Source organism: Oncorhynchus mykiss, chromosome 9 (assembly GCF_013265735.2).
Source record: "Oncorhynchus mykiss isolate Arlee chromosome 9, USDA_OmykA_1.1, whole genome shotgun sequence".
Classification (NCBI taxonomy): domain Eukaryota; kingdom Metazoa; phylum Chordata; class Actinopteri; order Salmoniformes; family Salmonidae; genus Oncorhynchus; species Oncorhynchus mykiss.
In genome coordinates this window covers 1,014,725-1,086,813 of record NC_048573.1, presented here as the reverse complement: position 1 = coordinate 1,086,813, position 72,089 = coordinate 1,014,725, and the positions used below count along the sequence as shown (strand labels likewise).

Sequence of the window (72,089 nt, the reverse complement as noted above, 5' to 3'; positions counted from 1 at the left end):
TATTATATCTCTCTCTGTCTGGTCAGTTTATTATATCTCTCTGTCTGGTCAGTTTATTATATCTCTCTGTCTGGTCAGTTTATTATATCTCTCTGTCTGGTCAGTTTATTACATCTCTCTGTCTGGTCAGTTTATTATATCTCTCTCTGTCTGGTCAGTTTATTATATCTCTCTGTCTGGTCAGTTTATTATATCTCTCTGTCTGGTCAGTTTATTACATCTCTCTCTCTCTGTCTGGTCAGTTTATTACATATATATATCTCTCTCTCTGTCTGGTCAGTTAATTATATCTCTCTGTCTGGTCAGTTTATTATATCTCTCTGTCTGGTCAGTTTATTATATCTCTCTGTCTGGTCAGTTTATTATATCTCTCTGTCTGGTCAGTTTATTATATCTCTCTGTCTGGTCAGTTTATTACATATATCTCTGTCTGGTCAGTTTATTACATATCTCTCTCTCTCTCTGTCTGGTCAGTTTATTATATCTCTCTGTCTGGTCAGTTTATTATATCTCTCTGTCTGGTCAGTTTATTATATCTTTCTCTCTGTCTGGTCAGTTTATTATATCTCTCTGTCTGGTGAGTTTATTATATATATCTATCTCTGTCTGGTCAGTTTATTATATCTATCTTTCTCTCTGTCTGGTCAGTTTATTATATCTCTCTATCTGTCTCTCTGTCTGGTCAGTTTATTATATCTCTCTATCTGTCTCTCTGTCTGGTCAGTTTATTATATATATCTCTCTCTCTATCTGGTCAGTTTGTTATATCTCTCTGTCTGGTCAGTTTATTACATATATCTCTCTCTCTATCTGGTCAGTTTGTTATATCTCTCTGTCTGGTCAGTGTATTATATCTCTCTGTCTGGTCAGTTTATTATATATATCTATCTGTCTCTCTATCTGGTCAGTTTATTATATCTATCTCTCACTCTGTCTGGTCAGTTTATTATATCTCTCTGTCTGGTCAGTTTATTATATATATCTCTCTGTCTGGTCAGTTTATTATATCTCTCTGTCTGGTCAGTTTATTATATCTCTCTGTCTGGTCAGTTTATTATATCTCTCTGTCTGGTCAGTTTATTATATCTCTCTGTCTGGTCAGTTTATTATATCTCTCTGTCTGTTCAGTTTATTATATCTCTCTGTCTGGTCAGTTTATTATCTCTCTCTCTATGTCTGGTCAGTTTATTATATCTCTCTGTCTGGTCAGTTTTTTTATATCACTCTGTCTGGTCAGTTTATTATATCTCTCTGTCTGGTCAGTTTATTATATCTCTCTGTCTGGTCAGTTTATTATATCTCTCTGTCTGGTGAGTTTATTATATATATCTATCTGTCTCTCTGTCTGGTCAGTGTATTATATCTCTCTGTCTGGTCAGTTTATTATATATATCTATCTCTCTCTCTGTCTGGTCAGTTTATTACATATATCTCTCTCTCTCTGTCTGGTCAGTTTATTATATCTATCTGTCTGGTCAGTTTATTATATCTCTCTATCTGTCTCTCTGTCTGGTCAGTTTATTATATCTCTCTGTCTGGTCAGTTTATTATATCTCTCTGTCTGGTGAGTTTATTATATATATCTATCTGTCTCTCTGTCTGGTCAGTTTATTATATATATCTATCTCTCTCTCTGTCTGGTCAGTTTATTACATATATCTCTCTCTCTCTGTCTGGTCAGTTTATTATATCTCTCTGTCTGGTCAGTTTATTATATCTCTCTGTCTGGTCAGTTTATTATATCTCTCTGTCTGGTCAGTTTATTATATCTCTCTGTCTGGTCAGTTTATTATATCTCTCTGTCTGGTCAGTTTATTACATCTCTCTGTCTGGTCAGTTTATTATATCTCTCTGTCTGGTCAGTTTATTATATCTCTCTGTCTGGTCAGTTTATTATATCTCTCTCTCTCTCTGTCTGGTCAGTTTATTATATCTCTCTGTCTGGTCAGTTTATTATATCTCTCTGTCTGGTCAGTTTATTACATCTCTCTGTCTGGTCAGTTTATTATATCTCTCTGTCTGGTCAGTTTATTACATATATCTCTCTCTGTCTGGTCAGTTTATTATATCTCTCTGTCTGGTCAGTTTATTATATCTCTCTGTCTGGTCAGTTTATTATATCTCTCTGTCTGGTCAGTTTATTATATCTCTCTGTCTGGTCAGTTTATTATATCTCTCTGTCTGGTCAGTTTATTATATCTCTCTCTGTCTGGTCAGTTTATTACATCTCTCTGTCTGGTCAGTTTATTATATCTCTCTGTCTGGTCAGTTTATTATATCTCTCTGTCTGGTCAGTTTATTATATCTCTCTGTCTGGTCAGTTTATTATATCTCTCTCTGTCTGGTCAGTTTATTACATCTCTCTGTCTGGTCAGTTTATTATATCTCTCTGTCTGGTCAGTTTATTATATCTCTCTGTCTGGTCAGTTTATTATATCTCTCTGTCTGGTCAGTTTATTATATCTCTCTGTCTGGTCAGTTTATTATATCTCTCTGTCTGGTCAGTTTATTATATCTCTCTGTCTGGTCAGTTTATTATATCTCTCTGTCTGGTCAGTTTATTATATCTCTCTGTCTGGTCAGTTTATTATATCTCTCTCTGTCTGGTCAGTTTATTATATCTCTCTGTCTGGTCAGTTTATTATATCTCTCTGTCTGGTCAGTTTATTATATCTCTCTGTCTGGTCAGTTTATTATATCTATCTGTCTGGTCAGTTTATTATATCTCTCTGTCTGGTCAGTTTATTATGTCTCTCTGTCTGGTCAGTTTATTATATCTCTCTGTCTGGTCAGTTTATTATATCTCTCTGTCTGGTCAGTTTATTATATCTCTCTGTCTGGTCAGTTTATTATATCTCTCTGTCTGGTCAGTTTATTATATCTCTCTGTCTGGTCAGTTTATTATATCTCTCTGTCTGGTCAGTTTATTATCTCTCTGTCTGGTCAGTTTATTATATCTCTCTGTCTGGTCAGTTTATTACATCTCTCTGTCTGGTCAGTTTATTATATCTCTCTGTCTGGTCAGTTTATTATATCTCTCTGTCTGGTCAGTTTATTATATATATCTCTCTCTATCTGGTCAGTTTATTATATCTATCTTTCTCTCTGTCTGGTCAGTTTATTATATCTCTCTATCTGTCTCTCTGTCTGGTCAGTTTATTATATCTTTCTCTCTGTCTGGTCAGTTTATTACATATATCTCTCTCTCTATCTGGTCAGTTTGTTATATCTCTCTGTCTGGTCAGTGTATTATATCTCTCTGTCTGGTCAGTTTATTACATCTCTCTGTCTGGTCAGTTTATTATATCTCTCTGTCTGGTCAGTTTATTACATCTCTCTGTCTGGTCAGTTTATTATATCTCTCTGTCTGGTCAGTTTATTATATATCTCTCTCTCTCTGTCTGGTCAGTTTATTACATCTCTCTGTCTGGTCAGTTTATTATATCTCTCTGTCTGGTCAGTTTATTATATCTCTCTGTCTGGTCAGTTTATTATATCTCTCTGTCTGGTCAGTTTATTATATCTCTCTGTCTGGTCAGTTTATTATATCTCTCTGTCTGGTCAGTTTATTATATCTCTCTGTCTGGTCAGTTTATTATATCTCTCTGTCTGGTCAGTTTATTATATCTCTCTGTCTGGTCAGTTTATTATATCTCTCTGTCTGGTCAGTTTATTATATCTCTCTGTCTGGTCAGTTTATTATATCTCTCTGTCTGGTCAGTTTATTATATCTCTCTGTCTGGTCAGTTTATTATATATATCTCTCTCTATCTGGTCAGTTTATTATATCTATCTTTCTCTCTGTCTGGTCAGTTTATTATATCTCTCTATCTGTCTCTCTGTCTGGTCAGTTTATTATATCTTTCTCTCTGTCTGGTCAGTTTATTACATATATCTCTCTCTCTATCTGGTCAGTTTGTTATATCTCTCTGTCTGGTCAGTGTATTATATCTCTCTGTCTGGTCAGTTTATTATATATATCTATCTGTCTCTCTATCTGGTCAGTTTATTATATCTATCTCTCACTCTGTCTGGTCAGTTTATTATATCTCTCTGTCTGGTCAGTTTATTATATCTCTCTGTCTGGTCAGTTTATTATATCTCTCTGTCTGTTCAGTTTATTATATCTCTCTGTCTGGTCAGTTTATTATCTCTCTCTCTATGTCTGGTCAGTTTATTATATCTCTCTGTCTGGTCAGTTTATTATATCTCTCTGTCTGGTCAGTTTATTATATATATCTCTGTCTGGTCAGTTTATTATATCTCTCTGTCTGGTCAGTTTATTATATCTCTCTGTCTGTTCAGTTTATTATATCTCTCTGTCTGGTCAGTTTATTATCTCTCTCTCTATGTCTGGTCAGTTTATTATATCTCTCTGTCTGGTCAGTTTATTATATCTCTCTGTCTGGTCAGTTTATTATATCTCTCTGTCTGGTCAGTTTATTATATCTCTCTGTCTGGTCAGTTTATTATATCTCTCTGTCTGGTGAGTTTATTATATATATCTATCTGTCTCTCTGTCTGGTCAGTTTATTATATATATCTATCTCTCTCTGTCTGGTCAGTTTATTATATCTATCTGTCTGGTCAGTTTATTATATCTCTCTATCTGTCTCTCTGTCTGGTCAGTTTATTACATATATCTCTGTCTGGTCAGTTTATTACATATATCTCTCTCTCTCTGTCTGGTCAGTTTATTATATCTATCTGTCTGGTCAGTTTATTATATCTCTCTATCTGTCTCTCTGTCTGGTCAGTTTATTACATATATCTCTCTCTCTCTGTCTGGTCAGTTTATTATATCTATATGTCTGGTCAGTTTATTCTATTTCTCTATCTGTCTCTCTGTCTGGTCAGTTTATTATATCTCTCTGTCTGGTCAGTTTATTATATCTATCTATCTGGTCAGTTTATTATATCTATCTGTCTCTCTGTCTGGTCAGTTTATTATATCTCTCTATCTGTCTCTCTGTCTGGTCAGTTTATTATATATATCCATCTGTCTCTCTGTCTGGTCAGATTATTATATCTTTCTCTCTGTCTGGTCAGTTTATTACATATATCTCTCTCTCTATCTGGTCAGTTTATTATATCTCTCTGTCTGGTCAGTTTATTATATATATCTATCTGTCTCTCTATCTGGTCAGTTTATCATATATCTCTCTCTCTCTGTCTGGTCAGTTTATTATATATATCTCTCTGTCTGGTCAGTTTATTATATCTCTCTGTCTGGTCAGTTTATTATATCTCTCTGTCTGGTCAGTTTATTATATGTCTCTGTCTGGTCAGTTTATTATATCTCTCTGTCTCTCTGTCTGGTCAGTTTATTATATCTCTCTGTCTGGTCAGTTTATTATATCTCTCTGTCTGGTCAGTTTATTATATCTCTCTGTCTGGTCAGTTTATTATATCTCTCTGTCTGGTCAGTTTATTATCTCTCTCTCTATGTCTGGTCAGTTTATTATATCTCTCTGTCTGGTCAGTTTATTATATCTCTCTGTCTCTCTGTCTGGTCAGTTTATTATATCTCTCTGTCTGGTCAGTTTATTATATCTCTCTGTCTGGTCAGTTTATTATATCTCTCTGTCTGGTCAGTTTATTATATCTCTCTGTCTGTTCAGTTTATTATATCTCTCTGTCTGGTCAGTTTATTATCTCTCTCTCTATGTCTGGTCAGTTTATTATATCTCTCTGTCTGGTCAGTTTTTTTATATCACTCTGTCTGGTCAGTTTATTATATCTCTCTGTCTGGTGAGTTTATTATATCTCTCTGTCTGGTCAGTTTATTATATCTCTCTGTCTGGTCAGTTTATTATATCTCTCTGTCTGGTCAGTTTATTATATCTCTCTGTCTGGTCAGTTTATTATATCTCTCTGTCTGGTCAGTTTATTATATCTCTCTGTCTGGTCAGTTTATTATATCTCTCTGTCTGGTGAGTTTATTATATATATCTATCTGTCTCTCTGTCTGGTCAGTTTATTATATATATCTATCTCTCTCTCTGTCTGGTCAGTTTATTACATATCTCTCTCTCTCTCTGTCTGGTCAGTTTATTATATCTATCTGTCTGGTCAGTTTATTATATCTCTCTATCTGTCTCTCTGTCTGGTCAGTTTATTACATATATCTCTCTCTCTCTGTCTGGTCAGTTTATTATATCTATATGTCTGGTCAGTTTATTCTATTTCTCTATCTGTCTCTCTGTCTGGTCAGTTTATTATATCTCTCTGTCTGGTCAGTTTATTATATCTATCTATCTGGTCAGTTTATTATATCTATCTGTCTCTCTGTCTGGTCAGTTTATTATATCTCTCTATCTGTCTCTCTGTCTGGTCAGTTTATTATATATATCCATCTGTCTCTCTGTCTGGTCAGATTATTATATCTTTCTCTCTGTCTGGTCAGTTTATTACATATATCTCTCTCTCTATCTGGTCAGTTTATTATATCTCTCTGTCTGGTCAGTTTATTATATATATCTATCTGTCTCTCTATCTGGTCAGTTTATTATATCTCTCTGTCTGGTCAGTTTATTATATATATCTCTCTGTCCGGTCAGTTTATTATATCTCTCTGTCTGGTCAGTTTATTATATCTCTCTGTCTGGTCAGTTTATTACATATATCTCTCTCTCTATCTGGTCAGTTTATTATATCTCTCTGTCTGGTCAGTTTATTATATATATCTATCTGTCTCTCTATCTGGTCAGTTTATTATATCTCTCTGTCTGGTCAGTTTATTATATATATCTCTCTGTCCGGTCAGTTTATTATATATATCTATCTGTCTCTCTATCTGGTCAGTTTATTATATCTCTCTGTCTGGTCAGTTTATTATATCTCTCTGTCTGGTCAGTTTATTATATCTCTCTGTCTGGTCAGTTTATTATATCTCTCTGTCTGGTCAGTTTATTATATGTCTCTGTCTGGTCAGTTTATTATATCTCTCTGTCTCTCTGTCTGGTCAGTTTATTATATCTCTCTCTGTCTGGTCAGTTTATTATATCTCTCTCTCTGTCTGGTCAGTTTATTATATCTCTCTGTCTGTCTGGTCAGTTTATTATATCTCTCTGTCTGGTCAGTTTATTATATGTCTCTGTCTGGTCAGTTTATTATATCTCTCTCTCTGTCTGGTCAGTTTATTATATCTCTCTGTCTGGTCAGTTTATTATATCTCTCTGTCTGGTCAGTTTATTATATCTCTCTGTCTGGTCAGTTTATTATATCTCTCTGTCTGGTCAGTTTATTATATGTCTCTGTCTGGTCAGTTTATTATATCTCTCTGTCTGGTCAGTTTATTATATCTCTCTGTCTCTCTGTCTGGTCAGTTTATTATATCTCTCTCTGTCTGGTCAGTTTATTATATCTCTCTGTCTGGTCAGTTTATTATATCTCTCTGTCTGGTCAGTTTATTATATGTCTCTGTCTGGTCAGTTTATTATATATATCTATCTCTCTCTCTGTCTGGTCAGTTTATTACATATATCTCTCTCTCTCTGTCTGGTCAGTTTATTATATCTATATGTCTGGTCAGTTTATTATATTTCTCTATCTGTCTCTCTGTCTGGTCAGTTTATTATATCTCTCTGTCTGGTCAGTTTATTATATCTCTCTGTCTGGTCAGTTTATTATATCTCTCTGTCTGGTCAGTTTATTATATCTTTCTCTCTGTCTGGTCAGTTTATTATATCTCTCTGTCTGGTGAGTTTATTATATATATCTATCTGTCTCTCTGTCTGGTCAGTTTATTATATATATCTATCTCTCTCTCTCTGTCTGGTCAGTTTATTACATATATCTCTCTCTATCTGGTCAGTTTATTATATATATCTCTCTGTCTGGTCAGTTTATTATATCTCTCTGTCTGGTCAGTTTATTATATCTTTCTCTCTGTCTGGTCAGTTTATTATATCTCTCTGTCTGGTCAGTTTATTATATCTCTCTGTCTGGTCAGTTTATTATATCTCTCTGTCTGGTCAGTTTATTATATCTCTCTGTCTGGTCAGTTTATTATATCTCTCTGTCTGGTCAGTTTATTATATCTCTCTGTCTGGTCAGTTTGTTATATCTCTCTGTCTGGTCAGTTTATTATATCTCTGTCTGGTCAGTTTATTATATCTCTCTCTCTCTGTCTGGTCAGGTTATTATATCTCTCTGTCTGGTCAGTTTATTATATCTCTGTGTCTGGTCAGTTTATTATATCTCTCTCTCTGTCTGGTCAGTTTATTATATCTCTCTGTCTGGTCAGTTTATTATATCTCTGTCTGGTCAGTTTATTACATCTCTCTGTCTGGTCAGGTTATTATCTCTCTCTGTCTGGTCAGTTTATTATATCTCTCTGTCTGGTCAGTTTATTATATCTCTCTGTCTGGTCAGTTTATTATATCTCTCTGTCTGGTCAGTTTATTATATCTCTCTGTCTGGTCAGTTTATTATATCTCTCTGTCTCTCTGTCTGGTCAGTTTATTATATCTCTCTGTCTGGTCAGTTTATTATCTCTCTCTCTCTGTCTGTTCAGTTTATTATATCTCTCTGTCTGGTCAGTTTATGATATCTCTCTGTCTCTCTGTCTGGTCAGTTTATTATATCTCTCTGTCTGGTCAGTTTATTATCTCTCTCTCTATGTCTGGTCAGTTTATTATATCTCTCTGTCTGGTCAGTTTATTATATCTCTCTGTCTGGTCAGTTTATTATATCTCTCTCTCTGTCTGGTCAGTTTATTATATCTCTCTCTCTCTGTCTGGTCAGTTTATTATATCTCTCTGTCTGGTCAGTTTATTATATCTCTCTGTCTGGTCAGTTTATTATATCTCTCTGTCTGGTCAGTTTATTATATCTCTCTGTCTGGTCAGTTTATTATATCTCTCTGTCTGGTCAGTTTATTATATCTCTCTGTCTGGTCAGTTTATTATATCTCTCTGTCTGGTCAGTTTATTATATCTCTCTGTCTGGTGAGTTTATTATATATATCTATCTGTCTCTCTGTCTGGTCAGTTTATTATATCTCTCTATCTGTCTCTCTGTCTGGTCAGTTTATTACATATATCTCTGTCTGGTCAGTTTATTACATATATCTCTCTCTCTCTGTCTGGTCAGTTTATTATATCTATCTGTCTGGTCAGTTTATTATATCTCTCTATCTGTCTCTCTGTCTGGTCAGTTTATTACATATCTCTCTCTCTCTCTGTCTGGTCAGTTTATTATATCTATATGTCTGGTCAGTTTATTCTATTTCTCTATCTGTCTCTCTGTCTGGTCAGTTTATTATATCTCTCTGTCTGGTCAGTTTATTATATCTATCTATCTGGTCAGTTTATTATATCTATCTGTCTCTCTGTCTGGTCAGTTTATTATATCTCTCTATCTGTCTCTCTGTCTGGTCAGTTTATTATATATATCCATCTGTCTCTCTGTCTGGTCAGATTATTATATCTTTCTCTCTGTCTGGTCAGTTTATTACATATATCTCTCTCTCTATCTGGTCAGTTTATTATATCTCTCTGTCTGGTCAGTTTATTATATATATCTATCTGTCTCTCTATCTGGTCAGTTTATCATATATCTCTCTCTCTCTGTCTGGTCAGTTTATTATATCTCTCTGTCTGGTCAGTTTATTATATCTCTCTGTCTGGTCAGTTTATTATATCTCTCTGTCTGGTCAGTTTATTATATCTCTCTGTCTGGTCAGTTTATTATATCTCTCTGTCTGGTCAGTTTATTATCTCTCTCTCTATGTCTGGTCAGTTTATTATATCTCTCTGTCTGGTCAGTTTATTATATCTCTCTGTCTGGTCAGTTTATTATATCTCTCTGTCTGGTCAGTTTATTATATCTCTCTGTCTGGTCAGTTTATTATATCTCTCTGTCTGGTCAGTTTATTATATCTCTCTGTCTGGTCAGTTTATTATATCTCTCTGTCTGGTCAGTTTATTATATCTCTCTGTCTGGTCAGTTTATTATATCTCTCTGTCTGGTCAGTTTATTATATCTCTCTGTCTGTTCAGTTTATTATATCTCTCTGTCTGGTCAGTTTATTATCTCTCTCTCTATGTCTGGTCAGTTTATTATATCTCTCTGTCTGGTCAGTTTTTTTATATCACTCTGTCTGGTCAGTTTATTATATCTCTCTGTCTGGTCAGTTTATTATATCTCTCTGTCTGGTCAGTTTATTATATCTCTCTGTCTGGTCAGTTTATTATATCTCTCTGTCTGGTGAGTTTATTATATATATCTATCTGTCTCTCTGTCTGGTCAGTTTATTATATATATCTATCTCTCTCTCTGTCTGGTCAGTTTATTATATCTCTCTGTCTGGTCAGTTTATTATATCTCTCTGTCTGGTCAGTTTATTATATCACTCTGTCTGGTCAGTTTATTATATCTCTCTGTCTGGTGAGTTTATTATATATATCTATCTGTCTCTCTGTCTGGTCAGTTTATTATATATATCTATCTCTCTCTCTGTCTGGTCAGTTTATTACATATCTCTCTCTCTCTCTGTCTGGTCAGTTTATTATATCTATCTGTCTGGTCAGTTTATTATATCTCTCTATCTGTCTCTCTGTCTGGTCAGTTTATTACATATATCTCTCTCTCTCTGTCTGGTCAGTTTATTATATCTATATGTCTGGTCAGTTTATTCTATTTCTCTATCTGTCTCTCTGTCTGGTCAGTTTATTATATCTCTCTGTCTGGTCAGTTTATTATATCTATCTATCTGGTCAGTTTATTATATCTATCTGTCTCTCTGTCTGGTCAGTTTATTATATCTCTCTATCTGTCTCTCTGTCTGGTCAGTTTATTATATATATCCATCTGTCTCTCTGTCTGGTCAGATTATTATATCTTTCTCTCTGTCTGGTCAGTTTATTATATATATCCATCTGTCTCTCTGTCTGGTCAGATTATTATATCTTTCTCTCTGTCTGGTCAGATTATTATATCTTTCTCTCTGTCTGGTCAGTTTATTATATCTCTCTATCTGGTCAGTTTATTATATCTCTCTGTCTGGTCAGTTTATTATATATATCTATCTGTCTCTCTATCTGGTCAGTTTATTATATCTCTCTGTCTGGTCAGTTTATTATATATATCTCTCTGTCCGGTCAGTTTATTATATCTCTCTGTCTGGTCAGTTTATTATATCTCTCTGTCTGGTCAGTTTATTATATCTCTCTGTCTGGTCAGTTTATTATATGTCTCTGTCTGGTCAGTTTATTATATCTCTCTGTCTCTCTGTCTGGTCAGTTTATTATATCTCTCTGTCTGGTCAGTTTATTATCTCTCTCTCTATGCCTGGTCAGTTTATTATATCTCTCTGTCTGGTCAGTTTTTTTTATATCTCTCTGTCTGGTCAGTTTATTATATCTCTCTGTCTGGTCAGTTTATTATATGTCTCTGTCTGGTCAGTTTATTATATATATCTATCTCTCTCTCTGTCTGGTCAGTTTATTACATATATCTCTCTCTCTCTGTCTGGTCAGTTTATTATATCTATATGTCTGGTCAGTTTATTATATTTCTCTATCTGTCTCTCTGTCTGGTCAGTTTATTATATCTCTCTGTCTGGTCAGTTTATTATGTCTCTCTGTCTGGTCAGTTTATTATATCTCTCTGTCTGGTCAGTTTATTATGTCTCTCTGTCTGGTCAGTTTATTATATCTCTCTGTCTGGTCAGTTTATTATGTCTCTCTGTCTGGTCAGTTTATTATATCTCTCTGTCTGGTCAGTTTATTATATCTTTCTCTCTGTCTGGTCAGTTTATTATATCTCTCTGTCTGGTGAGTTTATTATATATATCTATCTGTCTCTCTGTCTGGTCAGTTTATTATATATATCTATCTCTCTCTCTCTGTCTGGTCAGTTTATTACATATATCTCTCTCTATCTGGTCAGTTTATTATATATATCTCTCTGTCTGGTCAGTTTATTATATCTCTCTGTCTGGTCAGTTTATTATATCTTTCTCTCTGTCTGGTCAGTTTATTATATCTCTCTGTCTGGTCAGTTTATTATATCTCTCTGTCTGTTCAGTTTATTATATCTCTCTGTCTGGTCAGTTTATTATATCTCTCTGTCTGGTCAGTTTATTATATCTCTCTCTCTCTCTGTCTGGTCAGTTTATTATATCTCTGTCTGGTCAGTTTATTATATCTCTCTCTCTCTGTCTGGTCAGGTTATTATATCTCTCTGTCTGGTCAGTTTATTATATCTCTCTGTCTGGTCAGTTTATTATATCTCTCTCTCTGTCTGGTCAGTTTATTATATCTCTCTGTCTGGTCAGTTTATTATATCTCTGTCTGGTCAGTTTATTACATCTCTCTGTCTGGTCAGGTTATTATATCTCTCTGTCTGGTCAGTTTATTATATCTCTCTGTCTGGTCAGTTTATTATATCTCTCTCTCTCTGTCTGGTCAGTTTATTATATCTCTCTGTCTGGTCAGTTTATTATATCTCTCTGTCTGGTCAGGTTATTATATCTCTCTGTCTGGTCAGTTTATTATATCTCTCTGTCTGGTCAGTTTATTATATCTCTCTGTCTGGTCAGTTTATTATATCTCTCTCTCTGGTCAGTTTATTATATCTCTCTGTCTGGTCAGTTTATGATATCTCTCTGTCTCTCTGTCTGGTCAGTTTATTATATCTCTCTGTCTGGTCAGTTTATTATCTCTCTCTCTATGTCTGGTCAGTTTATTATATCTCTCTGTCTGGTCAGTTTATTATATCTCTCTGTCTGGTCAGGTTATTATCTCTCTCTCTGTCTGGTCAGTTTATTATATCTCTCTGTCTGATCAGTTTATTATATCTCTCTGTCTGGTCAGTTTATTATATCTCTCTGTCTGGTCAGTTTATTATATCTCTCTGTCTGGTCAGTTTATTATATCTCTCTGTCTGGTCAGTTTATTATATCTCTCTGTCTGGTCAGTTTATTATATCTCTCTGTCTGGTCAGTTTATTATATCTCTCTGTCTGGTCAGTTTATTATATCTCTCTGTCTGGTCAGTTTATTATATCTCTCTGTCTGGTCAGTTTATTATATCTCTCTGTCTGGTGAGTTTATTATATATATCTATCTGTCTCTCTGTCTGGTCAGTTTATTATATATATCTATCTCTCTCTCTGTCTGGTCAGTTTATTACATATATCTCTCTCTCTCTGTCTGGTCAGTTTATTATATCTATATGTCTGGTCAGTTTGTTATATTTCTCTATCTGTCTCTCTGTCTGGTCAGTTTATTATATCTCTCTGTCTGGTCAGTTTATTATATCTATCTATCTGGTCAGTTTATTATATCTATCTGTCTCTCTGTCTGGTCAGTTTATTATATCTATCTGTCTCTCTGTCTGGTCAGTTTATTATATCTCTCTATCTGTCTCTCTGTCTGGTCAGTTTATTATATATATCTATCTGTCTCTCTATCTGGTCAGTTTATTATATATCTCTCTCTCTCTCTGTCTGGTCAGTTTATTATATATCTCTCTCTCTCTCTGTCTGGTCAGTTTATTATATATCTCTCTCTCTGTCTGGTCAGTTTATTATATATATCTCTCTGTCTGGTCAGTTTATTATATATATCTCTCTGTCTGGTCAGTTTATTATATATCTCTGTCTGGTCAGTTTATTATATATATCTCTCTGTCTGGTCAGTTTATTATATCTCTCTGTCTGGTCAGTGTATTATATCTCTCTGTCTGGTCAGTTTATTATATCTCTCTGTCTGGTCAGTTTATTATATATCTCTCTCTCTCTCTGTCTGGTCAGTTTATTATATATCTCTCTCTCTGTCTGGTCAGTTTATTATATATCTCTCTCTCTGTCTGGTCAGTTTATTATATCTCTCTGTCTGGTCAGTTTATTATATCTCTCTGTCTGGTCAGTTTATTATATCTCTCTGTCTGGTCAGTTTATTATATCTCTCTGTCTGGTCAGTTTATTATATCTCTCTGTCTGGTCAGTTTATTATATCTCTCTGTCTGGTCAGTTTATTATATCTCTCTGTCTGGTCAGTTTATTATATCTCTCTGTCTGGTCAGTTTATTATATCTCTCTGTCTCTCTGTCTGGTCAGTTTATTATATCTCTCTGTCTGGTCAGTTTATCTCTCTCTGTCTGGTCAGTTTATTATATATATCTATCTGTCTCTCTGTCTGGTCAGTTTATTATATCTCTCTGTCTGGTCAGTTTATTATATATATCTATCTGTCTCTCTGTCTGGTCAGTTTATTATATATATCTATCTCTCTCTCTATCTGGTCAGTTTATTATATCTATCTCTCTCTCTATCTGGTCAGTTTATTATATCTATCTCTCTCTCTATCTGGTCAGTTTATTATATCTCTCTGTCTGGTCAGTTTATTATATCTCTCTGTCTGGTCAGTTTATTATATATATCTGTCTGGTCAGTTTATTATATCTCTCTCTCTGTCTGGTCAGTTTATTATATCTCTCTGTCTGGTCAGTTTATTATATCTCTCTGTCTGGTCAGTTTATTATATATATCTATCTGTCTCTCTGTCTGGTCAGTTTATTATATATATCTATCTCTCTCTCTCTGTCTGGTCAGTTTATTACATATATCTCTCTCTATCTGGTCAGTTTATTATATCTATCTTTCTCTCTGTCTGGTCAGTTTATTATATCTATCTATCTGGTCAGTTTATTATATCTATCTTTCTCTCTATCTGGTCAGTTTATTTTATCTATCTTTCTCTCTGTCTGGTCAGTTTATTATATATCTCTATCTGTCTCTCTGTCTGGTCAGTTTATTATATATATCTATCTGTCTCTCTGTCTGGTCAGTTTATTATATATATCTTTCTGTCTCTCTGTCTGGTCAGTTTATTATATATATCTATCTCTCTCTCTCTGTCTGGTCAGTTTATTACATATATCTCTCTCTCTCTCTGTCTGGTCAGTTTATTATATCTCTCTGTCTGGTCAGTTTATTATATATATCTATCTGTCTCTCTATCTGGTCAGTTTATTATATCTATCTCTCTCTCTGTCTGGTCAGTTTATTATATATATCTCTATCTGTCTGGTCAGTTTATTATATATATCTTTCTGTCTGGTCAGTTTATTATTTCTCTCTGTCTGGTCAGTTTATTATATCTCTCTGTCTGGTCAGTTTATTATATCTCTCTGTCTCTCTGTCTGGTCAGTTTATTATATCTCTCTGTCTGGTCAGTTTATTATCTCTCTGTCTGGTCAGTTTATTATATCTCTCTGTCTGGTGAGTTTATTATATATATCTATCTCTCTCTCTCTGTCTGGTCAGTTTATTATATCTATCTGTCTGGTCAGTTTATTATATCTCTCTATCTGTCTCTCTGTCTGGTCAGTTTATTACATATATCTCTCTCTCTCTGTCTGGTCAGTTTATTATATCTATATGTCTGGTCAGTTTATTATATTTCTCTATCTGTCTCTCTGTCTGGTCAGTTTATTTTATCTATCTATCTGGTCAGTTTATTATATCTATCTGTCTCTCTGCCTGGTCAGTTTATTATATCTCTCTATCTGTCTCTCTGTCTGGTCAGTTTATTATATATATCTATCTGTCTCTCTGTCTGGTCAGATTATTATATCTTTCTCTCTGTCTGGTCAGTTTATTACATATATCTCTCTCTCTATCTGGTCAGTTTATTATATCTCTCTGTCTGGTCAGTGTATTATATCTCTCTGTCTGGTCAGTTTATTATATATATCTATCTGTCTCTCTATCTGGTCAGTTTATTACATATATATCTCTCTCTATCTGGTCAGTTTATTATATCTCTCTGTCTGGTCAGTTTATTATATCTCTCTGTCTGATCAGTTTATTATATATATCTCTCTGTCTGGTCAGTTTATTATATCTCTCTGTCTGGTCAGTTTATTATATCTCTATGTCTGGTCAGTTTATTATATCTCTGTCTGGTCAGTTTATTATATATATCTCTCTGTCTGGTCAGTTTATTATATCTCTCTGTCTGGTCAGTTTATTATATATATCTCTCTGTCTGGTCAGTTTATTATATCTCTCTGTCTGGTCAGTTTATTGTATCTCTCTGTCTGGTCAGTTTATTATATCTCTCTGTCTGGTCAGTTTATTATATCTCTCTCTGTCTGGTCAGTTTATTATCTCTCTCTCTCTCTGTCAGGTCAGTTTATTATATCTCTGTCTGGTCAGTTTATTATATATATCTCTCTGTCTGGTCAGTTTATTATATCTCTCTGTCTGGTCAGTTTATTGTATCTCTCTGTCTGGTCAGTTTATTATATCTCTCTGTCTGGTCAGTTTATTATATCTCTCTCTGTCTGGTCAGTTTATTATCTCTCTCTCTCTCTGTCAGGTCAGTTTATTATATCTCTCTGTCTGGTCAGTTTATTATATCTCTCTGTCTGGTCAGTTTATTATATCTCTCTGTCTGGTCAGTTTATTATATCTCTCTCTCTCTCTGTCTGGTCAGTTTATTATATCTCTCTGTCTGGTCAGTTTATTATATCTCTCTGTCTGGTCAGTTTATTATATCTCTCTGTCTGGTCAGTTTATTATATCTCTCTGTCTGTCTGGTCAGTTTATTATATCTCTCTGTCTGGTCAGTTTATTATATCTCTCTGTCTGGTCAGTTTATTATATCTCTCTGTCTGTCTGGTCAGTTTATTATATCTCTCTATCAGGTCAGTTTATTATATCTCTCTATCTGTCTCTCTGTCTGGTCAGATTATTATATCTTTCTCTCTGTCTGGTCAGTTTATTATATCTCTCTATCAGGTCAGTTTATTATATCTCTCTGTCTGGTCAGTGTATTATATCTCTCTGTCTGGTCAGTTTATTATATATCTCTCTCTCTCTGTCTGGTCTGTTTATTATATCTCTGTCTGGTCAGTTTATTATATATCTCTCTCTCTGTCTGGTCAGTTTATTATATATATCTTTCTGTCTGGTCAGTTTATTATTTCTCTCTGTCTGGTCAGTTTATTATATCTCTCTGTCTGGTCAGTTTATTATATCTCTATGTCTGGTCAGTTTATTATATCTCTCTGTCTCTCTGTCTGGTCAGTTTATTATATCTCTCTGTCTGGTCAGTTTATTATCTCTCTGTCTGGTCAGTTTATTATATCTCTCTGTCTGGTGAGTTTATTATATATATCTATCTCTCTCTCTCTGTCTGGTCAGTTTATTATATATATCTATCTGTCTCTGTCTGGTCAGTTTATTGTATCTATCTGTCTGGTCAGTTTATTATATCTCTCTATCTGTCTCTCTGTCTGGTCAGTTTATTACATATATCTCTCTCTCTCTGTCTGGTCAGTTTATTATATCTATATGTCTGGTCAGTTTATTAAATTTCTCTATCTGTCTCTCTGTCTGGTCAGTTTATTTTATCTATCTATCTGGTCAGTTTATTATATCTATCTGTCTCTCTGCCTGGTCAGTTTATTATATCTCTCTATCTGTCTCTCTGTCTGGTCAGTTTATTATATATATCTATCTGTCTCTCTGTCTGGTCAGATTATTATATCTTTCTCTCTGTCTGGTCAGTTTATTACATATATCTCTCTCTCTATCTGGTCAGTTTATTATATCTCTCTGTCTGGTCAGTGTATTATATCTCTCTGTCTGGTCAGTTTATTATATCTTTCTCTCTGTCTGGTCAGTTTATTATATCTCTGTCTGGTCAGTTTATTATATCTCTCTGTCTGGTCAGTTTATTATATCTCTCTGTCTGGTCAGTTTATTATATATATCTATCTGTCTCTCTATCTGGTCAGTTTATTACATATATCTCTCTCTCTATCTGGTCAGTTTATTATATCTCTCTGTCTGGTCAGTTTATTATATCTCTCTGTCTGGTCAGTTTATTATATCTCTCTGTCTGGTCAGTTTATTATATCTCTCTGTCTGGTCAGTTTATTATATCTCTCTGTCTGGTCAGTTTATTATATCTCTCTGTCTGGTCAGTTTATTATATCTCTCTGTCTGGTCAGTTTATTATATCTCTCTGTCTGGTCAGTTTATTGTATCTCTCTGTCTGGTCAGTTTATTATATCTCTCTGTCTGGTCAGTTTATTATATCTCTCTCTGTCTGGTCAGTTTATTATATCTCTCTCTCTCTGTCAGGTCAGTTTATTATATCTCTCTGTCTGGTCAGTTTATTATATCTCTCTGTCTGGTCAGTTTATTATATCTCTCTGTCTGGTCAGTTTATTATATCTCTCTGTCTGGTCAGTTTATTATATCTCTCTGTCTGGTCAGTTTATTATATCTCTCTGTCTGGTCAGTTTATTATATCTCTCTGTCTGGTCAGTTTATTATATCTCTCTGTCTGTCTGGTCAGTTTATTATATCTATCTATCTGGTCAGTTTATTATATCTATCTGTCTCTCTGTCTGGTCAGTTTATTATATCTCTCTATCTGTCTCTCTGTCTGGTCAGTTTATTATATCTCTCTATCTGTCTCTCTGTCTGGTCAGTTTATTATACATATCTATCTGTCTCTCTGTCTGGTCAGATTATTATATCTTTCTCTCTGTCTGGTCAGTTTATTACATATATCTCTCTCTCTATCTGGTCAGTTTATTATATCTCTCTGTCTGGTCAGTGTATTATATCTCTCTGTCTGGTCAGTTTATTATATCTCTCTGTCTGGTCAGTTTATTATATCTCTCTCTCTCTGTCTGGTCAGTTTATTATATCTCTGTCTGGTCAGTTTATTATATCTCTCTGTCTGGTCAGTTTATTATATCTCTCTGTCTGGTCAGTTTATTATATCTCTCTGTCTGGTCAGTTTATTATATCTCTCTGTCTGGTCAGTTTATTATATCTCTCTGTCTGGTCAGTGTATTATATCTTTCTCTCTCTGTCTGGTCAGTTTATTATATCTCTGTCTGGTCAGTTTATTATCTCTCTCTGTCTGGTCAGTTTATTATATCTCTCTGTCTGGTCAGTTTATTATATCTCTCTGTCTGGTCAGTGTATTATATCTCTCTCTCTCTGTCTGGTCAGTTTATTATATCTCTGTCTGGTCAGTTTATTATCTCTCTCTGTCTGGTCAGTTTATTATATCTCTCTGTCTGGTCAGTTTATTATATCTCTCTGTCTGGTCAGTGTATTATATCTCTCTGTCTGGTCAGTTTATTATATCTCTGTCTGGTCAGTTTATTATATCTCTCTGTCTGGTCAGTTTATTATATCTCTCTCTGTCTGGTCAGTTTATTATATCTCTCTCTCTCTGTCAGGTCAGTTTATTATATCTCTCTGTCTGGTCAGTTTATTATATCTCTCTGTCTGGTCAGTTTATTATATCTCTCTGTCTGGTCAGTTTATTATATCTCTCTGTCTGGTCAGTTTATTATATCTCTCTGTCTGGTCAGTTTATTATATCTCTCTGTCTGGTCAGTTTATTATATCTCTCTGTCTGGTCAGTTTATTATATCTCTCTGTCTGTCTGGTCAGTTTATTATATCTATCTATCTGGTCAGTTTATTATATCTATCTGTCTCTCTGTCTGGTCAGTTTATTATATCTCTCTATCTGTCTCTCTGTCTGGTCAGTTTATTATATCTCTATCTGTCTCTCTGTCTGGTCAGTTTATTATACATATCTATCTGTCTCTCTGTCTGGTCAGATTATTATATCTTTCTCTCTGTCTGGTCAGTTTATTACATATATCTCTCTCTCTATCTGGTCAGTTTATTATATCTCTCTGTCTGGTCAGTGTATTATATCTCTCTGTCTGGTCAGTTTATTATATCTCTCTGTCTGGTCAGTTTATTATATCTCTCTCTCTCTGTCTGGTCAGTTTATTATATCTCTGTCTGGTCAGTTTATTATATCTCTCTGTCTGGTCAGTTTATTATATCTCTCTGTCTGGTCAGTTTATTATATCTCTCTGTCTGGTCAGTTTATTATATCTCTCTGTCTGGTCAGTTTATTATATCTCTCTGTCTGGTCAGTGTATTATATCTTTCTCTCTCTGTCTGGTCAGTTTATTATATCTCTGTCTGGTCAGTTTATTATCTCTCTCTGTCTGGTCAGTTTATTATATCTCTCTGTCTGGTCAGTTTATTATATCTCTCTGTCTGGTCAGTGTATTATATCTCTCTCTCTCTGTCTGGTCAGTTTATTATATCTCTGTCTGGTCAGTTTATTATCTCTCTCTGTCTGGTCAGTTTATTATATCTCTCTGTCTGGTCAGTTTATTATATCTCTCTGTCTGGTCAGTGTATTATATCTCTCTGTCTGGTCAGTTTATTATATCTCTGTCTGGTCAGTTTATTATATCTCTCTCTCTCTGTCTGGTCAGTTTATTATATATATCTCTCTCTCTGTCTGGTCAGTTTATTATATATCTCTCTCTCTTTCTGGTCAGTTTATTATATCTCTGTCTGGTCAGTTTATTATATATATCTCTCTGTCTGGTCAGTTTATTATATCTCTCTGTCTGGTCAGTTTATTATATCTCTCTGTCTGGTCAGTTTATTATATCTCTCTGTCTGGTCAGTTTATTATATCTCTCTGTCTGTCTGGTCAGTTTATTATATCTATCTATCTGGTCAGTTTATTATATCTATCTGTCTCTCTGTCTGGTCAGTTTATTATATCTCTCTATCTGTCTCTCTGTCTGGTCAGTTTATTATATCTCTCTATCTGTCTCTCTGTCTGGTCAGTTTATTATACATATCTATCTGTCTCTCTGTCTGGTCAGATTATTATATCTTTCTCTCTGTCTGGTCAGTTTATTACATATATCTCTCTCTCTATCTGGTCAGTTTATTATATCTCTCTGTCTGGTCAGTGTATTATATCTCTCTGTCTGGTCAGTTTATTATATATCTCTCTCTCTTTCTGGTCAGTTTATTATATCTCTCTGTCTGTCTGGTCAGTTTATTATATCTATCTATCTGGTCAGTTTATTATATCTATCTGTCTCTCTGTCTGGTCAGTTTATTATATCTCTCTATCTGTCTCTCTGTCTGGTCAGTTTATTATATCTCTCTATCTTTCTCTCTGTCTGGTCAGTTTATTACATATATCTCTCTCTCTATCTGGTCAGTTTATTATATCTCTCTGTCTGGTCAGTTTATTATCTCTCTCTGTCTGGTCAGTTTATTATATCTCTCTGTCTGGTCAGTTTATTATATCTCTCTGTCTGGTCAGTTTATTATATCTCTCTCTCTCTGTCTGGTCAGTTTATTATATATATCTCTCTCTTTCTGGTCAGTTTATTATATCTCTGTCTGGTCAGTTTATTATATATATCTCTCTGTCTGGTCAGTTTATTATATCTCTCTGTCTGGTCAGTTTATTATATCTCTCTGTCTGGTCAGTTCATTATATCTCTCTGTCTGGTCAGTTTATTATATATCTCTCTCTCTTTCTGGTCAGTTTATTATATCTCTGTCTGGTCAGTTTATTATATATATCTCTCTGTCTGGTCAGTTTATTATATCTCTCTGTCTGGTCAGTTTATTATATCTCTCTGTCTGGTCAGTTCATTATATCTCTCTGTCTGGTCAGTTTATTATATCTCTCTGTCTGGTCAGTTTATTATATCTCTCTGTCTGGTCAGTTTATTATATCTTTCTCTCTGTCTGGTCAGTTTATTATATCTCTCTCTCTCTGTCTGGTCAGTTTATTATATATATCTCTCTCTCTGTCTGGTCAGTTTATTATATATCTCTCTCTCTTTCTGGTCAGTTTATTATATCTCTGTCTGGTCAGTTTATTATATATATCTCTCTGTCTGGTCAGTTTATTATATCTCTCTGTCTGGTCAGTTTATTATATCTCTCTGTCTGGTCAGTTTATTATATCTCTCTGTCTGGTCAGTTTATTATATCTCTCTGTCTGGTCAGTTTTTTATATCTCTCTCTCTCTGTCTGGTCTGTTTATTATATCTCTGTCTGGTCAGTTTATTATATCTCTCTCTCTCTGTCTGGTCAGTTTATTATATCTCTCTGTCTGGTCAGTTTATTATATCTCTCTCTCTGTCTGGTCAGTTTATTATATCTCTCTGTCTGGTCAGTTTATTATATCTCTCTGTCTCTCTGTCTGGTCAGTTTATTATATCTCTGTCTGGTCAGTTTATTATATCTCTCTGTCTCTCTGTCTGGTCAGTTTATTATATCTCTATGTCTGGTCAGTTTATTATATCTCTCTCTCTGTCTGGTCAGTTTATTATATCTCTCTGTCTGGTCAGGTTATTATATATCTCTCTCTGGTCAGTTTATTATGTCTCTCTGTCTGGTCAGTTTATTATGTCTCTCTGTCTGGTCAGTTTATTATATCTCTCTGTCTGGTCAGTTTATTATATATCTCTGTCTGGTCAGTTTATTATATATCTCTGTCTGGTCAGTTTATTACATCTCTCTGTCTGGTCAGTTTATTATATCTCTCTGTCTGGTCAGTTTATTATATCTCTCTCTCTCTGTCTGGTCTGTTTATTATATCTCTGTCTGGTCAGTTTATTATATCTCTCTCTCTCTGTCTGGTCAGGTTATTATATATCTCTCTCTGGTCAGTTTATTATGTCTCTCTGTCTGGTCAGTTTATTATATCTCTCTGTCTGGTCAGTTTATTATATCTCTCTCTCTGTCTGGTCAGTTTATTATATCTCTCTGTCTGGTCAGTTTATTATATCTCTCTCTCTGTCTGGTCAGTTTATTATATCTCTCTCTCTGTCTGGTCAGTTTATTACATCTCTCTGTCTGGTCAGTTTATTATATCTCTCTGTCTGGTCAGTTTATTATATCTCTCTCTCTGTCTGGTCTGTTTATTATATCTCTGTCTGGTCAGTTTATTATATCTCTCTCTCTCTGTCTGGTCAGGTTATTATATATCTCTCTCTGGTCAGTTTATTATGTCTCTCTGTCTGGTCAGTTTATTATATCTCTCTGTCTCTCTGTCTGGTCAGTTTATTATATCTATCTTTCTCTCTGTCCGGTCAGTTTATTATATCTCTCTATCTGTCTCTCTGTCTGGTCAGTTTATTATATCTATCTTTCTCTCTGTCCGGTCAGTTTATTATATCTCTCTATCTGTCTCTCTGTCTGGTCAGTTTATTATACATATCTATCTGTCTCTCTGTCTGGTCAGATTATTATATCTTTCTCTCTGTCTGGTCAGTTTATTACATATATCTCTCTCTCTATCTGGTCAGTTTATTATATCTCTCTGTCTGGTCAGTGTATTATATCTCTCTGTCTGGTCAGTTTATTATATATCTGTCTGGTCAGTTTATTATATCTCTCTCTCTCTGTCTGGTCAGTTTATTATATATATCTCTCTCTCTGTCTGGTCAGTTTATTATATATCTCTCTCTCTGTCTGGTCAGTTTATTATATCTCTGTCTGGTCAGTTTATTATATCTCTCTGTCTGGTCAGTTTATTATATCTCTCTGTCTGGTCAGGTTATTATATCTCTCTGTCTGGTCAGTTTATTATATCTCTCTGTCTGGTCAGTTTATTATATCTCTCTCTCTCTCTGTCTGGTCTGTTTATTATATCTCTGTCTGGTCAGTTTATTATATCTCTCTGTCTGGTCAGTTTATTATATATCTCTCTCTCTCTGTCTGGTCTGTTTATTATATCTCTGTCTGGTCAGTTTATTATATCTCTCTCTCTCTGTCTGGTCAGGTTATTATATCTCTCTGTCTGGTCAGTTTATTATATCTCTCTGTCTGGTCAGTTTATTATATCTCTCTGTCTCTCTGTCTGGTCAGTTTATTATATCTCTCTGTCTGGTCAGTTTATTATATATATCTCTCTGTCTGATCAGTTTATTATATCTCTCTGTCTGGTCAGTTTATTATATCTCTCTGTCTGGTCAGTTTATTATATCTCTCTGTCTGGTCAGTTTATTATATCTCTCTGTCTGGTCAGTTTATTATATCTCTCTGTCTGGTCAGTTTATTATATCTCTCTGTCTGGTCAGTTTATTATATATATCTCTCTCTGCCTGGTCAGTTTATTATATCTCTCTGTCTGGTCAGTTTATTATATATCTCTCTCTCTGCCTGGTCAGTTTATTATATCTCTCTGTCTGGTCAGTTTATTATATCTCTCTCTCTCTGTCTGGTCTGTTTATTATATCTCTCTGTCTGGTCAGCTTATTATATCTCTCTGTCTGGTCAGTTTATTATATCTCTCTGTCTGGTCAGTTTATTATATATCTCTCTCTCTCTGTCTGGTCTGTTTATTATATCTCTGTCTGGTCAGTTTATTATATCTCTCTCTCTCTGTCTGGTCAGGTTATTATATCTCTCTGTCTGGTCAGTTTATTATATCTCTCTGTCTGGTCAGTTTATTATATCTCTCTGTCTGGTCAGTTTATTATATATATCTCTCTGTCTGGTCAGTTTATTATATCTCTCTGTCTGTTCAGTTTATTATATCTCTCTGTCTGGTCAGTTTATTATATCTCTCTGTCTGGTCAGTTTATTATATCTCTGTCTGGTCAGTTTATTGTATCTCTCTGTCTGGTCAGTTTATTATATCTCTCTGTCTGGTCAGTTTATTATATCTCTCTGTCTGGTCAGTTTATTGTATCTCTCTGTCTGGTCAGTTTATTATATCTCTCTGTCTGGTCAGTTTATTATATCTCTCTGTCTGGTCAGTTTATTATATCTCTGTCTGGTCAGTTTATTATATCTCTCTCTCTCTGTCTGGTCAGGTTATTATATCTCTCTGTCTGGTCAGTTTATTATATCTCTCTGTCTGGTCAGTTTATTATATCTCTCTGTCTGGTCAGTTTATTATATCTCTCTGTCTGGTCAGTTTATTATATCTCTCTGTCTGGTCAGTTTATTATATCTCTCTGTCTGGTCAGTTTATTATATCTCTCTGTCTGGTCAGTTTATTATATCTCTCTGTCTGGTCAGTTTATTATATCTCTCTGTCTGGTCAGTTTATTATATCTCTCTGTCTGGTCAGTTTATTATATCTCTCTGTCTGGTCAGTTCATTATATCTTTCTGTCTTGTCAGTTTATTATATCTCTCTGTCTGGTCAGTTTATTATATCACTCTGTCTGGTCAGTTTATTATATCTTTCTCTCTGTCTGGTCAGTTTATTATATCTCTCTCTCTCTGTCTGGTCAGTTTATTATATCTCTCTGTCTGGTCAGTTTATTATATCTCTCTGTCTGGTCAGTTTATTATATCTCTCTGTCTGGTCAGGTTATTATATCTCTCTGTCTGGTCAGTTTATTATATCTCTCTGTCTGGTCAGTTTATTATATCTCTCTCTCTCTGCCTGGTCAGTTTATTATATCTCTCTGTCTGGTCAGTTTATTATATCTCTCTCTCTCTGTCTGGTCTGTTTATTATATCTCTCTGTCTGGTCAGCTTATTATATCTCTCTGTCTGGTCAGTTTATTATATCTCTCTGTCTGGTCAGTTTATTATATATCTCTCTCTCTCTGTCTGGTCTGTTTATTATATCTCTGTCTGGTCAGTTTATTATATCTCTCTCTCTCTGTCTGGTCAGGTTATTATATCTCTCTGTCTGGTCAGTTTATTATATCTCTCTGTCTGGTCAGTTTATTATATCTCTCTGTCTGGTCAGTTTATTATATATATCTCTCTGTCTGGTCAGTTTATTATATCTCTCTGTCTGTTCAGTTTATTATATCTCTCTGTCTGGTCAGTTTATTATATCTCTCTGTCTGGTCAGTTTATTATATCTCTGTCTGGTCAGTTTATTGTATCTCTCTGTCTGGTCAGTTTATTATATCTCTCTGTCTGGTCAGTTTATTATATCTCTCTGTCTGGTCAGTTTATTGTATCTCTCTGTCTGGTCAGTTTATTATATCTCTCTGTCTGGTCAGTTTATTATATCTCTCTGTCTGGTCAGTTTATTATATCTCTGTCTGGTCAGTTTATTATATCTCTCTCTCTCTGTCTGGTCAGGTTATTATATCTCTCTGTCTGGTCAGTTTATTATATCTCTCTGTCTGGTCAGTTTATTATATCTCTCTGTCTGGTCAGTTTATTATATCTCTCTGTCTGGTCAGTTTATTATATCTCTCTGTCTGGTCAGTTTATTATATCTCTCTGTCTGGTCAGTTTATTATATCTCTCTGTCTGGTCAGTTTATTATATCTCTCTGTCTGGTCAGTTTATTATATCTCTCTGTCTGGTCAGTTTATTATATCTCTCTGTCTGGTCAGTTTATTATATCTCTCTGTCTGGTCAGTTCATTATATCTTTCTGTCTTGTCAGTTTATTATATCTCTCTGTCTGGTCAGTTTATTATATCACTCTGTCTGGTCAGTTTATTATATCTTTCTCTCTGTCTGGTCAGTTTATTATATCTCTCTCTCTCTGTCTGGTCAGTTTATTATATCTCTCTGTCTGGTCAGTTTATTATATCTCTCTGTCTGGTCAGTTTATTATATCTCTCTGTCTGGTCAGGTTATTATATCTCTCTGTCTGGTCAGTTTATTATATCTCTCTGTCTGGTCAGTTTATTATATCTCTCTGTCTCTCTGTCTGGTCAGTTTATTATATCTCTCTGTCTGTTCAGTTTATTATATCTCTCTGTCTGGTCAGTTTATTATATCTCTCTGTCTGGTCAGTTTATTATATCTCTCTGTCTGGTCAGTTTATTATATCTCTCTGTCTGGTCAGTTTATTATATCTCTCTGTCTGGTCAGTTTATTATATCTCTCTGTCTGGTCAGGTTATTATATCTCTCTGTCTGGTCAGTTTATTATATCTCTCTGTCTGGTCAGTTTATTATATCTCTCTGTCTCTCTGTCTGGTCAGTTTATTATATCTCTCTGTCTGGTCAGTTTATTATATCTCTCTGTCTGGTCAGTTTATTATATCTCTCTGTCTTGTCAGTTTATTATATCTCTCTGTCTGGTCAGTTTATTATATCTCTCTGTCTGGTCAGTTTATTATATCTCTCTGTCTCTCTGTCTGGTCAGTTTATTATATCTCTCTGTCTGGTCAGTTTATTATATCTCTCTGTCTGGTCAGTTTATTATATCTCTCTGTCTGGTCAGCTTATTATATCTCTCTGTCTGGTCAGTTTATTATATCTCTCTGTCTGGTCAGTTTATTATATCTCTCTCTCTCTGTCTGGTCAGTTTATTATATCTCTCTGTCTGGTCAGTTTATTATATCTCTCTGTCTTGTCAGTTTATTATATCTCTCTGTCTGGTCAGTTTATTATATCTCTCTGTCTGGTCAGGTTATTATATCTCTCTGTCTGGTCAGTTTATTATATCTCTCTGTCTGGTCAGTTTATTATATCTCTCTGTCTGGTCAGTTTATTATATCTCTCTGTCTGGTCAGTTTATTATATCTCTCTGTCTGGTCAGTTTATTATATCTCTCTCTCTCTGTCTGGTCAGGTTATTATATCTCTCTGTCTGGTCAGTTTATTATATCTCTCTGTCTGGTCAGTTTATTATATATCTCTGTCTGGTCAGTTTATTATATCTCTCTGTCTGGTCAGTTTATTATATCTTTCTCTCTGTCTGGTCAGTTTATTATATCTCTCTGTCTGGTCAGTTTATTATATCTCTCTGTCTGGTCAGGTTATTATATCTCTCTGTCTGGTCAGTTTATTATATCTCTCTGTCTGGTCAGTTTATTATATCTCTCTGTCTGGTCAGTTTATTATATCTCTCTGTCTGGTCAGGTTATTATCTCTCTCTGTCTGGTCAGTTTATTATATCTCTCTGTCTGGTCAGGTTATTATCTCTCTCTGTCTGTTCAGTTTATTATATCTCTCTGTCTGGTCAGTTTATTATATCTCTCTGTCTGGTCAGTTTATTATATTTCTCTGTCTGGTCAGTTTATTATATCTCTCTGTCTGGTCAGTTTATTATATCTCTCTGTCTGGTCAGTTTATTATATCTCTCTGTCTGGTCAGTTTATTATATCTCTCTGTCTGGTCAGTTTATTATATCTCTCTGTCTGGTCAGTTTATTATATCTCTCTGTCTGGTCAGTTTATTATATCTCTCTCTCTCTGTCTGGTCAGTTTATTATATCTCTCTGTCTGGTCAGTTTATTATATCTCTCTGTCTGGTCAGTTTATTATATATCTCTCTCTCTGTCTGGTCAGTTTATTATCTCTCTCTCTCTCTCTCTGTCTGGTCAGTTCATTATATCTATCTCTCTCTCTGTCTGGTCAGTTTATTCTGATGTTGTTCCTTTCTATCTTTAATAGAGTCTGAGAGGATTGAAGGGATGGAGATGAAGTCTTTTCCAGGGAGGAAGTCTGCTCCTGAGATGAAGCATTTACTGGCTGCTGATGAAGTCTTTACTGGGTCCTGGACCACAGAATGATGATCTGGATGAGATGGAGAGGGGAGGAAGAGTTACTATGGGCTACTATGGACAATAACTCTATGCTATAGGGTTACTATAGAGAGACTATAACTATATGCTATAGGGTTACTATAGAGAGACAATAACTATATGCTATAGGGTTACTATAGAGAGACTATAACTCTATGCTATAGGGTTACTATAGAGAGACTATAACTATATGCTATAGGGTTACTATAGAGAGACTATAACTATATGCTATAGGGTTACTATAGAGAGACTATAACTATATGCTATAGGGTTACTATAGAGAGACTATAACTATAGAGCTGGGTTACTATAGAGAGACTATAACTATATAGAGACTATAACTATAGAGAGACTATAACTATAGAGCTGAGTTACTATGGAGAGACTATAACTATAGAGCTGAGTTACTATAGAGAGACAATAACTCTATGCTATAGGGTTACTATAGAGAGACTATAACTTTTTATAGAGACCTAACCCACCTAACAAAGCTGAGTTTCTGAGTATATAACTGAGTGATATGAATCTCTTATGTCCAGTACCTGATCATCAGGTATATCAACCAGACCACAGGACTAATGTCTCCTGTTACAGACTCTCTTATGTCCAGTACCTGATCATCAGGTATATCAACCAGACCACAGGACTAATGTCTCCTGTTACAGACTCTCTTATGTCCAGTACCTGATAATCAGGTATATCAACCAGACCACAGGACTAATGTCTCCTGTTACAGACTCTCTTATGTCCAGTACCTGATCATCAGGTATATCAACCAGACCACAGGACTAATGTATCCTGGTAGTATCTGTTATAGACTCTCTTATGTCCAGTACCTGATCATCAGGTATATCAACCAGACCACAGGACTAATGTCTCCTGTTACAGACTCTCTTATGTCCAGTACCTGATCACCAGGTATATCAACCAGACCACAGGACTAATGTCTCCTGTTACAGACTCTCTTATGTCCAGTACCTGATCATCAGGTAAATCAACCAGACCACAGGACTAATGTCTCCTGTTACAGACTCTCTTATGTCCAGTACCTGATCACCAGGTATATCAACCAGACCACAGGACTAATGTCTCCTGTTACAGACTCTCTTATGTCCAGTACCTGATCATCAGGTATATCAACCAGACCACAGGACTAATGTCTCCTGTTATAGACTCTCTTATGTCCAGTACCTGATCACCAGGTATATCAACCAGACCACAGGACTAATGTCTCCTGTTACAGACTCTCTTATGTCCAGTACCTGATCACCAGGTATATCAACCAGACCACAGGACTAATGTCTCCTGTTACAGACTCTCTTATGTCCAGTACCTGATCACCAGGTATATCAACCAGACCACAGGACTAATGTCTCCTGTTACAGACTCTCTTATGTCCAGTACCTGAACATCAGGTATATCAACCAGACCACAGGACTAATGTCTCCTGGTAGAATCTGTTACAGACTCTCTTATGTCCAGTACCTGATCATCAGGTATATCAACCAGACCACAGGACTAATGTCTCCTGTTAGACTCTCTTATGTCCAGTACCTGAACATCAGGTATATCAACCAGACCACAGGACTAATGTATCCTGGTAGAATCTGTTACAGACTCTCTTATGTCCAGTACCTGATCATCAGGTATATCAACCAGACCACAGGACTCTCTTACACACGGTTTCCATGGTATCAAACACATCAAACATGTGGTTTCCATGGTTTCCATGTTTGATGCCGTTCCATTGGCTCCGTTCCAGCTGTTATAATGAGCTGTCCTCCCCTCAACAGCCTCCTGTGAACAAGACTGATAAAACCATTTGTTGAAATGTTTATATTTCTGTTTTAGCTTCAACCTGTCAGCTTCTATTGTAGCTTCAACCTGTCAGCTTCTATCGTAGCTTCACCCTGTCAGCTTCTACTGTAGCTTCAACCTGTCAGCTTCAACCTGTCAGCTTCTATTGTAGCTTCAACCTGTCAGCTTCTACTGTAGCTTCAACCTGTCAGCTTCAACCTGTCAGCTTCAACCTGTCAGCTTCTATCGTAGCTTCACCCTGTCAGCTTCTACTGTAGCTTCAACCTGTCAGCTTCAACCTGTCAGCTTCTATTGTAGCTTCAACCTGTCAGCTTCTATTGTAGCTTCAACCTGTCAGCTTCTACTGTAGCTTCAACCTGTCAGCTTCAACCTGTCAGCTTCAACCTTTCAGCTTCTATTGTAGCTTAAACCTGTCAGCTTCTATTGTAGCTTCATGTCAGCTTCTATTGTAGCTTCAACCTGTCAGCTTCTATTGTAGCTTCAACCTGTCAGCTTCTATTGTAGCTTCAACCTGTCAGCTTCTATTGTAGCTTCAACCTGTCAGCTTCTATTGTAGCTTCAACCTGTCAGCTTCTGTTGTAGCTTCAACCTGTCAGCTTCTATTGTAGCTTCAACCTGTCAGCTTCTATTGTAGCTTCATGTCAATGTGCCAGTTTTTTATTTGACTTTGTGAAGTGTTTATTTTGACTCTACTTGTTTAGTTTTCACCTTGATTATATACAGAGGGGTCCGAAGTTATTGACATCCTTGCTGAAGATTAGCAATAATGACTATATTAAATTAATAAATTGTAAATGATAATATTTTAAACTAATGCAATTGCTCAGAGATATGTTTTTGTAATGCATTTTTGTTGTAAAAGGTTAGGGGTCAAAATGATTGACAGCCCAAATCTACAGTGTGATGATGTCATTACTATGAATATAGAACCAGATACTGACCTTCTGACTAGTTTATTAATCTTTAGGGGGTCAATCATTTAGAAAATAAATACTACTTGTTAAACTAAATATTTGAATCAGATCAATCGTATTAGTATAAAATAATATAATTTACACATGTTGAGCAGATAGAGCTCAGTATTTAAATTATTTATTTATACAGTCATTATTATCTTTATCAGGGGTGTCTATAATTCCAGACCCACTGTATATTATATATTGATGTATTTATACAGTCATTATTATCTTTATCAGGGTGTCTATAATTCCAGACCCACTATGTTATATATTGATCATGTATATACAGTCATTATTATCTTTATCAAGGGTGTCTATAATTCCAGACCCCACTGTATATTATATATTGATGTATTTATACAGTCATTATTATCTTTATCAAGGGTGTCTATAATTCCAGACCTCACTGTATATTATATATTGATGTATTTAATACAGTCATTATTATCTTTATCAGGGGTGTCTATAATTCCAGACCCCACTGCATATTATATATTGATCATGTATATACAGTTGAATGGTATTTTCCATGTATTGATTATTTCTTGTTTTACTAAACTAGGACATCATTGTGTCAGAACGTGACTCCAGTGTGATATTTAACATTATTGAATGTTACTAGGTAGTGTCACTGTTTCCTTGGTAATCTGTGGTAGAGACATTATAGGTAGTGTTACTGTTTCCTTGGTAACCTGTGGTAGAGACATTATAGGTAGTGTTGCTGTTTCCTTGGTAACCTGTGGTAGAGACATTATAGGTAGTGTTACTGTTTCCTTGGTAACCTGTGGTAGAGACATTATAGGTAGTGTTACTGTTTCCTTGGTAACCTGTGGTAGAGACATTATAGGTAGTGTTACTGTTTCCTTGGTAACCTGTGGTAGACATTATAGGTAGTGTTACTGTTTCCTTGGTGACCTGTGGTAGAGACATTATAGGTAGTGTTACTGTTTCCTTGATAACCTGTGGTAGAGACATTATAGGTAGTGTTACTGTTTCCTTGGTAACCTGTGGTAGAGACATTATAGGTAGTGTCACTGTTTCCTTGGTAATCTGTGGTAGAGACATTATATGTAGTGTTACTGTTTCCTTGGTAACCTGTGGTAGAGACATTATAGGTAGTGTTGCTGTTTCCTTGGTAACCTGTGGTAGAGACATTATAGGTAGTGTTACTGTTTCCTTGGTAACCTGTGGTAGAGACATTATAGGTAGTGTTACTGTTTCCTTGGTAACCTGTGGTAGAGACATTATAGGTAGTGTTACTGTTTCCTTGGTAACCTGTGGTAGAGACATTATAGGTAGTGTTAATGTTTCCTTGGTGACCTGTGGTAGAGACATTATAGGTAGTGTTACTGTTTCCTTGGTAACCTGTGGTAGAGACATTATAGGTAGTGTTACTGTTTCCTTGGTAACCTGTGGTAGAGACATTATAGGTAGTGTTACTGTTTCCTTGGTAACCTGTGGTAGAGACATAGGTAGTGTTACTGTTTCCTTGGTAACCTGTGGTAGAGACATTATAGGTAGTGTTACTGTTTCCTTGGTGACCTGTGGTAGAGACATTATAGGTAGTGTTACTGTTTCCTTGGTAACCTGTGGTAAAGACATTATAGGTAGTGTTACTGTTTCCTTGGTGACCTGTGGTAGAGACATTTTAGGTAGTGTTACTGTTACCTTGGTAACCTGTGGTAGAGACATTATAGGTAGTGTTACTGTTTCCTTGGTAACCTGTGGTAGAGACATTATAGGTAGTGTTACCTTACTGTTTCCTTGGTAACCTGTGATAGAGACATTGTCCTCCAGGTAACAGGTCTTGTTATGATGTCATCATTATTGAACATGTGACTAGTGGGAACAAAGTGTCTCTGTCATTCTGACTGAACACTTCAAGCTGTTCAGGGACAATGGAGACGTCTCTTCCTCATCAGGACAGTTATTAGGAGTGTCATTGGGGAGGATATTCCTTCTGTTTCTATCAGCTATGGAGACAATCATCAGGAGACAGGTCATCAGTCTGTTATATAGAGTTATGGAGACAGGTCATCAGTCTGTTATATAGAGCTATGGAGACAGGTCATCAGTCTGTTATATAGAGCTATGGAGACAGGTCATCAGTCTGTTATATAGAGCTATGGAGACAGGTCATCTGGAGACAGGTCATCAGTCTGATATATAGAGCTATGGAGACAGGTCATCAGTCTGTTATATAGAGCTATGGAGACAGGTCATCAGTCTGTTATAGAGAGCTATGGAGACAGGTCATCAGTCTGTTATATAGAGCTATGGAGACAGGTCATCAGTCTGTTATATAGAGCTATGGAGACAGGTCATCTGGAGACAGGTCATCAGTCTGATATATAGAGCTATGGAGACAGGTCATCAGTCTGTTATATAGAGCTATGGAGACAGGTCATCAGTCTGTTATATAGAGCTATGGAGACAGGTCATTAGTCTGTTATATAGATCTATGGAGACAGGTCATCAGTCTGTTATATAGAGCTGTGGAGACCGGTCATCAGTCTGTTATATAGAGCTATGGAGACAGGTCATCAGTCTGTTATATAGAGCTATGGAGACAGGTCATCAGTCTGTTATATAGAGCTATGGAGACAGGTCATCAGGAGACAGGTCATCAGTCTGATATATAGAGCTATGGAGACAGGTCATCAGTCTGTTATATAGAGCTATGGAGACAGGTCATCAGTCTGTTATATAGATCTATGGAGACAGGTCATCGGTCTGTTATATAGAGCTATGGAGACAGGTCATCAGTCTGTTATATAGAGCTATGGAGACAGGTCATCAGTCTGTTATATAGAGCTATGGAGACAGGTCATCAGTCTGTTATATAGAGCTATGGAGACAGGTCATCAGTCTGTTATATAGATCTATTGAGACAGGTCATTAGTCTGATATATAGAGCTATGGAGACAGGTCATCAGTCTGTTATATAGCGCTATGGAGACAGGTCATCAGGAGACAGGTCATCAGTCTGTTATATAGATCTATGGAGACAGGTCATTAGTCTGTTATATAGAGCTATGGAGACAGGTCATCAGTCTGTTATATAGAGCTATGGAGACAGGTCATCAGTCTGTTATATAGAGCTATGGAGACAGGTCATCAGTCTGTTATATAGAGCTATGGAGACAGGTCATCAGTCTGTTATATAGAGCTATGGAGACAGGTCATCAGTCTGTTATATAGAGCTATGGAGACAGGTCATCAGTCTGTTATATAGAGCTATGGAGACAGGTCATCAGTCTGTTATATAGAGCTATGGAGACAGGTCATTAGTCTGTTATATAGAGCTATGGAGACAGGTCATCAGGAGACAGGTCATCAGTCTGTTATATAGAGCTATGGAGACAGGTCATCAGTCTGTTATATAGATCTATGGAGACAGGTCATCAGGAGACAGGTCATCAGTCTGTTATATAGAGCTATGGAGACAGGTCATTAGTCTGTTATATAGAGCTATGGAGACAGGTCATCAGGAGACAGGTCATCAGTCTGTTATATAGAGCTATAGAGACAGGTCATCAGGAGACAGGTCATCAGTCTGTTATATAGAGCTATGGAGACAGGTCATCAGTCTGTAATATAGAGCTATGGAGACAGGTCATCAGTCTGTTATATAGAGCTATGGAGACAGGTCATCAGTCTGTTATATAGATCTATGGAGACAGGTCATCAGTCTGTTATATAGAGCTATGGAGACAGGTCATCAGGAGACAGGTCATCAGTCTGATATATAGAGCTATGGAGACAGGTCATCAGTCTGTTATATAGAGTTATGGAGACAGGTCATCAGTCTGTTATATAGAGCTATGGAGACAGGTCATCAGTCTGTTATATAGAGCTATGGAGACAGGTCATCAGTCTGTTATATAGAGCTATGGAGACAGGTCATCAGTCTGTTATATAGAGCTATGGAGACAGGTCATCAGTCTGTTATATAGAGCTATGGAGACAGGTCATCAGTCTGTTATATAGATCTATGGAGACAGGTCATCAGTCTGTTATATAGAGCTATGGAGACAGGTCATCAGTCTGTTATATAGAGCTATGGAGACAGGTCATCATACCCGAAGGAACAGATAGAGAACTGTACCTGAAGGAAAAGACAGAGAACCGTACCTGAAGGGACAGAGAACCATAGCTGAAGGAACAAACAGAAAACCATACCTGAAGGAACAGACAGAGATCCTTACCTGAAGGAACAGACAGAGATCCTTACCTGAAGGAACAGACTAAGAACCATACCTGAAGGAATGGAGAAAGAACCATACCTGAAAGAAGAGACAGAGAACCGTACCTGAAGGAACAGACAGAGAATCGTACCTGAAGGAACAGACAGAGAACCATACCTGATGGAACAGACAGAGAACCATACCTGATGGAACAGACAGAGAACCATACCTGAAGGAACAGAGAGAGAACCATACCTGAAGGAACAGAGAGAGAACCATACCTGAAGGAACAGACAGAGAAATTGCTGGATGGTGAGCTGGATGTAAACTTTATCGCTAATCAACTTCCTGTTTCAGAAGAGAAACTGCAGCAACAGAAGAAGATTAAGAGTTAAGACAGTTCAACGGGATGGCCAGACACGAGAGGGGAAGTCAAAGACAGTTCAACAGGATGGCCAGACACGAGAGGGGAAGTCAGAGACAGTTCAACAGGATGGCCAGACACGAGAGGGGAAGTCAAAGACAGTTCAACAGGATGGCCAGACATGAGAGGGGAAGTCACAGAGACAGTTCAACAGGATGACCAGACACGAGAGGGGAAGTCACAGAGTAGTTCAACAGGATGACCAGACACGAGAGGGGAAGTCAGAGACAGTTCAACAGGATGACCAGACACAAGAGGGGAAGTCAGAGACAGTTCAACAGGATGACCAGACACGAGAGGGGAAGTAGGAGACAGTTCAACAGGATGGCCAGACACAAGAGGGGAAGGCAAAGACAGTTCAACAGGATGGCCAGACACCATAGAGAAGGTTCAATAGGATGGCCAGACACGAGAGGGGAAGTCACAGAGACAGTTCAATAGGATGGCCAGACACGAGAGGGGAAGTCACAGAGACAGTTCAATAGGATGGCCAGACACGAGAGGGGAAGTCACAGAGACAGTTCAACAGGATGGCCAGACACGAGAGGGGAAGTCACAGAGACAGTTCAACAGGATGGCCAGACACGAGAGGGGAAGTCACAGAGACAGTTCAATAGGATGGCCAGACACGAGAGGGGAAGTCACAGAGACAGTTCAACAGGATGGCCAGACACAAGAGGGGAAGTCAAAGACAGTTCAACGGGATGGCCAGACACGAGAGGGGACGTCACAGAGTAGTTCAACGGGATGGCCAGACACGAGAGGGGAAGTCACAGAGACAGTTCAACAGGATGACCAGACACGAGAGGGGAAGTCACAGAGACAGTTCAACAGGATGACCAGACACGAGAGGGGAAGTCACAGAGACAGTTCAACAGGATGGCCAGACACGAGAGGGGAAGTCACAGAGACAGTTCAACAGGATGACCAGACACGAGAGGGGAAGTCACAGAGACAGTTCAACAGGATGGCCAGACACGAGAGGGGAAGTCACAGAGACAGTTCAACAGGATGACCAGACACGAGAGGGGAAGTCACAGAGACAGTTCAACAGGATGACCAGACACGAGAGGGGAAGTCACAGAGACAGTTCAACAGGATGACCAGATACGAGAGGGGACGTCACAGAGACAGTTCAACAGGATGGCCAGACACGAGAGGGGAAGTCACAGAGACAGTTCAACAGGATGACCAGACACGAGAGGGGACGTCACAGAGACAGTTCAACAGGATGACCAGACACGAGAGGGGACGTCACAGAGACAGTTCAACAGGATGACCAGACACGAGAGGGGAAGTCACAGAGACAGTTCAACAGGATGACCAGACACGAGAGGGGAAGTCACAGAGACAGTTCAACAGGATGACCAGACACGAGAGGGGACGTCACAGAGACAGTTCAACAGGAAGTCAGAGACAGTTCAACAGGAAGTCAGAGACACTACGGCACTACTAGACCTGCTGTTTAAAGGGTCAGAACTTGTCGTTCCTCAGAAAATGCGAGAAGACATTATGGAAACAATGCATGAAGCACACATGGGACTGGTAAAATGTAAGGAATGAGCCAGGGTTCTTCTGTTCAGTCCAGACGTGGCTAAACAGGTAGAAGATGTTGTAGCAAAATGTGCAGTCTGCAACACACACAACAACAACCAAAGAGAGACCCTCGTGTCTAATCCAATCAGAGAGGAGCTTGGACCTCCGCCATTACAACGACACAGAATAACTACGATGTGTTGATTACTACTCAAAATACCCAGAAACCTCCAAACTCAGTGGAACAACAAGCAAGCACATTATTACAGCACTACAGTCGAGCTCAGCAACAACGTTTGGTGATCCGACAATGGAAGACAGCTGGTGAATGTCAGAGTCGCCTACCAGCAAGGAGTTCACACCTGTCAGGTGGAGCTTTCCGGCCCAGATGAGAGAGCAGTTCAGACTGGGAAGAACCTGTTGAGAAAACAGCCAAGCTGAGAGAGCAGTTCAGACTGGAAAGAACCTGTTGAGAAAACAGCTAGGCTGAGAGAGCAGTTCAGACTGGAAAGAACCTGTTGAGAAAACAGCCAAGCTGAGAGAGCAGCACCACCCTCAGGCCCTCCAGGTAGTCATTAGTAACAGCACCACCCTCAGGCCCTCCAGGTAGTCATTAGTAACAGCACCACCCTCAGGCCCTCCAGGTAGTCATTAGTAACAGCGCCACCCTCAGGCCCTCCAGGTAAATACATGTAGTCATTAGTAACAGCACCACCCTCAGGCCCTCCAGGTAGTCATTAGTAACAGCACCACCCTCAGGCCCTCCAGGTAGTCATTAGTAACAGCACCACCCTCAGGCCCTCCAGATAGTCATTAGTAACAGCACCACCCTCAGGCCCTCCAGGTAAATATTGGTAGTCATTAGTAACAGCACCACCCACAGGCCCTCCAGGTAAATACAGGTAGTCATTGGTAACAGCACCACCCACAGGCCCTCCAGGTAGTCATTAGTAACAGCACCACCCTCAGGCCCTCCAGGTAGTCATTAGTAACAGCACCACCCTCAGGCCCTCCAGGAAAATACAGGTAGTCATTAGTAACAGCGCCACCCTCAGGCCCTCCAGGTAGTCATTAGTAACAGCACCACCCTCAGGCCCTCCAGGTAGTCATTAGTAACAGCACCACCCTCAGGCCCTCCAGATAGTCATTAGTAACAGCACCACCCTCAGGCCCTCCAGGTAAATACAGGTAGTCATTAGTAACAGCACCACCCACAGGCCCTCCAGGTAAATACAGGTAGTCATTGGTAACAGCACCACCCACAGGCCCTCCAGGTAGTCATTAGTAACAGCACCACCCTCAGGCCCTCCAGGTAGTCATTAGTAACAGCACCACCCTCAGGCCCTCCAGGTAGTCATTAGTAACAGCACCACCCTCAGGCCATCCAGGTAAATACATGTAGTCATTAGTAACAGCACCACCCTCAGGCCCTCCAGGTAGTCATTAGTAACAGCACCACCCTCAGGCCCTCCAGGTAGTCATTAGTAACAGCACCACCCTCAGGCCCTCCAGGTAGTCATTAGTAACAGCACCACTCTCAGGCCCTCCAGGTAGTCATTAGTAACAGCACCACCCACAGGCCCTCCAGGTAGTCATTAGTAACAGCACCACCCTCAGGCCCTCCAGGTAGTCATTAGTAACAGCACCACTCTCAGGCCCTCCAGGTAGTCATTAATAACAGCACCACCCTCAGGCCCTCCAGGTAGTCATTAGTAACAGCACCACCCTCAGGCCCTCCAGGTAGTCATTAGTAACAGCACCACCCTCAGGCTCTCCAGGTAGTCATTAGTAACAGCACCACCCTCAGGCCCTCCAGGTAGTCATTAGTAACAGCACCACCCTCAGGCCCTCCAGGTAGTCATTAGTAACAGCACCACCCTCAGGCCCTCCAGGTAGTCATTAGTAACAGCACCACCCTCAGGCCCTCCAGGTAAATACATGTAGTCATTAGTAACAGCACCCCCCTCAGGCCCTCCAGGTAGTCATTAGTAACAGCACCACCCTCAGGCCCTCCAGGTAGTCATTAGTAACAGCACCACCCTCAGGCCCTCCAGGTAGTCATTAGTAACAGCACCACCCTCAGGCCCTCCAGGTAGTCATTAGTAACAGCACCACCCTCAGGCCCTCCAGGTAAATACATGTAGTCATTAGTAACAGCACCACCCTCAAGCCCTCCAGGTAGTCATTAGTAACAGCACCACCCTCAGGCCCTCCAGGTAGTCATTAGTAACAGCACCACCCTCAGGCCCTCCAGGTAAATACATGTAGTCATTAGTAACAGCACCACCCTCAGGCCCCCCAGGTAGTCATTAGTAACAGCACCACCCTCAGGCCCTCCAGGTAGTCATTAGTAACAGCACCACCCTCAGGCCCTCCAGGTAGTTATTAGTAAAAGCACCACCCTCAGGCCCTCCAGGTAAATACATGTAGTCATTAGTAACAGCACCACCCTCAGGCCCTCCAGGTAGTCATTAGTAACAGCACCACCCTTAGGCCCTCCAGGTAGTCATTAGTAACAGCACCACCCTCAGGCCCTCCAGGTAAATACATGTAGTCATTAGTAACAGCACCACCCTCAGGCCCCCCAGGTAGTCATTAGTAACAGCACCACCCTCAGGCCCTCCAGGTAGTCATTAATAACAGCACCGCCCTCAGGCCCTCCAGGTAGTCATTAGTAACAGCACCACCCTCAGGCCCTCCAGGTAAATACATGTAGTCATTAGTAACAGCACCACCCACAGGCCCTCCAGGTAGTCATTAGTAACAGCACCACCCTCAGTCCCTCCAGGTAGTCATTAATAACAGCACCACCCTCAGGCCCTCCAGGTAGTCATTAATAACAGCACCACCCTCAGGCCCTCCATGTAGTCATTAGTAACAGCACCACGCTCAGGCCCTCCAGGTAGTCATTAGTAACAGCACCACCCTCAGGCCCTCCAGGTAAATACATGTAGTCATTAGTAACAGCACCACCGTCAGGCACAAGGTGCACCTGTGTAATGATTTTATTCTATTTTGACCAAATACTGCAGTGACACCTCTTGCACTGAGATGCAGTATCTTAGACCACTAAGATGCAGTATCTTAGACCACTGAGATGCAGTATCTTAGACCACTGAGATGCAGTATCTTAGACCACTGAGATGCAGTATCTTAGACCACTGAGATGCAGTATCTTAGTCCACTGAGATGCAGTATCTTAGACCACTGAGATGCAGTATCTTAGACCACTGAGATGCAGTATCTTAGACCACTGAGATGCAGTATCTTAGACCACTGAGATGCAGTATCTTAGACCACTGAGATGCAGTATCTTAGACCACTGAGATGCAGTATCTTAGACCACTGAGATGCAGTATCTTAGACCACTAAGATGCAGTATCTTAGACTACTGAGATGCAGTATCTTAGACCACTGAGATGCAGTATCTTAGACCACTGAGATTCAGTATCTTAGACCACTGAGATGCAGTATCTTAGACCACTGAGATGCAGTATCTTAGACCACTAAGATGCAGTATCTTAGACCACTGAGATGCAGTATCTTAGACCACTGAGATGCAGTATCTTAGACCACTGAGATTCAGTATCTTAGACCACTGAGATGCAGTATCTTAGACCACTGAGATGCAGTATCTTAGACCACTGAGATGCAGTATCTTAGTCCACTAAGATGCAGTATCTTAGACCACTGAGATGCAGTATCTTAGACCACTGAGATGCAGTATCTTAGACCACTGAGATTCAGTATCTTAGACCACTGAGATGCAGTATCTTAGACCACTGAGATGCAGTATCTTAGACCACTGAGATGCAGTATCTTAGACCACTGAGATGCAGTATCTTAGACCACTGAGATGCAGTATCTTAGACCACTAAGATGCAGTATCTTAGACCACTGCGCCAATCAGCTTCTTGACATGCCACACCTGTCAGGTGGATGGATTATCTTGTCAAAGAACAAATTCTGAGAGAAATATGTTTTTTGTGTGAATGAAAATTTCTCGGATCTTTAATGATTTCAGCCATGGAGCACTGCTCCCGAGTGGCGCAGTGGTCTAAGGCACTGCATCTCAGTGGTAGAGGAGTCACTACAGTCACCCTGGTTCGAATCCAGGCCCATAGGGCGGTGCACAATTGGCCCAGTGTCACCTGGGCTGTCATTGTTAATAAGAATTTGTTCTTAACTGACGTGCCTACTTAAATGAAATGTTGCATTTATATCTTTGTTCAGTATAGAAAACCAAAGCAGAGGCAACGTAAGTTGCCACTTCACCCCATAGACATTAAACCCAGCTTCACCCCTCTCGCCAAAGTGAGCCAGAAAGGATTCCAATCTCTACGCTTTGTCGTTTTCATTGTTGTGAATCGCTTCATCATATTACTAACAAGACAAGTAGTGGACAATGTTCAGATCTGATCGGACAGATACCGTTGTCAATCAGGCTAGTAATAAACTATCACAGACCCGCGCAAAAAACATCAGAATCACAATATTATTCCATTTACCGCGTACCCACCGCGTTCAACTAGGGCGAAAATCTGCCGCACGGCATGCAGTAGTCTTTGGGACCAAATGAAGGTTGAATCGAACGTACCCTGGCCAATCAGGGACGAGTTTCCGCACATCTCAACACTCCGGTCCCCGCCCCAAGCGTTCTACTGACGGTAATCAGCCAACGGGGGCGGGATGGGGGCGGGGTCTGAGCTCCATCCAGTTTGAACCTCTATCAACTGGCCTCCGTAGCAAAGCACACAGCGTCGACAACAACAACAACAACGTGAGACGAATTATTTCTATCTGACCGGTTAAAGTAAGTCACGGAAAAGATTACACGTTAGTAGTAGTCAAATGTATTTTTTTCCCTACATGAAGCCATTTAATGAAAAATGTACCTGAATAATTGTAGAAAACGTTAGTTTCCCCTTGCATGTTTTTCTCGTATTTTTTCTGCTAAGTTACTGTACCGTTAACTGTTAACGTTACTGTACGGTAACGTTACTGTATATTAACGTTAGCTAACTACAAAGCGAGCCACCGAAACGTTACGTAGCTACATCTACATTTCACATGTAGTTAAAGTAAAAAATAAACTTGCTTTATTAAGGATGACTAATTTGATTACTCATTATTATTTTTCTTCTTCACACTAGCTAACGTTAACTAGCCGAAAGCTAGCAGCGTTAGCATCTTTAGCATAAATGCTAGCGCTGGGGGATGGGATGAGTTAGCAGCGCGTTAGGCGGGAAGCAAATGGTGGGCCCATTGTTCTCAACGAGCTAGCATGCTAGGTGGCAGCTAACCGGGCTAACCCTCACTGCAAACCCTATACAGTCTACTGCACACGGGTCTACAATGTTATCTGACGTGGATCCTAGCTAGTTAACCACTTTAGCTAGATGCTCTTGCATAAAAGTAGTTAATAAATGTGTCTATTTTTCTCCCGTGGTACATCAGTCAGTCGTGTCACCATGGTGAAAGGGGACGTTAATAAACCCAAGGGCAAGACGTCAGCCTACGCCTTCTTCGTCCAGACCTGCCGGGAGGAACAGAAGATTAAACAACCCGACCAGTCGGTCAACTTCGCCGAGTTCTCCAAGCAGTGTTCAGAGAGATGGAGGGTACATATTAATACACACATCACAGGGTGTTATACCACCACTGTGTCTGTTATAACGGTGTCTGTTATATCACTCTGTCTGTTATAACGGTGTTATATTACTGTGCCTGTTATAATGGTGTTATACCACCACTGTGTCTGTTATAACGGTGTTATACCACTGTGTCTGTTATGATGGTGTTATATCACTGTGTCTGTTATAACGATGTTATACCACTACTGTGTCCCTGTAACGGTGTCTGTTATAACAGTGTTATATCACTGTGTCTGTTATAACGGCGTTATACCTCTGTGTCTGTTATGATGGTGTTATATCACTGTGTCTGTTATAACGGTGTTATACCACCACTGTGTCTGTTATAACGGTGTTATAATAATTGTGTGTGTAATAGAGAAGTTATAAATGTGTTTGTGTGTAATAGAGAAGTTATAACTGTGTTTGTGTGTAATAGTTATACCTGTGTTTGTGTGTAATAGTGTATATATATATATATATAATGTAGTGTGTTTATAACTGTGTGAAGGCTTCCACTGATGATGATGTTATAATGTGTGTTTTATAACTGTGTGTGTGTGTAATAGTATATATATATAATGTAGTGTGTTTATAACTGTGAAGGCTTCCACTGCGATTGACAAGCGTCGTTTTGAGGACATGGCGAAGAACGACAAGGTGCGTTATGAGAGGGACATGAGGGGGTACGTCCCCCCCAAGGGGATGGCCAAGAGTGGTAGGAGGAAGAAGGACCCCAACGCTCCAAAACGACCCCCGTGAGTCACACACTACTGTATATCCATCACATATGACCTGCTTCACTCTAACCCTCCTCCCTCCATCACACATGACCTGCTTCCCTCTAACCCTCCTCCCTCCATCACATATGACCTGTTTCCCTCTAACCCTCCTTCCTCCATCACATATGACCTGCTTCCCTCTAACCCTCCCTCCATCACATATGACCTGCTTCCCTCTAACCCTCCTCCCTCCATCACATATGACCTGCTTCCCTCTAACCCGCCTCCGTCCATCACATATGACCTGCTTCCCTCTAACCCTCCCTCCATCACATATGACCTGCTTCCCTCTAACCCTCCTCCATCCATCACATATGACCTGCTTCCCTCTAACCCTCCGTCCATCACATATGACCTGCTTCCCTCTAACCCTCCTCCTCCCTCCATCACATATGACCTGCTTCCCTCTAACCCTCCTCCGTCCATCACATATGACCTGCTTCCCTCTAACCCTCCCTCCATCACATATGACCTGCTTCCCTCTAACCCTCCTCCCTCCATCACATATGACCTGCTTCCCTCTAACCCTCCTCCGTCCATCACATATGACCTGCTTCCCTCTAACCCTCCCTCCATCACATATGACCTGCTTCCCTCTAACCCTCCTCCTCCCTCCATCACATATGACCTGCTTCCCTCTAACCCTCCTCCGTCCATCACATATGACCTGCTTCCCTCTAACCCTCCTCCCTCCATCACATATGACCTGTTTCCCTCTAACCCTCCTTCCTCCATCACATATGACCTGCTTCCCTCTAACCCTCCCTCCATCACATATGACTTGCTTCCCTCTAACCCTCCTCCATCCATCACATATGACCTGCTTCCCTCTAACCCTCCTCCCTCCATCACATATGACCTGCTTCCCTCTAATCCTCCTCCTCCCTCCATCACATATGACCTGCTTCCCTCTAACCCTCCTCCGTCCATCACATATGACCTGCTTCCCTCTAACCCTCCCTCCATCACATATGACCTGCTTCCCTCTAACCCTCCTCCTCCCTCCATCACATATGACCTGATTCCCTCTAACCCTCCATCACATATGACCTGCTTCCCTCTAACCCTCCTCCCTCCATCATAAATGACCTGCTTCCCTCTAACCCTCCTCCGTCCATCACATATGACCTGCTTCCCTCTAACCCTCCCTCCATCACATATGACCTGCTTCCCTCTAACCCTCCTCCTCCCTCCATCACATATGACCTGCTTCCCTCTAACCCTCCTCCGTCCATCACATATGACCTGCTTCCCTCTAACCCTCCTCCCTCCATCACATATGACCTGTTTCCCTCTAACCCTCCTTCCTCCATCACATATGACCTGCTTCCCTCTAACCCTCCCTCCATCACATATGACCTGCTTCCCTCTAACCCTCCTCCATCCATCACATATGACCTGCTTCCCTCTAACCCTCCTCCCTCCATCACATATGACCTGCTTCCCTCTAATCCTCCTCCGTCCATCACATATGACCTGCTTCCCTCTAACCCTCCTCCGTCCATCACATATGACCTGCTTCCCTCTAACCCTCCTCCTCCCTCCATCACATATGACCTGATTCCCTCTAACCCTCCATCACATATGACCTGCTTCCCTCTAACCCTCCTCCCTCCATCACAAATTACCTGCTTCCCTCTAACCCTCCTCCGTCCATCACATATGACCTGCTTCCCTCTAACCCTCCTTGGTCCATCACATATGACCTGCTTCCCTCTAACCCTCCTCCCTCCCTCCATCATATATGACCTGCTTCCCTCTAACCCTCCCTCCATCGCATATGACCTGCTTCCCTATAACCCTCCTCCGTCCATCGCATATGACCTGCTTCCCTCTAACACTCCTTCCTCCATCACATATGACCTGCTTCCCTCCTCCATCCATCACATATGACCTGCTTCCCTCTAACCCTCCATCACATATGACCTGCTTCCCTCCTCCATCCATCACATATGACCTGCTTCCCTCTAACCCTCCTCCCTCCATCACATATGACCTGTTTCCCTCTAACCCTCCTTCCTCCATCACATATGACCTGCTTCCCTCTAACCCTCTTCCGTCCATCACATATGACCTGCTTCCCTCTAACCCTCCCTCCATCACATATGACCTGCTTCCCTCTAATCCTCCTCCTCCCTCCATCACATATGACCTGCTTCCCTCTAACCCTCCTCCGTCCATCACATATGACCTGCTTCCCTCTAACCCTCATCCGTCCATCACATATGACCTGCTTCCCTCTAACCCTCCCTCCATCACATATGACCTGCTTCCCTCTAACCCTCATCCTCCCTCCATCACATATGACCTGATTCCCTCTAACCCTCCATCACATATGACCTGCTTCCCTCTAACCCTCCTCCCTCCATCACATATGACCTGCTTCCCTCTAACCCTCCTCCCTCCATCATATATGACCTGCTTCCCTCTAACCCTCCCTCCATCGCATATGACCTGCTTCCCTCTAACCCTCCTCCCTCCATCACATATGACCTGCTTCCCTATAACCCTCCTCTCTCCGTCCATCACATATGACCTGCTTCCCTCTATCCCTCCTCCGTCCATCACATATGACCTGCTTCCCTCTAACCCTCCTCCTCCCTCCATCACATATGACCTGCTTCCCTCTAACTCTTCTCCGTCCATCACATATGACCTGCTTCCCTCTAACCCTCCTCCCTCCATCCATCACATATGACCTGCTTCCCTCTAACCCTCCTCCCTCCATCCATCACATATGACCTGCTTCCCTCTAACCCTCCTCCCTCCATCCATCACATATGACCTGCTTCCCTCTAACCCTCCTCCCTCCATCCATCACATATGACCTGCTTCCCTCTAACCCTCCTCCCTCCATCCATCACATATGACCTGCTTCCCTCTAACCCTCCTCCCTCCATCCATCACATATGACCTGCTTCCCTCTAACCCTCCTCCCTCCATCCATCACATATGACCTGCTTCCCTCTAACTCTCCTTCCTCTTCCTCCCCCAGGTCTGCCTTCTTTGTGTTCTCAGCAGAGTTCCGTCCGACGGTCAAACAGGAGTTCCCAGGTACACTAATGATGATGATGATGACAGTATTACTACCAGGAGTTCCCAGGTACACTAATGATGATGATGATGACAGTATTACTACCAGGAGTTCCCAGGTACACTAATGATGATGATGATGACAGTATTACTACCAGGAGTTCCCAGGTACACTAATGATGATGATGATGATGATGATGACAGTATTACTACCAGGAGTTCCCAGGTACACTAATGATGATGATGATGACAGTATTACTACCAGGAGTTCCCAGGTACACTAATGATGATGATGATGACAGTATTACTACCAGGAGTTCCCAGGGTCACTAATGATGACAGTATTACTACCAGGAGTTCCCAGGGTCATTAATGATGACAGTATTACTACCAGGAGTTCCCAGGGTCACTAATGTTGACAGTATTACTACCAGGAGTTCCCAGGGTCACTAATGATGACAGTATTACTACCAGGAGTTCCCAGGGTCACTACTGATGACAGTATTACTACCAGGAGTTCCCAGGGTCACTAATGATGACAGTATTACTACCAGGAGTTCACAGGGTCACTAATGATGACAGTATTTCTACCAGGAGTTCACAGGGTCACTAATGATGACAGTATTACTACCAGGAGTTCCCAGGGTCACTAATGTTGACAGTATTACTACCAGGAGTTCCCAGGGTCACTAATGATGACAGTATTACTACCAGGAGTTCACAGGATCACTAATGTTGACAGTATTACTACCAGGAGTTCACAGGGTCACTAATGATGACAGTATTACTACCAGGAGTTCCCAGGGTCACTAATGATGACAGTATTACTACCAGGATTTCACAGGATCACTAATGATGACAGTATTACTACCAGGAGTGCCCAGGGTCACTAATGTTGACAGTATTACTACCAGGAGTTCCCGGGGTCACTAATGTTGACAGTATTACTACCAGGAGTTCCCAGGGTCACTAATGTTGACAGTATTACTACCAGGAGTTCCCAGGGTCACTAATGATGACAGTATTACTACCAGGAGTTCCCAGGGTCACTACTGATGACAGTATTACTACCAGGATTTCACAGGATCACTAATGATGACAGTATTACTACCAGGAGTTCCCAGGGTCACTAATGTTGACAGTATTACTACCAGGAGTTCCCAGGGTCACTAATGTTGACAGTATTACTACCAGGAGTTCCCAGGGTCACTAATGATGACAGTATTACTACCAGGAGTTCCCAGGGTCACTACTGATGACAGTATTACTACCAGGAGTTCACAGGATCACTAATGATGACAGTATTACTACCAGGAGTTCCCAGGGTCACTAATGATGACAGTATTACTACCAGGATTTCACAGGATCACTAATGATGACAGTATTACTACCAGGAGTTCCCAGGGTCACTAATGTTGACAGTATTACTACCAGGAGTTCCCAGGGTCACTAATGTTGACAGTATTACTACCAGGAGTTCCCAGGGTCACTAATGTTGACAGTATTACTACCAGTCTCCAGGCTGTTCTGTAGGAGAGTCTAATAGTAATGTATATACACGTATAATAATGTACAGTTGAAGTCTGTAGTTTACATACACTTAGGTTGGAGTCATTAAAACTTGTTTTTCAACCTCTCCACAAATTTCTTGTTTACAAACTATTTTTGGCAAGTCGGTTAGGACATCTACATTATGCATGACAAGTCATTTTTACAACAATTGTTTACAGTCAGATTACTTCACTTATAATTCACTGTATCACAATTCCAGTGGGTCTGACTGTGCCTTTAAACAGCTTGGAAAATTCCAGAAAATTATGTCATGGCTTTCGAAGCTTCTGTTAGGCTAATTGACATCATTTGAGTCAATTGGAGTTGTACCTGTGGATGTATTTCAAGGCCTACCTTCAAACTGTCTTCTAAAGATGAATGTACTTTGGTGTGAAAAGTACAAATCAATCCCAGAACAACAGCAAAGGACCTTGTGAAGAGGATGGAAGAAACAGGTACAAAAGTATCTATTTCCATAGTAAAACGAGTCCTATATCGACATAACCTGAAAGGCCACTCAGCAAGGAAGAAGCCACTGCTCCAAAACCACCATTAAAAAAAGCCAGACTACGGTTTGCAACTGCACATTGTCACGCCCTGACCTTAGAGATCCTTTCTATGTTTTGTATTCCATGTTTAGTTGCCTGTTCTGAGCCATATTCCTTGGATAGTTTGTGGGTTGTTTTTCTATGTTTAGTTGCCTGTTCTGAGCCATATTCCTTGGATAGTTTGGGTTGTTATTCTATGTTTAGTTGCCTGTTCTGAGCCATATTCCTTGGATAGTTTGGGTTGTTATTCTATGTTTAGTTGCCTGTTCTGAGCCATATTCCTTGGATAGTTTGTGGGTTGTTTTTCTATGTTTAGTTGCCTGTTCTGAGCCATATTGCTTGGATAGTTTGGGTTGTTATTCTATGTTTAGTTGCCTGTTCTGAGCCATATTCCTTGGATAGTTTGGGTTGTTATTCTATGTTTAGTTGCCTGTTCTGAGTCATATTGCTTCACGGTTCGTTTTGTTTAGTTGTGTTCAGTGTTCTCTTTAATTAAAGAGTTATGTTCCCTTACCACGCTGCGCCTCGGTCTCCTCTTTACGACGAACGTGACAACATGGGGACAAAGATCATACTTTTTGGAGAAATGTCCTCTGGTCTGATGAAACAAAAATAGAACTGTTTGGCCATAATGACCATCGTTATGTTTGGAGGAAAAAGGGGAAGGCTTGCAAACCGAAGAACTCCATCCCAACCGTGATGCACGGGGGTGGCAGTATCATGTTGTGGGGGTGCTTTGCTGCAGGAGGGACTGGTGCACTTCACAAAATAGATGGCATCATGAGGCAGGGAAATTATGTGGATATATTGAAGCAACATCTCAAGACATCGGTCAGGAAGTTAAAGCTTGGTCGCAAATGGGTCTTCCAAATGATCAATGACCCCAAGTATACTTCCAGTTGTGGCAAAATGTCTTAAGGACAACAAAGTCAAGGTATTGGAGTGGCCAGCACAAGTCCTGACCTCAATCCTATAGAAAATGTGTTGGCAGAACTGAAAAAGCGTGTGCGAGCAAGGAGGCCTACAAACCTGACTCAGTTACACCAGCTTTGTCAGGAGGAATGGGCCAAAATTCACCCAACTTATTGTGGGAAGCTCGTGGAAGGCTACGCGAAATGTTTGACCCAAGTTAAACAATTTAAAGGCAATGCTACCAAATACTAATTGAGTGTATGTAAACTTATGACCCACTGGGAATGTGATGAAAGAAATAAAAGCTGAAATAAATTATTATCTCTACTATTATTCTGACATTTCACATTCTTAAAATAAAGTGGTGATCCTAACTGACCTAAAACAGGGAATTTTCACTAGGATTAAATGTCAGGAATTGTGAAAAACTGAGTTTAAATGTATTTGGCTAAGGTGTATGTAAACTTCTGACTTCAACTGTATATACTACTACCTCTTAAAGAACAGCCTGGAGACAATAATATGTACATTATTATATATATATACTACCCCCTATGAGGTACTATATACACTGCTAAAAAAAATAAAGGGAACACTAAAATAACACATCCTAGATCTGAATGAATGAAATATTCTTATTAAATACTTTTTTCTTTACATAGTTGAATGTGCTGACAACAAAATCACACAAAAATGATCAATGGAAATCAAATTTATCAACCCATGGAGGTCTGGATTTGGAGTCACACTCAAAATTAAAGTGGAAAACCACAACTACAGGCTGATCCAACTTTGATGTAATGTCCTTAAAACAAGTCAAAATGAGGCTCAGTAGTATGTGTGGCCTCCACGTGCCTGTATGACCTCCCTACAACGCCTGGTCATGCTCCTGATGAGGTGGCGGATGGTCTCCTGAGGGATCTCCTCCCAGACCTGGACTAAAGCATCCGCCAATTCCTGGACAGTCTGGTGCAACGTGGCATTGGTGGATGGAGCGAGACATGATGTCCCAGATGTGCTCAATTGGATTCAGGTCTGGGGAACGGGCGGGCCAGTCCATAGCAGCAATGCCTTCCCCTTGCAGGAACTGCTGACACACTCCAGCCACGTCTAGCATTGTCTTGCATTAGGAGGAACCCAGGGCCAACCGCACCAGCATATGGTCTCACAAGGTGTCTGGGGATCTCATCTCTGTACCTAATGGCAGTCAGGCTACCTCTGGCGAGCACATGGAGGGCTGTGCGGCCCGCCAAAGAAATGCCACCCCACACCATGACTGACCCACCGCCAAACCGGTCATGCTGGAGGATGTTGCAGGCAGCAGAACGTTCTCCACGGCGTCTCCAGACTCTGTCACGTCTGTCACATGTGCTCAGTGTGAACCTGCTTTCATCTGTGAAGAGCACAGGGCACCAGTGGCGAATTTGCCAATCTTGGTGTTCTCTGGCAAATGCCAAACGTCCTGCACGGTGTTGGGCTGTAAGCACAACCCCCACCTGTGGACATCAGGCCCTCATACCACCCTGATGGAGTCTGTTTCTGACCGTTTGAGCAGACACATGCACATTTGTGGCCTGCTGGAGGTCATTTTGCAGGGCTCTGGCAGTGCTCCTCCTGCTCCTCCTTGCACAAAGGCGGAGGTAGTGGTCCTGCTGCTGGGTTGTTGCCCTCCTACGGCCTCCTCCACGTCTCCTGATGTACTGGCCTGTCTCCTGGTAGCGCCTCCATGCTCTGGACACTACGCTGACAGACACAGCAAACCTTCTTGCCACAGCTCACATTGATGTGCCATCCTGGATGAGCTGCACTACCTGAGCCACTTGTGTGGGTTGTAGACTCCGTCTCATGCTACCACTAGAGTGAAAGCACCGCCAGCATTCAAAAGCGACCAAAACATCAGCCAGGAAGCATAGGAACTGAGAAGTGGTCTGTGGTCACCCCCTGCAGAACCACTCCTTTATTTGGGGTGTCTTGCTAATTGCCTATAATTTCCACCTGTTGTCTATTCCATTGGCACAACAGCATGTGAAATTTATTGTCAATTAGTGTTGCTTCCTAAGTGGACAGTTTGATTTCACAGAAGTGTGATTGACTTGGGGTTACATTGTGTTGTTTAAGTGTTCCCTTTATTTTTTTGAGCATTGTATATAGAATGTATGTATTATTGTCTCCAGGTTGTTCTATAGGGGGTAGTATATATATATATGTATATGAGGTAGTATATATAATGTATGTATTATTGTCTCCAGACTGTATATGAGGTAGTATATATATATATATAATGTATGTATATGAGGTAGTATATATAATGTATATATTATCATCACCAGGCTGTTCTATATGAGGTAGTAGTATATATATATATATATGTATAATGTATGTATATGAGGTAGTGTATATATATATATATATATATATATATATATATATATATATATATATATACATATATAATGTATGTATTAATGTCTCCAGGCTGTTCTATAGGAGGTAGTAGTATATATATATATATATGTATAATGTATGTATATGAGGTAGTATATATATATATATAATGTATGTATTATTGTCGCCAGGCTGTTCTATATGAGGTAGTATATATATATATATAATGTATGTATATGAGGTAGTATATATATATATATATATATATATATATATATATATATAATGTATGTATATGAGGTAGTATATATATATATATATATATATATAATGTATGTATATGAGGTAGTATATATAATGTATGTATTATTGTCTCCAGGCTGTTCTATAGGAGGTAGTAGTATATATATATATGTATAATGTATGTATATGAGGTAGTATATATATATATATAATGTATGTATTATTGTCGCCAGGCTGTTCTATATGAGGTAGTATATATATATATATAATGTATGTATATGAGGTAGTATATATAATGTATTATCGTCTCCAGGCTGTTCTATAGGAGAGACAGCTAAGAAGCTGGGGATCATGTGGGGTCAACAGACTCCAACCCAGAAACAGCCGTTTGAAGAGAAGGCTCTCCGACTGAGGGAGAAATACGACAAGGTACTCTACGTTACTACGGTAACAAACACGCACACAGATACAGGACTTCAACACGGCTTCACATTAGCTTATTTAGCCACTTGTCCTTTGGAGTAGTAGGACATACATTCTGCTTGTCCAAAATCTCCGTAACACCATTTTTACACGATGACAAGGAACCACTTAAAAAAATTGCATTAGTATCTTTTTATCGTAGAAAATCAGATATACGATGAATTCAGGAAGTATTCAGACCCCTTGACTTATTCCACATTTTGTAACAGCCTTATTCTAAATGGATTAAATAGTTTTCCCCCCTCATCAATCTACACACTATAATGACAAAGCAAAAAAATTGTTTTTTTTAGACATTATTGCATTTTTTTATTGGAGAAAACGTCACATTTACATAAGTATTCAGACCTTTTACTCAGTACTTTGTTGAAGCACCTTCGGCAGCGATTACAGCCTCTAGTCTTCTTGGGTTTGATGCTACCAGCTTGGCACACCTGGATGGGGAGCGGCGCTGCTCAGCTATTTTCAGGTCTCTCCAGAGATGTTCGATCAGGTTCAAGTCCGGGCTCTGGCTGCGCCACTCAAGGGCATTCAGAGACTTGAGACATTCAGAAGCCACTCCTGTGTTTTCTTGTCTGTGTGCTTAGGGTCGTTGTCCTGTTGGAAGGTGAACCTTCGCCCCAGTCTGAAGTCCTGAGTGCTCTAGAGCAGGTTTTCATCAAGGATCTCTCTGTACTTTGCTCCATTCATCTTTCCCTTGATCCTGACTAGTCTCCCAGTCCCTACCGCTGAAAGACATCCCCACAGCATGATGCTGCCACCACCATGCTTCACCGTAGGGTTGGTGCCAGGTTTCCTCCAGACGTGATGCTTGGCATTCTGGCCAAAGAGTTCAATCTTTGTTTTATCAGACCAGAGAATCTTGTTTCTCATGGTCTGAGAGTCTTTAGGTGCCTTTTGGCAAACTCTAAGCGGGCTGTCATGTGCCCTTTTACTAAGGAGTGGCTTCCGTCTGGACACTCATAAAGGTCTGATTGGTGCTCCAAAGATGAACTTTGGAGCTCTGTCAAAGTGACCATCGGGTTCCTGGTCACCTCCCTGACCTGGCCCTTCTGGAAGGCTCTCCCATCTCCACAGAGGAACTCTGGGGCCCTGTCAGAGTGACCCTTGGGTTCTTGGTCACCTCCCTGACCACGGCCCTTTTCCCCTGATTGCTCAGTTTGGCCAGGCGGCCAGCTCTAGGAAGAGTCTTGGTGGTTCCAAACATCTTCCATTTAAGGAATGATGGAGGCCACTGTTCTTTCAATGCTGCAGACATTGTTTGGTACCCGTCTCCAGTTCTGTGCCTCAACACAATCCTGTCTCGGACCTCTACGGACAATTCCTTCGACCTCATGGCTTGGTTTTTGCTCTGACATGCACTGTAAACTGTGGGACCTTATATACACAGGTGTTTGCCTTTCCAAATCATGTCCAATCAATTTAATTTATCACAGGTGGACTCCAAGTTGAAGAAACATCACAAGGATGATCAATGGAAACAGGATGTACCTAAGCTCAATTTCGAGTCTCATATCAAAGAGTCTGAATACTTATGTAAATAAGGTATGTGTTTTTTTATTTTTCATGAATTTGAAAACATTTCTAAAAACGAGTTTTCTTTTTGTCATTATGGGGTATTGTGTGTAGATTGATGATGACATCATTATGGGGCACCTGTTAGAGTCTGACAGACAGCTGTACCCCATCATAACACCTGTTAGAGACTGACAGACAGCTGTACCCCATCATAACACCTGTTAGAGACTGACAGACAGCTGTACCCCATCATAACACCTGTTAGAGACTGACAGACAGCTGTACCCCATCATAACACCTGTTAGAGACTGACAGACAGCTGTACCCCATCATAACACCTGTTAGAGACTGACAGACAGCTGTACCCCATCATAACACCTGTTAGAGTCTGACAGACAGCTGTACCCCATCATAACACCTGTTAGAGTCTGACAGACAGCTGTACCCCATCATAACACCTGTTAGAGACTGACAGACAGCTGTACCCCATCATAACACCTGTTAGAGACTGACAGACAGCTGTACCACATCATAACACCTGTTAGAGTCTGACAGACAGCTGTACCCCATCATAACACCTGTTAGAGACTGACAGCTGTACCCCCATCATAACACCTGTTAGAGTCTGACAGACAGCTGTACCCCATCATAACACCTGTTAGAAACTGACTGACAGCTGTACCCCATCATAACACCTGTTAGAGACTGACAGACAGCTGTACCCCATCATAACACCTGTTAGAGTCTGACAGACAGCTGTACCCCATCATAACACCTGTTAGAGTCTGACAGACAGCTGTACCCCATCATAACACCTGTTAGAGACTGACAGCTGTACCCCCATCATAACACCTGTTAGAGTCTGACAGACAGCTGTACCCCATCATAACACCTGTTAGAGTCTGACAGACAGCTGTACCCCATCATAACACCTGTTAGAGTCTGACAGACAGCTGTACCCCATCATAACACCTGTTAGAGACTGACAGACAGCTGTACCCCATCATAACACCTGTTAGAGACTGACAGACAGCTGTACCCCATCATAACACCTGTTAGAGTCTGACAGACAGCTGTACTCCATCATAACACCTGTTAGAGTCTGACAGACAGCTGTACCCCATCATAACACCTGTTAGAGACTGACAGCTGTACCCCATCATAACACCTGTTAGAGACTGACAGACAGCTGTACCCCATCATAACACCTGTTAGAGTCTGACAGCTGTACACCATCATAACACCTGTTAGAGACTGACAGCTGTACCCCATCATAACACCTGTTAGAGACTGACAGACAGCTGTACCCCATCATAACACCTGTTAGAGTCTGACAGACAGCTGTACCCCATCATAACACCTGTTAGAGACTGACAGCTGTACACCATCATAACACCTGTTAGAGACTGACAGACAGCTGTACCCCATCATAACACCTGTTAGAGACTGACAGCTGTACCCCATCATAACACCTGTTAGAGACTGACAGCTGTACCCCATCATAACACCTGTTAGAGTCTGACAGACAGCTGTACCCCATCATAACACCTGTTAGAGACTGACAGCTGTACCCCATCATAACACCTGTTAGAGACTGACAGACAGCTGTACCCCATCATAACACCTGTTAGAGACTGACAGACAGCTGTACCCCATCATAACACCTGTTAGAGACTGACAGCTGTACCCCATCATAACACCTGTTAGAGTCTGACAGACAGCTGTACCCCATCATAACACCTGTTAGAGACTGACAGACAGCTGTACCCCATCATAACACCTGTTAGAGTCTGACAGACAGCTGTACCCCATCATAACACCTGTTAGAGTCTGACAGACAGCTGTACCCCATCATAACACCTGTTAGAGACTGACAGCTGTACCCCCATCATAACACCTGTTAGAGTCTGACAGACAGCTGTACCCCATCATAACACCTGTTAGAGACTGACTGACAGCTGTACCCCATCATAACACCTGTTAGAGACTGACAGACAGCTGTACCCCATCATAACACCTGTTAGAGTCTGACAGACAGCTGTACCCCATCATAACACCTGTTAGAGTCTGACAGACAGCTGTACCCCATCATAACACCTGTTAGAGACTGACAGCTGTACCCCCATCATAACACCTGTTAGAGTCTGACAGACAGCTGTACCCCATCATAACACCTGTTAGAGTCTGACAGACAGCTGTACCCCATCATAACACCTGTTAGAGTCTGACAGACAGCTGTACCCCATCATAACACCTGTTAGAGACTGACAGACAGCTGTACCCCATCATAACACCTGTTAGAGACTGACAGACAGCTGTACCCCATCATAACACCTGTTAGAGTCTGACAGACAGCTGTACTCCATCATAACACCTGTTAGAGTCTGACAGACAGCTGTACCCCATCATAACACCTGTTAGAGACTGACAGCTGTACACCATCATAACACCTGTTAGAGACTGACAGACAGCTGTACCCCATCATAACACCTGTTAGAGACTGACAGCTGTACCCCATCATAACACCTGTTAGAGACTGACAGCTGTACCCCATCATAACACCTGTTAGAGTCTGACAGACAGCTGTACCCCATCATAACACCTGTTAGAGACTGACAGCTGTACCCCATCATAACACCTGTTAGAGACTGACAGACAGCTGTACCCCATCATAACACCTGTTAGAGACTGACAGACAGCTGTACCCCATCATAACACCTGTTAGAGACTGACAGCTGTACCCCATCATAACACCTGTTAGAGTCTGACAGACAGCTGTACCCCATCATAACACCTGTTAGAGACTGACAGCTGTACCCCATCATAACACCTGTTAGAGACTGACAGACAGCTGTACCCCATCATAACACCTGTTAGAGACTGACAGACAGCTGTACCCCATCATAACACCTGTTAGAGACTGACAGCTGTACCCCATCATAACACCTGTTAGAGACTGACAGCTGTACCCCATCATAACACCTGTTAGAGACTGACAGACAGCTGTACCCCATCATAACACCTGTTAGAGACTGACAGCTGCATACCGCTCCAGCTGTATAACACCATCTCTCTGTCTGTAGGATATGGCTGCATACCGCTCCAGCTGTATAACACCATCTCTCAGTCTGTAGGATATGGCTGCATACCGCTCCAGCTGTATAACACCATCTCTCTGTCTGTAGGATATGGCTGCATACCGCTCCAGCTGTATAACACCATCTCTCTGTCTGTAGGATATGGCTGCATACCGCTCCAGCTGTATAACACCATCTCTCTGTCTGTAGGATATGGCTGCATACCGCTCCAGCTGTATAACACCATCTCTCTGTCTGTAGGATATGGCTGCATACCGCTCCAGCTGTATAACACCATCTCTCTGTCTGTAGGATATGGCTGCATACCGCTCCAGCTGTATAACACCGTCTCTCTGTCTGTAGGATATGGCTGCATACCGCTCCAGCTGTATAACACCATCTCTCTGTCTGTAGGATATGGCTGCATACCGCTCCAGCTGTATAACACCATCTCTCTGTCTGTAGGATATGGCTGCATACCGCTCCAGCTGTATAACACCATCTCTCTGTCTGTAGGATATGGCTGCATACCGCTCCAGCTGTATAACACCATCTCTCTGTCTGTAGGATATGGCTGCATACCGCTCCAGCTGTATAACACCATCTCTCTGTCTGTAGGATATGGCTGCATACCGCTCCAGCTGTATAACACCTTCTCTCTGTCTGTAGGATATGGCTGCATACCGCTCCAGCTGTATAACACCATCTCTCTGTCTGTAGGATATGGCTGCATACCGCTCCAGCTGTATAACACCATCTCTCTGTCTGTAGGATATGGCTGCATACCGCTCCAGCTGTATAACACCGTCTCTCTGTCTGTAGGATATGGCTGCATACCGCTCCAGCTGTATAACACCATCTCTCTGTCTGTAGGATATGGCTGCATACCGCTCCAGCTGTATAACACCATCTCTCTGTCTGTAGGATATGGCTGCATACCGCTCCAGCTGTATAACACCATCTCTCTGTCTGTAGGATATGGCTGCATACCGCTCCAGCTGTATAACACCATCTCTCTGTCTGTAGGATATGGCTGCATACCGCTCCAGCTGTATAACACCATCTCTCTGTCTGTAGGATATGGCTGCATACCGCTCCAGCTGTATAACACCATCTCTCTGTCTGTAGGATATGGCTGCATACCGCTCCAGCTGTATAACACCATCTCTCTGTCTGTAGGATATGGCTGCATACCGCTCCAGCTGTATAACACCATCTCTCTGTCTGTAGGATATGGCTGCATACCGCTCCGGTGCGAACGTGAAGCGGGTGCCGATGCGACCCGGTCCCGGTGGCTCGTCCAATATGATGCCCCACGCCATGGCCGGTGGCGACGATGATGATGACGACGACCTGGAGGACGATGATGACGAGGATGACGATGATGATGAGTAAAGTGTTAGCGTAGTGTTCGTGCCTGTTGGATTGGTGCGTTCGATTTAGCGCTCGCCTAGTGGGCGGAGTTTGCGCATTTTGAGACCATTCCATTGGTCCTAAAGTGGAAACTCCGCCCTCCCCAGGGTCGCGGCGAGGTAAAACGAACAAACCCAGTTCCACCGGAATCCTAACGGGCCAGAGGAGGAATCTGATTGGCTGAAAGTTATGTGTGCCTGTCAGTGACCCTGCAGGGTTGAGGGCTGACCAGAGGTCAAAGGTTAGTTAGGTCAGGAGTTAGTTAGAGCTGGACTGGACCAGACACGACCTAAAGGAGACTCATAATATCACCGTGTAACTGAATAGTCGTCATCGCAAACATCTGTAACCCTGGAAACAGTTGCTGTGGGCCAACATGTCCAATAGCAGACCTCTGTTGGGGTTGGATAAGAGCTGAATGTTGTGGGTGTCTTCATTCGGTGTTGCTGTTTGTAGAAGGTTGTTGGTGTTCCCAGGGTTGTGTGTGGTCCTAGTGGTGTTCAGGCTCTACAATATTATCACGTGTCGTAACAGAGCTGTGTGACGCTACAGACTCTTTTAAAATATACACTTTATTTTTTGGTTTTTAATTTTATTTTTTAATGGAAAAATGTGTCCTGAAACAATATGTAGAAATTGACTTTTATAATAAAAAAAATTATGATTCTGAAAATGTTTTTTTGTGTTTTATCTAATCCTGTTCCAACACTGATGCAAATACAGTGCCTTGCGAAAGTATTCGGCCCCCTTGAACTTTGCGACCTTTTGCCACATTTCAGGCTTCAAACATAAAGATATAAAACTGTATTTTTTTGTGAAGAATCAACAACAAGTGGGACACAATCATGAAGTGGAAAACAAATCTCCGTCCCAGTCTCAGGTCTTTTGCAGACTCTCTCAGACTTTTAACCACCTTCCCTAATATTTATTGGATATTTCAAACTTTTTTAACAAATCAAAAACTGAAAAATTAGGAGTGCAAAATTATTCAACCCCCTTAAATTAATACTTTGTAGCTCCACCTTTTGCTGCGATTACAGCTGTAAGTCGCTTGGGGTATGTCTCTATCAGTTATGCACATCGAGAGACTGACATTTTTTCCCATTCCTCCTTGCAAAACAGCTCGAGCTCAGTGAGGTTGGATGGAGAGCATTTGTGAACAGCAGTTTTCAGTTCTTTCCACAGATTCTCGATTGGATTCAGGTCTGGACTTTGACTTGGCCATTCTAACACCTGGATATGTTTATTTTTGAACCATTCCATTGTAGATTTTGCTTTATGTTTTGGATCATTGTCTTGTTGGAAGACAAATCTCCGTCCCAGTCTCAGGTCTTTTGCAGACTCCATCAGGTTTTCTTCCAGAATGGTCCTGTATTTGGCTCCATCCATCTTCCCAGCAATTTTAACCATCTTCCCTGTCCCTGCTGAAGAAAAGCAGGCCCAAACCATGATGCTGCCACCACCACCATGTTTGACAGTGGGGATGATGTGTTCAGGGTGATGAACTGTGTTGCTTTTACGCCAAACATAACGTCTTGCATTGTTGCCAAAAAGTTCAATTTTGGTTTCATCTGACCAGAGCACCTTCTTCCACATGTTTGGTGTGTCTCCCAGGTGGCTTGTGGCAAACTTTAAACAGCACTTTTTATGGATATCTTTAAGAAATGGCTTTCTTCTTGCCACTCTTCCATAAAGGCCAGATTTGTGCAATATACGACTGATTGTTGTCCTATGGACAGAGTCTCCCACCTCAGCTGTAGATCTCTGCAGTTCATCCAGAGTGATCATGGGCCTCTTGGCTGCATCTCTGATCAGTCTTCTCCTTGTATGAGCTGAAAGTTTAGAGGGACGGCCAGGTCTTGGTAGATTTGCAGTGGTCTGATACTCCTTCCATTTCAATATTATCGCTTGCACAGTGCTCCTTGGGATGTTTAAAGCTTGAGAAATCTTTTTGTATCCAAATCCGGCTTTAAACTTCTTCACAACAGTATCTCGGACCTGCCTGGTGTGTTCCTTGTTCTTCATGATGCTCTCTGCGCATTTAACGGACCTCTGCGACTATCACAGTGCAGGTGCATTTATACGGAGACTTGATTACACACAGGTGGATTGTATTCATCATCATTAGTCATTTAGGTCAACATTGGATCATTCAGAGATCCTCACTGAACTTCTGGAGAGAGTTTGCTGCACTGAAAGTAAAGGGGCTGAATAATTTTGCACGCCCAATTTTTCAGTTTTTAATTTGTTAAAAAAGTTTGAAATATCCAATAAATGTCGTTCCACTTCATGATTGTGTCCCACTTGATGTTGATTCTTCACAAAAAAATACTGTTTTATATCTTTATGTTTGAAGCCTGAAATGTGGCAAAAGGTCGCAAAGTTCAAGGGGGCCGAATACTTTCGCAAGGCACTGTAATTAAAGAGCGGCAGTAAGATAACAGGCCTATATACAGGGGGTACTGGTACAGAGTCAATGTGGAGACTATATACAGGGGGTACCGGTACAGAGTCAATGTGGAGGCTATATACATGGGGTACTGGTACAGAGTCAATGTGGAGGCTATATACAGGGGGTACCGGTACAGAGTCAATGTGGAGGCTATATACAGGGGGTATCGGTACAGAGTCAATGTGGACGCTATATACAGGGGGTTATGGTACAGAGTCAATGTGGAGGCTATATACAGGGTATTACGGTACAGAGTCAATGTGGAGGCTATATACAGGGGGTACCGGTACAGAGTCAATGTGGAGGCTATATACAGGGGGTACCGGTACAGAGTCAATGTGGAGGCTATATACAGGGGGTACCGGTACAGAGTCAATGTGGAGACTATATACAGGGGGTACCGGTACAGAGTCAATGTGGAGGCTATATACAGGGGGTACCGGTACAGAGTCAATGTGGAGGCTATATACAGGGTGTTACGGTACAGAGTCAATGTGGAGACTATATACAGGGGGTACTGGTACAGAGTCAATGTGGAGGCTATATACAGGGGGTACCGGTACAGAGTCAATGTGGAGGCTATATACAGGGGGAACTGGTACAGAGTCAATGTGGAGGCTATATACAGGGGGAACTGGTACAGAGTCAATGTGGAGGCCAAATACAGGGTGTTACGGTACAGAGTCAATGTGCGGGGACACCGGTTAGTCGAGGTAATTGAGGTGATATGTACATGTAGGTAGAGTTAGTGACTATGAATAGGTAATAAACAGAGAGTAGCAGCAGTGTTAAAGAGTTGTCTGGATAGCTCTTTGATTAGATGTTCAGGAGTGTTATGGCTTGGGAGTAGATCTAGACCATTAGAGAGAAACCATCCCTTGTTAGTGTAGATAGAACCAGTATAGATCTAGACCACCTAGAGAGAAACCACCCTATGTTAGTGTAGATAGAACCAGTATAGATCTAGACCACCTAGAGAGAAACCACCTCATGTTAGTGTAGATATAACCAGTATAGATCTAGACCACATAGAGAGAAAGCACCTCATGTTAGTGTAGATAGAACCAGAACCATTATAGATCTAGATAGAACCAAAGTCCCGTATTTGGGAACCTGCGTGGTTCTGGTACTGTTTCGGTCCGACATTTTCTCTTATATGTGTTTTGCACTGAGCGGTAGCCCCTCACGGACATAGGACGATGTGTCTTCTGCCTGTATAAAGCAGGATGTGAAATCTGACACCACTTGAAGCTTGGAATGTCCCTCCTACCATTTCATTCGCTCTCCTGACTGTCCATCATCTCTTTGCTGAACCCTGCGTCACAGGAATCCTTACGTCGTAGCGCAGCAGGAAAGAGTGGTTTCATCACCGAAGCACATTCAGAGATCGATTTATAGCCAGTAATCTTAAATATAGCATTGATTTTAAACAAAAATCACTTTCTGTTTGTTGTAGACTGATACAAGATGAATATGAGATGAACGGCGAGTCCAGGAAGCCAAGCTCGAGCTCTGAGACGTACACAGGAGGCGGGGGCAGACGGCGGGGGCAGACACATTTTCTCTAACTCTAAATATATAAAGAAATTGTATTTTACAGTTATTAAGAAGGTGAAATCTTATAGTTAGTCTTTTTATAATTTGATTATATATTTATATTTACAAAAAAATAAGTAATTTCAAGCCTTATATCATACAGCTCAGTTGAACAGGAAATACTTCATATCAACTATTTCATATTTTAATATTTGAAGAATATTTCCATCATATTTTCACATCAGCTATTTATTTATTTTACCAGGAAGGTGAGATGTGAACCTTTCTGGGGGTATGCAGTTATTGGTTATTGTTTATGGTCGTCATGATGAATCGGGGGGATTATCCTGTTAACTCCGCCCACAAACCTCTCACTACTTCATTACTGTCAATCTGATAGCTCCTCCCTCTCTATAGATTAAATCCCCCACAGTTAATTACACTGCAGCTGTCGACTCAATCTGTAGCGCTAGAGCCCTTACCTCCTCCCTCTATAACACTAGAGCCCTTACCTCCTCCCTCTATAACACTAGAGCCCTTACCTCCTCCCTCTCTATAACACTAGAGCCCTTACCTCCTCCCTCTCTATAACACTAGAGCCCTTACCTCCTCCCTCTATAACACTAGAGCCCTTACCTCCTCCCTCTATAACACTAGAGCCCTTACCTCCTCCCTCTCTGTAACACTAGAGCCCTTACCTCCTCCCTCTGTAACACTAGAGCCCTTACCTCCTCCCTCTGTAACACTAGAGCACTTACCTCCTCCCTCTATAACACTAGAGCCCTTACCTCCTCCCTCTATAACACTAGAGCCCTTACCTCCTCCCTCTATAACACTAGAGCCCTTACCTCCTCCCTCTCTCTATAACACTAGAGCCCTTACCTCCTCCCTCTATAACACTAGAGCCCTTACCTCCTCCCTCTGTAACACTAGAGCCCTTACCTCCTCCCTCTATAACACTAGAGCCCTTACCTCCTCCCTCTCTATAACACTAGAGCCCTTACCTCCTCCCTCTGTAACACTAGAGCCCTTACTTCCTCCCTCTATAACACTAGAGCCCTTACCTCCTCCCTCTATAACACTAGAGCCCTTACCTCCTCCCTCTATAACACTAGAGCCCTTACCTCCTCCCTCTATAACACTAGAGCCCTTACCTCCTCCCTCTATAACACTAGAGCCCTTACCTCCTCCCTCTCTATAACGGTTCAGAGATAGAGCCCTTACCTCCTCCCTCTATAACACTAGAGCCCTTACCTCCTCCCTCTATAACACTAGAGCCCTTACCTCCTCCCTCTATAACACTAGAGCCCTTACCTCCTCCCTCTGTAACACTAGACCCCTTACCTCCTCCCGCTCTATAACACTAGAGCCCTTACCTCCTCCCTCTCTGTAACACTAGAGCCCTTACCTCCTCCCTCTCTATAACACTAGAGCCCTTACCTCCTCCCTCTGTAACACTAGAGCCCTTATCTCCTCCCTCTCTGTAACACTAGATCCCTTTATCCTCCCTCTCTATAACACTAGAGCCCTTACCTCCTCCCTGTCTCTAACACTAGAGCCCTTACCTCCTCCCTCTGTAACACTAGACCCCTTACCTCCTCCCTCTATAACACTAGAGCCCTTACCTCCTCCCGCTCTATAACACTAGAGCCCTTACCTCCTCCCTCTCTCTAACACTAGAGCCCTTACCTCCTCCCTCTGTAACACTAGACCCCTTACCTCCTCCCTCTATAACACTAGAGCCCTTACCTCCTCCCGCTCTATAACACTAGAGCCCTTACCTCCTCCCTCTATAACACTAGAGCCCTTACCTCCTCCCTCTCTGTAACACTAGAGCCCTTACCTCCTCCCTCTCTATAACACTAGAGCCCTTACCTCCTCCCTCTGTAACACTAGAGCCCTTATCTCCTCCCTCTCTGTAACACTAGATCCCTTTATCCTCCCTCTCTATAACACTAGAGCCCTTACCTCCTCCCTCTATAACACTAGAGCCCTTACCTCCTCCCGCTCTATAACACTAGAGCCCTTACCTCCTCCCTCTATAACACTAGAGCCCTTACCTCCTCCCTGTCTCTAACACTAGAGCCCTTACCCCCTCCCTCTCTATAACACTAGAGCCCTTACCTCCTCCCTCTATAACACTAGAGCCCTTACCTCCTCCCTCTATAACACTAGAGCCCTTACCTCCTCCCTCTGTAACACTAGACCCCTTACCTCCTCCCGCTCTATAACACTAGAGCCCTTACCTCCTCCCTCTCTGTAACACTAGAGCCCTTACCTCCTCCCTCTCTATAACACTAGAGCCCTTACCTCCTCCCTCTGTAACACTAGAGCCCTTATCTCCTCCCTCTCTGTAACACTAGATCCCTTTATCCTCCCTCTCTATAACACTAGAGCCCTTACCTCCTCCCTGTCTCTAACACTAGAGCCCTTACCTCCTCCCTCTGTAACACTAGACCCCTTACCTCCTCCCTCTATAACACTAGAGCCCTTACCTCCTCCCGCTCTATAACACTAGAGCCCTTACCTCCTCCCTCTCTCTAACACTAGAGCCCTTACCTCCTCCCTCTGTAACACTAGACCCCTTACCTCCTCCCTCTATAACACTAGAGCCCTTACCTCCTCCCGCTCTATAACACTAGAGCCCGTACCTCCTCCCTCTATAACACTAGAGCCCTTACCTCCTCCCTCTCTGTAACACTAGAGCCCTTACCTCCTCCCTCTCTATAACACTAGAGCCCTTACCTCCTCCCTCTGTAACACTAGAGCCCTTATCTCCTCCCTCTCTGTAACACTAGATCCCTTTATCCTCCCTCTCTATAACACTAGAGCCCTTACCTCCTCCCTCTATAACACTAGAGCCCTTACCTCCTCCCGCTCTATAACACTAGAGCCCTTACCTCCTCCCTCTATAACACTAGAGCCCTTACCTCCTCCCTGTCTCTAACACTAGAGCCCTTACCCCCTCCCTCTCTATAACACTAGAGCCCTTACCTCCTCCCTCTGTAACACTAGAGCCCTTACCTCCTCCCTCTATAACACTAGAGCCCTTACCTCCTCCCTCTCTAACACTAGAGCCCTTACCTCCTCCCTCTATAACACTAGAGCCCTTACCTCCTCCCTCTCTATAACACTAGAGCCCTTACCTCCTCCCTCTCTGTAACACTAGAGCCCTTACCTCCTCCCTCTCTCTAACACTAGAGCCCTTACCTCCTCCCCTCTCTAATGGTTCAGAGATAGAGCCCTTACCTCCTCCCTCTATAACACTAGAGCCCATACCTCCTCCCTCTCTCTAACACTAGAGCCCTTACCTCCTCCCTCTCTATAACACTAGAGCCCTTACCTCCTCCCTCTGTAACACTAGAGCCCTTACCTCCTCCCTCTGTAACACTAGAGCCCTTACCTCCTCCCTCTCTATAACACTAGAGCCCTTAACTCCTCCCTATGTAACACTAGAGCCCTTACCTCCTCCCTCTCTATAACACTAGAGCCCTTACCTCCTGCCTCTGTAACACTAAAGCCCTTACCTCCTCCCTCTCTATAACACTAGAGCCCTTATCTCCTCCCTCTCTAATGGTTCAGAGATAGAGCCCTTACCTCCTCCCTCTCTCTAACGGTTCAGAGATAGAGCCCTTACCTCCTCCCTCTATAACACTAGAGCCCATACCTCCTCCCTCTCTCTAACACTAGAGCCCTTACCTCCTCCCTCTCTATAACACTAGAGCCCTTACCTCCTCCCTCTGTAACACTAGAGCCCTTACCTCCTCCCTCTGTAACACTAGAGCCCTTACCTCCTCCCTCTCTATAACACTAGAGCCCTTACCTCCTCCCTATGTAACACTAGAGCCCTTACCTCCTCCCTCTCTATAACACTAGAGCCCTTACCTCCTGCCTCTGTAACACTAAAGCCCTTACCTCCTCCCTCTATAACACTAGAGCCCATACCTCCTCCCTCTCTCTAACACTAGAGCCCTTACCTCCTCCCTCTCTATAACACTAGAGCCCTTACCTCCTCCCTATGTAACACTAGAGCCCTTACCCCCTCCTTCTATAACACTAGAGCACTTACCTCCTCCCTCTCTATAACACTAGAGCCATTACATCCTCCCTCTCTGTAACACTAGAGCCCTTACCTCCTTTCTCTCTGTAGATGAAATCCCTCCAGTGAACACTAGATGGCGATCCAACCTCAGCTCTCTCCCTTAGATACTGTTATCAAATCAAATCAAATCAATCAAATCAAATTTTTATTTGAGAGAGAGAGACAGGGAGAGAGAGACAGGGAGAGAGAGAGACAGAGAGAGAGAGAAAGAGAGAGAGAGAGACAGGCAGAGAGAGAGAGACCGGGAGAGAGAGAGACAGGGAGAGAGATAGGGAGAGAGACAGGGAGAGAGCGAGTAATGAGGTTGTTGTTTTGAGCTCCAGTGGAAATCAGAGAGCAACCATAAATCTGTAACCAGCAACACACCAAGCTTCCCTGAAACACACAGCAGGGTCGTGGTTCTTTCATCTCCTCCTTCACATTCTCAATCTCTTGAGACGCACGCTCAGACACAAACACACACCCTGGGCGCCTGCGTTGAGCTATAATCTGTTTTCAGAGCAAGCAAACCCAAACTGGTTTGTTCTAAAGCTCAAATAGTTCTAAAGCTCAAATAGTCCAACCTCTTCATCTCCCTCTCTCTCTCGGTCTCTCTCGCTCTCTCTCGCTGTCTGTCTCCCTCAAACTTATGTCTCTCTAAGTCAACAGCCTGGAAGGGAACAGCTGATAAAACAGAGGGAGAGAATGTAAGAGAGAGGAGGATATAGACTGATAGGGGTGAAGAGACAGAGGAGGATAAAGACTGATAGGGGTAAAGAGAGAAAGGAGGATAAAGACTGATAGGGGTGAAGAGGAGGAGAATATAGACTGATAGGGGTGAATAAGGAGGAGGATATAGACTGATAGGGGTGAAGAGAGAGAGGAGGATATAGACTGATAGGGGTGAAGAGGAGGAGGATAAAGACTGATAGGGGTGAAGAGGAGGAGGATAAAGACTGATAGGGGTGAAGAGGAGGGGGATAAAGACTGAAATGGGTGAAGAGAGAGGGGAGGATATAGACTGATAGGGGTGAAGATGAGGAGGATATAGACTGATAGGGGTGAAGTGAGAGGTAGAGAGAGAAAGAGAGGTAGAGAGAGAGAGAGGTAGAGAGAGAGAGAGAGAGGTAGAGAGAGAGAGAGATAGAGAGAAAGAGAGAAAGAGAGATAGAGAGGTAGAGAGAGAGAGAGGTAGATAGTGAGAGAGAGAATGAAATAGAGGAGTAGAGGAAGGAGAGGGTCAGAGCTCCCAAAGGAGACAGGAAGTAGAGAACAGGAAGAGGACGTGAGACCAAAGCCAACAGGAAGAGACTCCTCCCATCTAGGGGTCAGAGGAGGCATGAGACGACCTCTCACCTCTAACCTAGAAATAGAGGGATGAAGAGAGAGACAGCGACAGAGAGAGAGAGAGAGATACTGTATACTTGTAAATTAACTTGCAGTTGTGTTCTGTCAATAACGGTTTATGGAATAGAGAAGAAACAGAAAGAGTGGATATATAGAGTGTGTTTATGTGTGTGTGTGTGTGTGTGTGTGTGTGTGTGTGTGCAGACAGACAGAGAGAAAGAGAGTGTGTGTGTGTGTGTATGTGTGTGCAGACAAACAGAGAGCGAGAGAGTGTGCGTGTGTGTGTGTGTAGACATGCAGAGAGAGTGTGTGTGTGTGTGTGTGTGTGTGTGTGTGTGTGTGTGTGTGTGTGTGTGTGTGTGCGTGCGTGCAGAGAGGCGTGTGTGCACGCGTGCGCGTGTGTGTGCAGACAGACAGAGAGAGAGAGAGAGAGTGTGTGTGTGTGTGTGTGTATGTGTGTGTGTGTGTGCGTGCGTGCGTGCAGACAGAGACAGACAGACAGACAGACAGAGAGAGAGACTTTAGTCAGTGTTGACTTTAGGAGAGATGTGATCTAGACAGACATGACTGTATAGAGATGATAGATCATGTAGAGATGATAGATCATGTAGAGATGATAGATCATATAGAGATGATAGATCATGTAGAGATGATAGAGCATGTAGAGATGATAGAGCATGTAGAGATGATAGATCATGTAGAGATGATAGAGCATGTAGAGATGATAGATCATGTAGAGATGATAGAGCATGTAGAGATGATAGATCATGTATAGCGATGATAGAGCATGTAAAGATAGATCATGTAGAGATGATAGATCATGTAGAGATGATAGATCATGTAGAGAGATGATAGATCATGTTGAGCAATGATAGATCATGTAGAGATGATAGATCATGTAGAGATGATAGATCATGTAGAGAGATGATAGATCATGTTGAGCAATGATAGATCATGTAGAGAGATGATAGATCATGTAGAGATGATAGATCATGTAGAGAGATGGTAGATCATGTAGAGATGACAGATCATGTTGAGCGATGATAGATCATGTAGAGAGATGATAGATCATGTATAGAGATGGTAGATCATGCATAGAGATGGTAGATGATGTAGAGAGATGATATATCATGTATAGAGATTATAGATCATGTTGAGCAATGATAGATCATGTAGAGCTGGTAGATCATGTATAGAGATGGTCGATGATGTAGAGAGATGATAGATCATGTATAGAGATGGTAGATCATGTAGAGAGATGATAGATCATGTAGAGAGATGATAGATCATGTATAGAGATGGTAGATCATGTATAGAGATGGTAGATGATGTAGAGAGATGGTAGATCATGTAGAGAGATGATATATCATGTATAGAGATGGTAGATGATGTAGAGAGATGATAGATAATGTATAGAGATGGTAGATCATGTATAGAGATGGTAGATGATGTAGAGAGATGATAGATCATGTATAGAGATGGTAGATTATGTATAGAGATGGTAGATTATGTATAGAGATGGAAGATGATGTAGAGAGATGATAGATAATGTATTGAGATGGTAGACGATGTAGAGAGATGATAGATCATGTATTGAGATGGTAGATGATGTAGAGAGATGATAGATCATGTAGAGAGATGATAGATCATGTATAGAGATGGTAGATCATGTATTGAGATGGTAGATCATGTAGAGAGATGAGTAGTTGTTAGAAATGACAGTGAGATGTGAAAGAATGCATTTGGGAAGTAAGGGGGAGGAGGAAGAGAGAGGGGGGCTATCTCGCTTCTCTCTCTCTCTCTCTCTCTCTCTCTCTCTCTCTCTCTCTCTCTCTCTCTCTCTCTCTCTCTCTCTCTCTCTCTCTCTCTCTCTCTCTCTCTCTCTCTCTCTCTCTCTCTCTCTCTCTCTCTCTCTCTCTCTCTCTCTCTCTCTCTCTCTCTCTCTCTCTCTCTCTCTCTCTCTCTCTCTCTCTCTCTCTCTCTCTCTCTCTCTCTCTCTCTCTCTCTCTCTCTCTCTCTCTCTCTCTCTCTCTCTCTCTCTCTCTCTCTCAATTCAATTCAAGGGGCTTTATTGGCATGGGAAACATGTTAACATTGCCAAAGCAAGTGAGGTAGATATATATACAAAAGTGAAATAAACAATAACAATTCTCTCTCTCTCTCATTTCTTCTTTAAATGTAAATGGGGCGGGAGACGTTGAAAAAAGAGCTGTGGTGTTTGAGCCAATGAAGGGGAAATTAGGTGACATATATTTTCTACAGGAAACGCATAGTAATATTGAAAATGAAGTTATGTGGCAACTGGAGTGTGTGTGTGTGTCTGTGTGTGTGTGTGTGTCTGTGTGTGTGTGTGTGTGTGTGTGTCTGTCTGTGTGTCTGTGTGTTTGTGTGTGTGTGTGTGTGTGTGGGGGGGGTGAAGTCATAAAAGCTCAAAAAGTGGGGGTGTGGCCTTCCTGTTCCCAAATAGGTTTCTTGCCTTTGTCATATGAGGTTGAAGAGGGGAGGTTATTAAACATTAGAGGTATGACAACATAATAAAGGTATATAAACGTATATACATGTATGTGCCCCAGTAGTAACAGTTGAAAGGGGATGTTTTTTAGAGACATTATCAAATAACATTGAGAAATGTAACACTGAGGATGAGTTAAAATGGAGGTACGAGACAAAACAAATGGGGCTAATGAGTCAAAATGGAGGCACGAGACAGAACACATGGGGCTAATGAGTCAAAATGGAGGTACGAGACAGAACACATGGGGCTAATGAGTCAAAATGGAGGTACGAGACAAAACACATGGGGCTAATGAGTCAAAATGGAGGTACGAGACAGAACACATGGGGCTAATGAGTCAAAATGGAGGTACGAGACAGAACACATGGGGCTAATGAGTCAAAATGGAGACACGAGACAGAACACATGGGGCTAATGAGTCAAAATGGAGGTACGAGACAGAACATATGGGGCTAATGAGTCAAAATGGAGGTACGAGACAGAACACATGGAGCTAATGAGTCAAAATGGAGGTACGAGACAGAACACATGGGGCTAATGAGTCAAAATGGAGGTACGAGACAGAACACATGGGGCTAATGAGTCAAAATGGAGGTACGAGACAGAACACATGGGGCTAATGAGTCAAAATTGGTGTTGGTTCAGGTAGTTAGTGGAGGGGATCATTAAGTAGTGTGTTGGTTCAGGTTCAGGTATTTAGTGGTGGGGGTCATTAGGTAGTGTGTTGGTTCAGGTAGTTAAGTGGTGGGGTTCATTAGGGAGTGTGTTGGTTCAGGTTCAGGTATTTAGTGGAGGGGTTCATTAGGTAGTGTGTTGGTTCAAGTTCAGGTATTTAGTGGAGGGGTTCATTAGGTAGTGTGTTGGTTCAGGTAGTTAGTGGTGGGGTTCATTAGGTAGTGTGTTGGTTCAGGTTCAGGTAGTTAGTGGTGGGTTCATTATGTAGTGTGTTGGTTCAGTTAGTTAGTGGTAGGGGTCATTAGGTACAGTGTGTTGGTTCAGGTAGATAGTTGTGGGTTTCATTAGGTAGTGTGTTGGTTCAGGTAGTTAGTTGTGGGGTTCGTTAGGTAGTGTGTTGGTTCAGGTTCAGGTAGTTAGTGGTGGGGTTCATTAGCTAGTGTGTTGGTTTAGGTTCGGGTAGTTACATGGAGGGAGAGAGAGATAAGAAATGTCTTTATTCATTATTTTATTTATATTTTATTATTTTTATTTGGCAAGTCGGTAAAGAACAAATTCTTATTTTACAATGACCACCTACCCCGGCCAAACCTCCCCTAACCCGGACGACGCTGGGCCAAAACCTCCCCTAACCCGGACGACGCTGGGCCAAACCCTCCCCTAACCCGGACGACGCTGGGCCA

At 40.9% G+C, this 72,089-nt stretch overlaps 1 protein-coding gene and 5 long non-coding RNA genes across 13 annotated transcripts; 5 read left to right on the top strand and 1 right to left on the bottom strand.

Annotated features, from left to right (window-relative positions):
• The first annotated feature begins 28,804 nt into the window (after window positions 1-28,804).
• LOC118965954 lies at window positions 28,805-29,647 on the top strand. Its single transcript, XR_005053078.1, has 2 exons — window positions 28,805-29,145; window positions 29,217-29,647. It is a non-coding gene; the product is annotated as an uncharacterized LOC118965954 (long non-coding RNA).
• A 904-nt stretch (window positions 29,648-30,551) lies between these two features.
• Window positions 30,552-31,655, top strand: LOC118965961. Its single transcript, XR_005053089.1, has 2 exons — window positions 30,552-31,313; window positions 31,385-31,655. It is a non-coding gene; the product is annotated as an uncharacterized LOC118965961 (long non-coding RNA).
• Window positions 31,656-32,855: 1,200 nt separating this feature from the next.
• LOC118965960 lies at window positions 32,856-33,561 on the top strand. The gene is made up of 3 exons (XR_005053088.1): window positions 32,856-33,210; window positions 33,260-33,395; window positions 33,445-33,561. It is a non-coding gene; the product is annotated as an uncharacterized LOC118965960 (long non-coding RNA).
• Window positions 33,556-34,996, top strand: LOC118965959. 4 transcript variants are annotated; one of them, XR_005053086.1, is made up of 5 exons: window positions 33,556-33,682; window positions 33,732-33,867; window positions 34,087-34,392; window positions 34,491-34,558; window positions 34,842-34,996. It is a non-coding gene; the product is annotated as an uncharacterized LOC118965959 (long non-coding RNA). The 4 variants fall into 4 exon arrangements; XR_005053084.1 differs by lacking the exon at window positions 34,842-34,996 and adding an exon at window positions 34,623-34,810; XR_005053085.1 differs by lacking the exon at window positions 34,842-34,996 and adding an exon at window positions 34,623-34,810 and having other exon boundaries at window positions 33,732-33,901.
• A 6,888-nt stretch (window positions 34,997-41,884) lies between these two features.
• Window positions 41,885-59,473, top strand: LOC110510465 (high mobility group protein B2). Of its 2 annotated transcripts, none has more exons than XM_036987009.1 (6): window positions 41,885-42,035; window positions 42,680-42,843; window positions 43,462-43,613; window positions 46,633-46,691; window positions 52,623-52,738; window positions 58,618-59,473. In XM_036987009.1, exons 2-6 carry the CDS (start codon window positions 42,694-42,696, stop codon window positions 58,780-58,782), a joined length of 642 nt encoding a protein of 213 aa, XP_036842904.1. In that variant the 5' UTR covers window positions 41,885-42,035; window positions 42,680-42,693; the 3' UTR covers window positions 58,783-59,473. The 2 variants fall into 2 exon arrangements, with proteins under 2 accessions (XP_036842904.1, XP_036842905.1); XM_036987010.1 differs by lacking the exon at window positions 58,618-59,473 and adding an exon at window positions 57,445-58,611.
• Window positions 55,406-57,388, bottom strand: LOC118965950. Of its 4 annotated transcripts, none has more exons than XR_005053075.1 (3): window positions 57,221-57,388; window positions 56,011-56,644; window positions 55,406-55,670 (listed from the first exon to the last, which is right to left on the bottom strand). It is a non-coding gene; the product is annotated as an uncharacterized LOC118965950 (long non-coding RNA). The 4 variants fall into 4 exon arrangements; XR_005053074.1 differs by lacking the exon at window positions 57,221-57,388 and adding an exon at window positions 57,029-57,055; XR_005053076.1 differs by lacking the exon at window positions 57,221-57,388 and adding an exon at window positions 55,975-56,010 and having other exon boundaries at window positions 55,406-55,630; window positions 56,051-56,850.
• Window positions 59,474-72,089: the final 12,616 nt, after the last annotated feature.

What these genes read in the sequence shown, in the direction of transcription:
- LOC110510465 (XM_036987009.1), top strand. Translation starts at nt 42,694, where the DNA reads ATGGTGAAAGGGGACGTTAATAAACCCAAGGGCAAGACGTCAGCCTAC. An exon ending in AACGCTCCAAAACGACCCCC is followed by an intron (nt 43,614 to 46,632) that starts GTGAGTCACACA and finishes TTCCTCCCCCAG; the next exon opens with GTCTGCCTTCTTTGTGTTCT. An exon ending in GGTCAAACAGGAGTTCCCAG is followed by an intron (nt 46,692 to 52,622) that starts GTACACTAATGA and finishes TATCGTCTCCAG; the next exon opens with GCTGTTCTATAGGAGAGACA.